Genomic DNA, 72089 nt, shown 5'->3' with positions numbered 1-72089 from the left:
TAAAACAGAAAGAGGAAGTACAATTAGCATATTTCCAACGTATCTGGTAAAATGAAAACAAATATTTTCTCTTAATTATTTTTTAAGGAAATACGAGTATTATTCAATCCAACATTCAAAGTAAGTTTAAAACTTTATTTTATGTACACAATTTCACATTTAAATAACAATGTAAGCATCATGATAAACTAATTGTCTATGTAACCATGGTAAACATCATGATAACTAAATTGTCTATGTAACCATGGTAAACATCATGATAATTTAATTGTCTATGTAACCATGGTAAACATCATGATAAATTAATTGTCTATGTAACCATGGTAAACATCATGATAAATTAATTGTCTATGTAACCATGGTAAACATCATGATAACTTAATTGTCTATGTAACCATGGTAAACATCATGATAAATTAATTGTCTATGTTACCATGGTAAACATCATGATAAATTAATTGTCTATGTTACCATGGTAAACATCATGATAAACTAATTGTCTTTGTTACCATGGTAAACATCATGATAAATTAATTGTATATGTTACCATTGTTTACATCATGATAAATTAATTGTCTATGTTACCATGGTAAACATCATGATAAATTTATTGTTTATATTACCATGGTAAACATCATGATAAACTAAATGTCTATGTAACCATGGTAAACATCACGAAAAATTAATTGTCTATGTAACCATGGTAAACATCATGAAAAATTAATTGTCTATGTTAAAATGGTAAACATCATGATAAATTTATTGTCTATGCTACCATGGTAAACATCATGATCAATTATTGTCTCTGTTACCATTATAAACATCATGATAAATTAATCACCTATGTCACCATGGCAAACATCATGATAAATTAGTTATTTATATTACCATGGTAAACATCATGATAAATTAATTGTCTTTGTAACCACAGTCACAACATGATGAAAAGTATGTCCGATGGTATCTAAAATATGTTTATTTTCTATATATAATGTGTAATTTGTGTTTTGTACAATTTTTCAATCTTGACTCCCTTAATTCTGCCTTTAAGTTTTCTTATGAAAGTACAGTAACTGTCATCCGTAATATAAATAACTATGTTTTTTTATAACAATTATGATGTTTAAATAACTCTAAACTTATTAAAAAGAGAGAAATATACATCATTAAGTCTATATTATCATGACAACAAATCACTAAATTACGGATTACTCTAATCAAGTTCGTGACAATTACATTCTTGAAAAGAAGGATAAAAAGTTTTCATGTTTTTTTATTTGTTTGTTTTTTGCGGATGTTTTTTTTATAGTCTTTGCAGAATATTATGTAATAGTTAGGTTTTAACATCTTATTTATTTTTGATGTCTGTAATGTTTGATTTATTGCGTTTCACACCACACGAACACAGTAAAGTCATATGGCGATGCTCCAGATTTACTGGTGGAGATAGAAAGACCTTAGATTCTTATTGACCTAAGACAATGATGACTGGTGACTGCATTAAATAGGGTCATGCTATACACATGGTACATACATTGAATATAAGAAAACAGTCTTTACCATATATACAGGGTACATATATATAAGATACTGAATGAGTGTATGTTCAATACTGATTTAGTTTGTTTGTTTGTTTTGGGTTTAACGTCACATGGACACAGTATAGGTCATATCGCGACGTTCCAGCTTTACTGGTAGAGTAAGACCTCAGGTGCCCTTCCGTGCATTATTTCAGGCACAAACGGGCACCTGAGGAGAACCTACGACGTTCCATAAGGTAGCTGGATAGCTTCCTCACGTGAAGGAATTCAAAGTGTCTGTCATGATTCGAACTCACAGCTATGAGGGGCCAGTGGTTGAAGTTAATAACCTCAACCACTCGGCCAGAGATATCACATTTCTATAATATAATAGGTTTAGACAAGTTATCTAATTATGGTGGTTTATCATTTTTGACTTTCTAAAATCAATGTTATAGTAATGTTTGTTTTTACTTTTTTACCCTTGACGTCATGAACATAATATCAACTAAAAGTAAGGATTCAAAAATAAAATGTACAAAAAGGCACACATTTTAATATTTAACCATACCAGTCATATCAGTAGGTTAAGAATGTGCATGCTTTAAATCCTAGGTTAACCAGGATCATTGATAATTCGTCCTGATTATGTCCAGTTTCGTGAGTTCTTACTGTTTAGGAAGGGAGTTGTTTCCCTTCACAATTTCATTCAAACCAAAAGAGGAAGTAAAAATAGAAAAATTTCCACCTATCTGGTCAAACATAAAGTAAGTTTCAAACTTTATTATAAATAAACAATTTCGCATATATATTTTGATAAGTGTTTTTAATTCAAGTGTCTCCCTTTGAACAATTAAAAAACAACAACAACAAAAAAAACCCCAAAAAACCCCAACATATTTCTTTTAATGAATTATGTAGTTCAATGAAATAGAAATACAAATAAGAAAGTGTTGTATTATCATGCATATATATAATATTTATATTGTGGGGTTTTATATATCTTAAAGATACCAAAGGAATTATTTATTCTCCTTTACATTTTCACTTAAAACTGAAAGAGGAAGTAAAATTAGCAAAATTAAAAATTCCACCCAACTGGTCAAATGAAACGAACTATTTCATCTTGATTATTTTTAAGAAATATTACTAAATCCAACATTTAAATTAAGTTTAAAACAGAATTTCAGTACACAATTTTTCACTTATATTGAATGAATTATGTAAGAAAAGGTTACATGAATATTTGAATGAGTGTTTCATATTTGTGTCTCTCTTACATCAAAATTCTGAAAAACAAATTATTCAAATTTACATAAAAGAAGAAAATACCCTAACAAAATAGAGAAAAAATAAGTACCAAGAAGAAGCATGTGACAAAATTAATTTGACAGCTGATTTAAACAATTTTTCCTTTACTTATACATTACAGAATGTTTCAAGAACCTGACTACAGAGAAAACCTATCACTGAAGTTATCAGATGTTTTTAATGACATTGGTGTCAGTAAAATAACAGTGATGAGGAGGAGAAGATTTTACATGCTGAGTGAGACTATGTTTAATATCACACATAGGTTAATTGATTCAAAATTTACTGGATATTATCTAGGGAGTCAGAGTGAAGGTACAACGACTATAGGGCTTCAGTCAGACTTGGATGAACTACACTGTAATCATGATTTCAATGTAATACAAGACTGGTCAGAGTGGGAACATGGCAAGGTAAACTTCCTCATGATACAGGATGAGAACACAACCCCGGGGTATTGTTTCTTACAACTGCTCCGACCTGATGAACCTCTTCCTGACACTGTCATTCCTGTTGAACACCATATAACTGATAGAAGTGGAAGAATTTTGATGAAAAACACAAAATTTAATGGTTTAATTCCGGGTGCTGTAGATCATGGACCATCAAATGCTGTACCAGGACAACCTGGATTCAGTGATACAGACCATGTGGTAGCTTTACCTTGTAAATCATGGCCTCAATCAGCATCAGGTTGGTTAGATAGACAAGGTATTGACAGATGGCCAACACAAGACATGAGAAGATATGCAGCCAGTACTAGGTGTTTTGTTGTTCCAACTGGAAGTAAGGTCAGTGAATATCCTGAACTGGAATGGAGAATATCTACATCATTGGCAGAAAGGTGCCTTATACTTAATCTAAATATAACACAAATAAGGTGCTATGTATTATTGAAAATTATTCTTAAATCCTTCCCTTATCCTCAAGATGAAATCAATATATCAAGTTTCATGTGTAAAACAGTACTATTACATTGTATAGAAAACACAGAGAAAAGTGCATGGAAAGAAAATAATTTATTTACATGTTTAACATACTGCTTATTGGAATTACACAGTTGTGTACAGAATGATCGTTGTTCACATTTCATTATACCGGACAATAATTTGATGGCAGGGCAATTTACAGCTGACACAAAACATGAACTTTCAAAATATATTTGTGAACTTATAGAGAATGATAGACAATGGTTACTTGGGATTGATATTGATGATCTTGGTCATAGACTTCAAGTTAAACTGAGCAGGGTACCACATGGAGTATACTATTTTCGTTCTTCTCTTGAAATATCTGAACACGTTTTGACCGGGGGATATATAGACATTGCACACGAAGTAAGTGAGTGGCATAAATTTGTTTTACACAATTTACACAGCAAAAACATTACGACAATGAAGCAATCTGTAAGTAAACTAATGACCTTCAGAGATAATGGTAATAGGTTACAACAGGCTGCATTCAAGTTTCTAGCACCTTTTTGTTTTACCACTTATGGGTCTGCCCTAGCATCATCCAGTATTGGTGAAAATAATCAAGTGTCACCTGAAGCATTGGTTTGGCTATCAGCTGGTTTAAACTCAGATATCTCATCTAGCAGACTTAAATTGGCTTCAGTGTTCTACAGTACAGGAGATATGGAGAAAGCTGAACTAATTCTGAGACACATTGAACAACAATATGACTCTCATCCTGGTGCACCTATCTGTAGATGCAGGGAAACACCTACATTAACAGTAACAGCAGAATTCAAGAGGGTATGTTGTGAGCAAAGTGAGGACTGTATCAAACATATAACAGCATTTTGTGTCAGATTTATACAGGAAGAGATCAACTGTGTTCCTCATGAACTACAATATGAAATGTTCAGATCTACACAAGATGACATGATACACAGAGATAAAGATAATGACTATTGGATGGACTGGGCTGTAGTTGATTCTCTACCTTTCCTTTACTTCCTACAATACAAGATCTACAATCATCAACACAGAAATCAAGATCAACAACAAGCACTAAGTAAACTTATAAGAACCATAGAAACAAATAAATACCTTAAACATAGAGAAACAGCTCTAAATCTTTTAGGGCAATGTATGGAACAAGAACACAGACCACAAGAGGCATTAAAATGCTACATGCTTTCTCTTCAACAAAGGGCAAGAAACAATGCAGCAAATTTCCATATATCTAAGCTTCTTACTGGCTTACTGGTTAACCAATAAAATGTGATCCAAATATAAGAAGAAAGTTTGAAGACTATAGTTTTCAATGATCATATACTGCTTGTGTGTATCAAACTGATATATAGGCATGTCATTACATTTTTATCACAATATAATTTTGAAATAATAATAAACATGATAAATTGAAAGAATGAATTCAACTTCAATGATTTGAATATCTGACTTTACATTTGAGAGTCAAGAACCTCTTTTGTAGAGGACCATAACTTGCTCATGAAAACAAATTTTAAATTTTGTTTGATAAGATGAAGTTTTTTTCAAGAGTATAAACTGTTACACGCTCACACACGCACACGCGCACACACACGCACGCGCGCACGCACTTACGCGAGCAGCCAAACAGACAGACATGCATACACATACATATGCACACACACGCACACCCACGCACACACACACTCACATACACACATACATACCTTATGAATTCAACGCTAATGCTTAGAAAAAAATCCTGTTCAGGAATATATCAGAATTGAACATTACCATAACGCCGATGTATGGTTTATATTTAGATATAGTAACATTTATAACTGTGAAACAATTATCAGAAAATGTAATTAACGAAAATCTATAAGAAACTGTAAACTATGGTATATACATTCAGCATTTACTTATGTATATAATATTTATGTGTATTTGGACCCATGTTCGAGACTTGTCATTTGTGATAAACTGTGCAAATACCACTATACAGTTAAGGAAAACACGTATAACGGACCAGTAATTAAGATCAGAAATATTGAGCATACAGGAGGGTCTTGGGGGGGGGGGGGGGGGGGGGGGGGGGGGGGGGGGGGGGGGGGGGGGGGGGGGGGGGGGGGGGGGGGGGGAAACACGGCGAGGAGGAATTCTTATAAAATTAAAGAAACATTTAAACTTATTTTTCTCCCTTTAGTACTAACCGTATTGTTTCGTTACACTTTTTCTTTGCCGTCTATATATTTGTATCATATATACATTTCTGCTAGTTTCGTTTAATTGGACAAACGACCACACGATTCCTTCAGGGATGCTGCCCTGGTGCAGACGATGAAGTTTTCAGGAATAAAGTTCACAACATTGAACGAATGCTGGTTAGACCAAATAAGTAAGATGAAAAAAAAAATAGCAGAAAGAATCTTGTGATAAATTGTATAAGAAATTTTACTCAATTTTACTGAAAATAATCGTTAATTTGATGATTTAGGGTTCCTAATGTATCTAAATGAAATGAAATTTCAATAAACAATTTAAACTTTCATTACCACAAACCAGTCTTACAATTAAACATTTTGGTGATGCTCGTGTAAAATCGGCATATTTCGCCCATGTCCGGTGTTTATATAAACCAATAAGCCTCCTAATGACCCAGAGCAAGGAAAAACATTCTGGGGTAAGCGTTCGATAAATAAACATTAAATATGGAAAATGTCGAAACATTCCGATACTTCACGAGCCTTTGACTGTTTTCAATTTAATATTATTAATAAAACGTTAGTGAGTGGCGAATGAAGTAACCAACGGACAGAACGCAAACCATCATACAAAATTACTTAATTTATGCGACAAAGGTGGGGTCAATAAAAGTCAAAAATAGAAGGGGAGTGATGGGCCTAGTGGTTAGTGTGTCTGTCTCTCAACTCTCGGATTGTGGGTTCGAGTCATTCTCTGGTCCTCCATGACACCAGTACTGGTCGGTTCCAGGAAGCGGACACATATTTGATTGACACATTTAATTGGAATAATAAAAATAAAATATCAACTGATCTGATTAAGATGAATCTAGAAGAGAAATGAAACAATTGAATCAATCTTGTTATTAGCGGAATGATTTATAACGTCGGGAGCTTGATATATATCGATCAGTTAGAGTTGTTTCCCCTTAGATGTTTGATGTTAATTACATGTTAAATACCGAAAAAAAGTGTTAACGCCATAATAATGATTTAATTGCATATTATCAAAGTTTAATTACAATTCACCATAAATTATTGTTTTATTTGACACGGGATATGATAAATGATATAGACGTACACCCTTTATACCTTTGTCTGAACGCAAAACGATTATCAGTTATTTATTGCTTTCGGATTAATAGCTTGCCAGTAATTACGTGTAAAATAACATGTAAATTTCGTGCACGTTCGAACGTTCACAGAACTTGTTAACATCTATTTTCACACGTATTTTACTTTGAAATTTGCATATTTGTTCTCGTCTAGAATATCTTCCAGTCTCAGTTTGTAAAAAAAGCTGTCGCGATTGATTTTCATATTCTTATCACCCAATGTACAAAGTGTAAAATCATATCTTAGTAAAAAGTTTACTTTATAACAGCATTGTATCGCCATTCAAAAGATATTCTTGCTTTGGAAATGTCTTCTGTCTTCCAAAATATCGTCGTTGATTTCTGTAAAAAAAATAATGTAAACAATGACATATTTCATTACAAAAAAGGAAAATATTTCACTTAAAGAAGGCAGGGATTCGAGGGGAATATGATAAGAGGGACATAAGACAGGGATTTGAAGGGTATATGAGAAGAGGGACATAAGGCAGGAATTCGAGGGGTCATTTGGAAAAGGGACAAAAGGCAGGGATTCGAGAGGTATATGATAAGAGGGATATAAGGAAGGGTTTCGAGGTGTATATGCGAAGAGGGACATAAGGCAGGGATACGAGGGGTACATGAGAAGAAGGATACGAGGGGTATATAAGAAGAGGGATATAAGCCAGGGATTCGAGATGTATATGAGAAGAGTGGTGTAAGGCAGGGATACGAGGTATATGATGAGAGGCTTACAAGGGAAGTAAATAGAGACGAGATATACAACAGGGGAGGAGGGGCTCAAATATGAAGAGAGCTTTAAATGATTCATTTTGTAAGTATGCATTTTGCAGAAACTGACCTGAAAGAACGTGCATGTGATATCCCCCTCCATGGCATATGCGCTTGAAGAAAGTGCAGCTTTATTTGTGGCTTTTAGTTTGAACAATTAGCTGACATGTTAACCTCATGAAAGAATGTACCTGTGCAATCTTTACGTCTTTAGTTTCTGTCGACACATGCACTTAAACATATAATGTCTTTACAAAGTAATCATTGTTCTGAGAAAATGCACCGTTTGAAAGAAGCTTTTAATTGTCATTTGAACCAAGGCTATACTAATATGTAACATACTGAAACATCCAAAAACATGCACTTACTAATTATGTTCCAATGTACTTAAAGAAACACCCAATGTGATTATGTAATGGTATATAAAACCCGTCAAAATTAACATCATCAAATGTGCGTGTGTTCAATAAATCAATTGCACGCACCTTTGGGGGAAGTGATGTTGTTAGAAACACAATTTGACCATAGAGGTTTTAATTTAATTCGATTACATAAATTACATCACTTAAAAACGTGTTGAATAAATCAAAGGCATCCTTATAATATGACTGTATTGATTGTTTGATAACATTACAGAACATGTTCATAAATGATTATCTGTCAGTGATCAGTGCATCTTTACAAACGATTATTATTTTTATGTTATTAATATTGACATCATATCTGCTCTTTCGATAAAAAGCTTGATAACCTACTGTCACAAAGAGTACAAGTAATTACACGTCATAATGTCTCACCCCCTCGGTACGGTCAGGTCACAGCAGACAGGCACTAGGGATCGGTAGAAGATTTGCAGTTTGGCTTGACTTCAATACACCAAGAAAACGTTGTCAAGTGCTAGTTTCTACGGACGGAGGGTATCTTTGCAACATACGATGTAGTAAATCTTTACATCAGCAGTCTACAATTCAGCTGCCAATGTCCTGACTGAAGCCGAAGGGGAGTGGCCCTACAAAGTAGGTAGGTATAACAAAGAAGGGTGATTGCGTACGAAAGGCAGGCCCTTTGCTAGGCACCAACAGCCTTTATCAGAGCTATGTCCTTTTTGTGTTGTTTCAGGTTACTGTAGCTTTATTCGCTCATTGGCTTTCGGCCTTTTAGCTAATACGCCATGGAAATTGCACGGAGGCAAATAATTACCACTTTGTGCTCCAAAACTATCTCTTAACATTCCGTTATTACTGGTGTTAAGCAGTTATTAAAGCATATGAATTTCACCTTGTGTCGCACCAGAATTGCAGTCACCATTTATTCTTGCGTAATCGTACGGGGCAACTAAATGGGATTGAATATCTGGAGTATTTTCTTAACACCAGCAGATGGGGTAGTTTTGACCATGGGTGTTGCTTAGAAGATTGTAACACACAAAGTTAGCCAAAATCATATTTTCTGTTTCGGCGCTAGATGACGTTGCTGCGCGTAAATTCAAACAAGCAAACAAACAAACTTATCATTTTCTAATGAACATGTACTTTCCCATTAAGAAGTATGAAGATTGATAAATTAACTTTGTTTATATTTGTGATGTTTACTATGAAAGACGCTATGTTAATTATGATATAACTTTTAGGTTAATAGGCGATTAAATACTTTTAATGTTGACTTATTATAAACTATGAAATAAATTTTGTATAGATCATATCAATTGTAACATTTATTTGAATTAAAACATAAAAACCGTCATAAATTTCAACGTAGTTAAAAGTTTGGATATTTGTCGTAACGAATACATACATTTGCCATTGAAGTGTGTTTTTTCTTTTTACTTGTACATGATTTATTATCACGGCCTTTTTTGTGTGTTTATTAATGTATTGATATACTATTTAAGGGACTGGATGTATGTCTATATGTCTATACTAATAACGTTTGTGCAAATTTTCAGATCATTTCCTCTCCCCACTTTTTTCAGAGTTATCATTTTTATTGTGCAAAATACCCCCACCCCCCAAAAAAAGAATGTTTAGAATTTATTTACTTCGCAAATGTTTCCATTTCAAGTGCTGCATTTAGTTTATGTAAGAATTTTAAATTCTATTTTTTAGCCTTACTCAGCATTAATCCACGGTGACATATCACTAATTGCTTTAGTATGAACTGAAAAGATTGCAAAAAAAAATTACATAATGGTTTGATCAACATTTTAAGTCGCCATCAAAAATGGAAGACTCATCCAAAAGAACTTGTTTGTTGTTGTTGTTGTTGTTGTTGTTGATGATGATGATGATGATGATGATGATGATGATGATGATGGTGGTGGTGGTGATAATGATGATGATGATGATGATTATTTTTATTATTGTAGTTGTTATATTTATTATTATTATTATTATTATTATTATTTTTATTATTATTCTAACACCCGAGGTTAGTCAAAATCATCTGTCCGGTTGATACGCCGCAAGAACTACCAACCAAACAAATAAATTGTCATTATAATTATCATTATTTATATTTTTTCCATTTCATTATAATACTGATTTTAATGATAATTTACAATTATAAACGCTAGTTCTAATATTTAATATCAACGTCATATTAAGAAATAATAGAAGTTACATACAGAGGCACGATGTTTGCTGTAACGGTCAATAAAAAATACGCTGGTAACATAAATTGTCATGTCACGTTCTGCTTCATTAACAAATCAGATTTTATACTGGTAGCAACAAAGCGACATCAAAGTGCTTTTTTTCATCAATTTAACAATGATACAATATATCTATTTGCATTAAGCCTTACGAATCAAGCACATGTCAAGCTGTGTCAGTGCATGATTAAAACCCATTAGCTTTTAAAATCAGCTTGTTGTCTTGTATTTTAAATAGTTCTATAATAGACAAGGAAATTACATAATTTATTGAGATCGCTAACCTCAAAAATTCAGAAAACTATAACCTCAAAAATGTGCTTAATATCATATTAACATTATATGTATATGCGATTTATTTTGAGAATGTTTGTGGTCGAAGTTAAACAATGCATGAAACAGCAAAATGCTGATTATTCTATATGTAACTAATTAGTGCTGGACTAATGAGTTCATAACGAAAGCATTTAATGATTGAATACCAAATATGGAACGAATTCCATGCCCAAATGCGAATATGGAACGCAGTTCCTTGCGAAATATGGAACGTAATTCATACGCAAGCAATGGCGATGGCTTAAAGAGTGTCCACTTTTCATTGAATGTTGTAAATTAGTTCAAATGCATGACATGTGATTTGTTCTTTACAACTGAAATTGAATTTACCTCTTTGACTTGATCATAGACTTTGCAAATACAGTTTGAAATTTTTTTTACTGAACCAAAATGAGCATACAGTAAATCTTCTTCAGAGAAACAGCCTATGAGAGACAAAGATTGCGGTCGTTGCCGAATAGTGCTGTTCTTTAAATTAATAACACGAAGTTTCTCTTTAGGCATAATAGATATTGTAGTATTGGTTAATTTTCTTCAGAGGTTGCACTTAATTTTTTTCCTTAAATAACCCCCTTAACTGCGTCATTTTATGTAAATTGAAGAAATATATTGATTTTTTATTCAATTGTGCGGAACCAAAATTCTCCTTTGTTTATTAAAGGCACATTATGCTACAGAAACGAACATGTTGTCATATATAAGAAAGGATAAACATGAAATTGTTAACATTTAATTAATGATTTTAAATTATAATGTATGTTTAACACGTGAGGAATGTAGCGCTGAATGTGCAATTATTTGTTATAAAAGAAGCAAAATGTAAACAAAATAATAAATCACTATAACTTTAACAATTGCCCAAACGCAACAGGAGCAAAGGATGGCTAGGTTATTGGCCAATGGATAACCTTTTGGAAATTATATAAGGACAACAGAAATTCAAACCTCTTGAAAAACGAAAATAAAATAATTTCTGAGGCATGAGGGGCCTTTAAGGAACAGGTCTCCGATTGGTAAACATTGCATTTCGAGAAAAACAATAATCTTTATTATAGCATAATCCTCGTATAGTTAGTTTTCTTCCTGAGGATACGAATTATTCTGCAATTTTTCTTCATATTGGTTTCAAAGTTTCAATGAATTTATTACTCCTATTGTTTGATACAAAGTCTGTACATCTACGTAAAATTATGTTTTTATTATAATTGCCCCTATATACGTAGTCATGTAATACTTCTATATTGTTACAATAATATATTTTGACTTACATGTAAACTATCTGTAATATTAGACAGTATTATTGCATGCTTTAACTTAAAGAGTATTGGACATCTTTAAGTCATTTAATACAAAGCCAAAACTAAAATGAATCTCATATAAAGAAAAAAATATTGTATTTAAAATTTATTCATGCTTGTTAAAATGTAATTTGTTAAATTGACATATATATAGTTAAGCGTTATGTATATCAGGGGTCATTTTAGTTAGGACAAAGTCCATGGTACCCGAGTTTGCCTCCAGGTAGCATTTAGTTTGAAGTCATCATCTATTGATATTATTCTTCCTCTACCGCTGTTTTACATGATTTTCAAACGCAGAGGAGGATGTGCAATGTAAAAAAACAACAAAAAAAAACAAAACAAAAAAAAAAAAACAAAAAAAACCACGGTGATACTCGAATCTCCCTACTAGTATATGACAACAAATACGAGGGTTTTCTCAAAACTTCACAACAATAAAATTCGTCATACCGTTTTCAAATCTATACGCATCTAAGTTTAATATATTTCAACTGTTAATGTAAACTTTCGGCTCCAAAACGTAATATAAAATTGACACTAAACCTTAAGAACCATTGAAACTTCCAGAAAATAAAATAGAACCTGTAAAATAATCACGATAAATGTTCATATCTCATGTATTTTTTTTTACTTGTTGTGTATAATCAATTCAGTTGTTAATTGGTAAATCTAATTGACAGGTTTTGCATTTGGTTTACATATATTAAACAGTGCATTGGCTGCTTGTCATTCGTGCAACAATATTTTATTGGTGCAACCTGTCGAATCAAGCCAATTAAACCAAATAGAGCTTTTTAATTTGTTAATTGCTCGTAATGATCGGCTAATCACGAAGCGTTTCAAGTACGTTCGCACGCTTACTTAGATTTCATCAGTTGCTTTGTTACACACAAGTGCTACTGCAAGCGTTTACCTATCGACAAATATCTAAAAGATAGTCAGCAATTTGTGCTTTAAAATGAAACTTGTATACAATTATTTTGTTGTTTGATTCTTTATCACAATGAAAAACGACGTAAATTTTTATACTGATCCACTTTGAAAGTGACCGTAAATATATTGAAGAAAAATTGGAGAATACTTGTATATTTGAGTTTTGAAAATACTGGTATATAAGAGTTCAGAGAAAATTGGTATATTTGAGCTTTGAAAAAAAAAACCTGGTATATTAGAATTCGGAAAAAACTAGTGTAAATACTGGTATGTCAGAATTCAGAGAAAATTGGTATATTTGAGTTTTAAAAATAATGGTATATTACAAATCAGAGAAAATTGGTATATTTGAGTTTAAAAAAAACTGGTATATAAGAATTCGGAAAAAAATGGTATTTTTGAGTTTTGAAAATACTGGTATATCAGAATTCAGAGAAAATTGGTATATTTGAGTTTTGAAAATACTGGTATATGAGAATTCGGAGAACATTGGTATATTTGAGTTTTGATAATACCGGTATATTTGAGTTATCAAAATTTATATTCTATACTTTGTTATAATAGGGAAAAAAGACCTTAACCAACTCTACATATTGATAATATTGGCCGTATTACTTAATAACAATTTCATTAACTTAAAGATAATATGTAAATTGGTTGTGATTTATTGGATTCATGTTAAAATCATATTTATCTTATGTGCGGTTAATTATCCTGAAAGACTTTGCAAACCTTGTCATAGCTTAATCGATACCTTAAATAGATTCTAAGGGATGGAATTATCTGATATGCAATATAGGATGCATTCAATATGATATTATACAATTATAAACTTATGCTTAGGTCTATATATAGTTTTTCAGACCTGATAAAAGTAATATTGACTGAGAAAATATAGTCCGAGGTCGATGCAACTTTTATCAGGCTAGTACCACTCGTATATATACACGTATTGACCGAATTATAAGTCTATAAGCGGTTTACTCGTGTATACAGGTATGAACCGAATTATAAGTCTATAAGCGGTTTACTCGTGTATACAGGTATTGACCGAATTATAAGTCTATAAGCGGTTTACTCGTGTATACAGGTATTGACCGAATTATAAGTCTAGTAAGCGTTATATCATATACCCGCTGACTCGTATATACACGTATTTAAAAAATGAAAACGTTTGTCCTGTTTTGATTTTATTTTTTGTCAGTAACAATTAATTTGACCCTTACCCGTATAGAGAATTATGCTTGTGAAAATGGTTTAAACCAGGTGCAAAGGTTAATCAACACAAAACACATTATACAATGTACATGTACCGATATATGGCTTAAAAGAGGCGAAGGATATTTGTCTCTTCTCGATATATAATATATTGCTATAAAGGCCTACTTCTGGCACCCGATATTTTTACCTCTACATAATCGTTTAATAGACCTTTGATTTCGGCGCCATGTGGCTTACATTGTGTTGGTGAGCCGTAAAGCCAAACAAAATAATAACAAAAATCGTTGATGAGATAATAGATATATTGATATATATGATTAGAACAAGAAATCCAATCTTCGTTCAATGTCATACAAGTTATATATTTTTATTTTTAAACATCTTTTTAAAGTTTTTGGCACAAAACCAGTATTATCTATTTTTAGTAACATTTTTTACACTTTAGGTCAAAATGTTTATAATATGTTTATTCTGATATCGATGAAGGTTCGAGAGAACCCTAACCGCTAGAAAATAAATAAACCTAAACCAGCTCTGGTGCGTACATGTTGTACTTCTCCATTTTCCTCTAATATTGAAGTCAAATATGAAACAAGATATGTATAGGTTAGAGTGCATATTGGGTGTTCTTCGTAAATAAGAAAGCTAAAAAGGAGCGGAGCTTGCGAAGCGACTGTAGCTTTCTTATTTACGAAGAACATCCAATATGCACTCTAACCGGCTTAGTGCTCCGCCCACTTGCGTTTTATAATATAAAACGTCCAGTTTATATAAAATCTGTTCTATTAAGATTTGAAACCTGAAAATTTGAAAAATCCTCGTCGGTGATTGGCTTAAAAAAATTGGCGAGCACTAAATAATATTATGTAAAGAGAGAACTTAAAAATATAAATACAGAGCATTGATGCAATTTGGAACAAAGCAAACGACAAAAAATGGTTTAAACATGACAATGATGTACATATAGTTAGCGCACTTTTATCTTTTCCTATTGACATTTTATGACATGCTGTGGTTTCCATTAATATTAACATAATGTAATAATGTTTTACAGCGAAAAAATTGCATTGAGCTATTTAAGACAATATGCATGTTAAAGAATTATTAATGATACATTAATATTATTTTTAGTCTGAGAATGTAGTAAAATATCTTAAGATAGGTTGAATTGTCAAATTTTTTTTTTCATGTTTCCCCTCATTTTTTTTAATTGGAGGAAGTCCATGTACTTGTGAATGGAATTAAATACTCGAGGCATTCATTTGGTCTGTCTTTAAAACAAAAATATGCCATTTTATTGCCATTTTATGACCATTTTAGAAAATTGAATAATGATTTCTTCTTTCTTTTAATTGTATTGTTCAATTACAATGAACAAATGAAGGAACAAGATACATTTGTACTGGTTTAATCAGGGTTTTGCAACGTTGCCTAGCTATTTTGCTTCATTCTTTAAAAAATGTTTGCCCTTAAAGTAAACTTAAGCTTATTTTTTGTTGTAAAGTTGGAATAAATAGGCTATATATGTGAAGTTATACTAAAAAAAGCCATATGTTTAAAAATGACTATTTATAATTAAATAGTGATTGTCAAGTAATGGATATGAAAAAACTGCCTAAAATATAAAAGACTGTCCCATTCTTATTACGAACAGAACATTGCCGGTATTACATGTTGGACCATGTTGGTTATTATAGTCGTGCAAAGAATTTTATGAAATTAATTAAAACAATCATGGCAAAATATAAACGTATTTTGACCAATTATTTATTACCTGTACAATGGCAAATTACACTTTGATGGTCAATGTTATATTATTCATTGCATATGTCTTTATCAAGTTGTTACAAAACAAAACAAACGAAGGCCCCAGAACATCACACACACACACACACACGCACGCACGCACGCACGCACATACAATAAGATAAAAAAAGATTTATTTTTCGGGCATTGTAAATTAACTTGAAACGGCGTCGAAATTATGCTCAGAACAGAGCAGTTATTTTTTTTAATTCAGTAAATCTACATATATTGCTGAAGTAAGATTGCGAACTGACAAACATAAAGCCTCTATATCTTTTTGTTTCATACAAATTTGATCCTAGATGACGTTGCAGACCAGAAATCAATGACCTTTGTTGTTGTTGTTGTTTCTCTTGTTTGTGGATGTTATTTGAGCCGCGCCATGACAAAACCAACATAATGGGTTTGCGACCAGCATGGATCCAGACCAGCTTTCGCATCCGCTTACAAACCCTATAACAAGTAGAGAAACTGATAGCGAACAGCATGGATCCTGATCAGACTGCGCGGATGCGCAGGCTGGTCTGGATCCATGCTGGTCGCAAACCCATTATGTTGGTTTTGTCATGACGCGGCTCATTTGTTTTTGTCTTCCCATATATTTGTTCGTCACATTTTAATAATCTTTTACTAAATTTAGTTTTCTAGTCACATGATATTGAAAGTAAAAACGCTGCAATAAGCACTTTTCAGTGTACAAAAAATAAACTATAAACTGCAAGTGAACATGTTTTGGATGGTTGAAGCATAATGCAAACACATCATAAACAAGTATTGTAAAAATGGAATAGACATGTCGATGATGTTGGTTTTAATGACAATGTTTGAAAACATAGGGGTCATAAGTGCCAACGTATAACGATCTAAGCGGGTGGGCTTTGTCGCGCGTTTGCTCATTATAAGAAAAATAGAGTCTAGGACCGCTGTATTTTAAAAGATGAAAAGTTGGCCTTTACAAGGCTTTTAATGGTGTAATCCGAGCGTTATTCAATATTGTTTCCCATAATAACTTCCTTTTTATTTGTTAAATTAAAAAAATGAAACATCACTAGTGTCAGGAAATGAACAGTTTGAAAACACCTTTTCATCCTGGCTTTAACTAATCAATAAGTGCACGTAGCCTAATAGCAGCCGATATTATAGACGCTATTATTACGCTCTGTATTGAGAAATTTATTATTTTTCTTACATTTTCCACGGGCTTTGTTGTTGTCCCATTGCCTATGAATAACAAAGAAAATAAATGAAAATCCGCAATAAGACGGAAATAAAGCATGGCATAGTATGACGTTTCCGCTGATTTGATGTCTTTTGTCATAATATCTGTGTTTCTGTTAATCCGCGGAAAAAATAGTTCATAATCAAATAGAAATGGGATTGTTGGAGTTGGGCTTAATTCTGATTTTTATTTTACTATCAAAAAGTATGTATAAAATGTTGTATTTGTATGCGTCTTTTAAGATGGTTTTTTGTTTGTTTTTATGTTTGTTTTGTTTTTGTTTTTTGTTTTGCTTTTTTTCTGATTGCAATAGTATATAATAATTAGTCAGTTGTTATAAAAACAAATAACACTTTTATTGTAAGGAAAGCGTATTAAAACATAGTGTCTTTAGTACAAGTCTTGACGTTTTTTCTTATATTATATATTAGATAATATAAGTGCGTCTTATGTCTTATCACGTAAATAAATGCAAACATTTTTGCCTTGACAATGAACGATTCTTTTCATATTGAACCGAAATGAATTGATGTCTTCTTTTCGAAAGCAATTTGTAGAAATAGTTAATTATAATGTTTATGTGTTTTAACAGTTATGGTCTTCAGAAACTGTGGAAGCTAGCTATTTTATATTTTCAACCATAATAAAAAATTCTATGCATTTCTTATCAGTATATGCCGTGTATTTAATACTTATTTCTTACGGAAAAGTGTTTGCTTCATTTCGGCCGGTAAAAGCATGGCTATTTTTTAATTGTTGTTAAAACTTTAACAACGACATAGAATAAATGTGTTATTTTCGATAAAATTTTATATTTAAAAGGTTGCATATTGTTTTGGAAAATGCATGTGTTATTCCCAGTGAAACGTTCCATTCGCAACTGAATTTGTTATGTGTATATAATTTTAATATAACATGCTTTATGTTATTTGCGGTAATATTCGCAACATAATGTATGTGCAAAATACATCTTGAATGATTTTTTTTTTTTTTTGATTATTTTCGATAATATTTGCAACTCTATTTTTGTGTAGCATACAATCTTGAATAAAGATGAAGATGTTATTTTTGATAATATTTGCAACTGAACTTGGTATGTCACATTGAATCTTGGTATAACTGTGCTATTTGCAACTATAATATTAATAATATAAGATCAAGAAAATAATTGCAATATTACATTAGCAACTGAATTACTTGTGCCACATTAACGAATGAACAGAAATTTTGCATATAAGTTTCATTTTCTCTAGACATTCATCAAATATACATTAATTTCGAAAAAAATATTTCCAGTCCCCTCATTTGAAAAAAAAAACCTTAGTGGAGTCCCTTAACGTGTCAAAGGAAATGACATAAAGTATACGTGCCGTTTTCAGGGACGAGTCTTTTATTGTAAGTTTATATAAATTATAACAACGCAGGTAAAATTATTTGTGTCAAGTGATATTACAAAACAAAATAGTTTTATCAAGCGCGTGTTATGTATGAAATTAATGTGATGAAACGCATATATTTCCGCTGTGCACTGACTTTATTGCGTTATTTGCATCAGTCTTTGGTGCATTTGCTAAGCCCGGAAAATTACATTGCTAACTTTAATCAATAAGCACTGACATTCAAAAGTACGGTAAATTAAATTTGTTTTGCATAAACTTAACACGGAGTTATAGCATCATTGCATGTCGATTTTTTTTAACAAACATATTATTTCCGTTTTGTGAAACATATGGTATAATAAGCTATGAATCGCAATAGGCAAGAGAGAGTTATTTTTTTTATCAATGTCAATCTATTTTGAATTCTCTTCAGCTAAAATGTTTTGAAAATGCCAAACTCGTTTTGATTTCTTAGTTTGTTGTTTAAAGGAGAATTATGACGTGTGACTTTATTTTAGTTCCAGTTTCAAATGGTAAACAATGTCTTAAAAATGATGACATCGGTTGGAGAGAAGGTAATATCTACAGTTGCACCGACCCTTCAAAACCGGCATGTTGCGAAGTCTTCAACGAGTTCACGTGCTGTGAAGAACCCAAAGTGAAAAATCTGTAAGCAGAAAGATTATTTTCTCTTTTTGGTATTTTTTAGCGATAACGACCAGACGCAGACTTACTTTTTCATACTGAAATGGTTACAGGTCTAAAAAAAACTTTAAAAAGATTTTGATTCGTTGTCTTATTCCAAAAAGAAAAGACCTCGTTTTGATTTTTAAGCATTTGATATATTAGATAGGAAGTGCCAATGAAAGAATTGTTGAAAAAGGAAAATCTTTAAAGCAAACTCATGTTTTTAGACACTTGATTTGCAATGAACAAATTGTGTTTTGCCAAGCTTCTTTTATGCACGTAAGCTGAAACAAATAAGTTATAATACAAGAGAAGTAAGAATTATTTTGAATAAAAAGTAATAAAAGGGTTAACAATGGACGAAAGGGATTTTAAATTAAATCAAAGTCCGTTGAATTTGAAATAAAAAACATTTTTATTGTATTATATATCTAAAGTACATTTATTTAGCGAAATAATGTATTAAGCTTTATTTTTTTTGTGACATGAATTTGACAAATTTGACAGGCATTTAAGTTTTATTGTACATTGATAATTAGAAATTTTGTTTATGATTAACTTAAAAAATGACAAAGAAAATTGTTCTTGTTTATTAAACTTTTCTTTTTCTTTTTTTTTTTCAGTCGAGAACAAATTCAACTATGGGGTTCTTTCATTGCAATCGCCTTGATTTTATTCATAATTTATTTGTACTATAACAACGATGCCCAACCCTTATGCGCATGTAATTGTCACATCGTTGACGCATGCGCAACATTTTTCAGGCGCATGCGCAATGTGAATTCCAGAAGGTATGCATGACAAGTTTATTGTAACGAGAGTTTTCATTAAAGTAACTCAATAAATAATTCGAACATGTTTTAAATATGTCAAAATGATGTAGAGTTGTAATATTTAATTAGTTTCCTGATAACCACATGAAACAGAAACATTGCATGTGTATTCCTTTGATTACAAACAATATACTTTTTGTACTTGATGCAAATACAAGGCATTCATCATTCAATGATCACAAATCTTACAAAAACTAAATATTTGAAATTATTTTATGCTCAAAAATACTGACAATTACTATCTTTTTTCTTTTTAAATCCAAAATAATTACCATTAATTTTAAGCTTTGACGAATAGAATATGCTATGTTACGCCGCATATAGCTTTCTCCGGAATGCTATATCTTTTTATTTTGCGCTGTAACGCATATAATGCAAACGAATAAGGCTCACGGGTGTTTTATTTGTAAACAACATGCATTTAATTCAAATGCGATACCTTGTTGGACGAATAAACTTTTCTGTTATGAAGTTGGTAGTGACAAAACACCGTCGTCACAAAGAAAATATTAACTTTAAGCATTATCATCATCGTCACCATCGTTGTCATCATCATCATTATTATTATCATTATCTTCATCATCTTTATTATCATCATCGTCGTCGTCACCATCATCATTATCACCATCATTGCCACCATCATTATCATCATCCACATCATCATAATCGTCATCATCATCATCTTCATCATCAATACCGTCACCACCATCATCATTATCATCACCATCATTGTCACTGTTGATAATGATGATGATAATTCTAATGATGTCTCGGATGATTTTTTGCATATTCTATTCAAATTAGACATATTCAGTACGAATTTTCTAGATTTCTATACATTTCTGAAAGGATTTTAGCCAAAGATAAGAGTGGTATATTCTATATACATTTAAAGTTCTTGTTGCATTTTCCGGTCTTTAGTTGAATTATTGCATCTTCAAGTCGCGCTTTTTATCTTTTTCAGAAAACACACATTCAATATGAAAGACAAGCACTATGCTAACGAGGCAAAAGAAACCAGTCATATTCTTCCACAGAACAAATCCTTTCATAATAATACTTTCGAAAAATTTACAATTACATAAAAAGAAGCCATCACATGATTATGAAATGTCGTAAAATTTCACAAGGAATTAGAATGAAACAAATCATTGGCATACAAATTGAGACGGCTGAGGTAGAAACTATTCACAAATTTGTCTTTTGAAAGGCGTAGATAAGGGAACAGTCGAAGATTTTTCCACCAAAAAAATTATCATAAAATGCCTTTGAAAAAAAAAGGAACTGAGCAATTTTAATTATGAAAACTCACTATTTTGATTTTTTTTTTAAATTAATGAAATAAAAATGAGGATAATTAATTTGTAAGTCAACATTTATTTATTCACTTATTTAGTTATATACCTTTGTACTCTTAAATTAATTGATTAATTAATTGATTGATTGATTGATTGATTAATAAATAAATTAATTGATTGATTGATTGATTGATTGATTAATTAATTAATTTTTATTTATCCATTATATACTTATGAATGAAATATTGAGAAATATTGAGGAATAAAGTGCGTATTTTCATCTTCCGTATATTCACTGTAAAATTTAAGTTTCACTGCAGTGAAAAATATTTTCTATATTTTCACTGGTAACTTGCCGTGCTACATTCTTCGTAATTCAGCCAATACACAAAATTAAAGTCTTACCAATTGTAAGGTCAAAAAGGAGAAAAAGTATAAATAAAAAAATACAAGTTTTTTCTAAAAATGAAGGGTTTATTTTCATCTTATGATATGAAAATTATCATATTTCACTTTTTTGTGCCTCCCGCCACTCGTGAAATATTTATTTTCATACAGTCAATGACAATAAATACTGTATTTATAGAAAATCTATCTATTTATTCATTTATTATGTATTTATTTCCATTTTGTATTACTTTATCTATTCATCTATCTAGTTATCTATTAATTTATCTTTTATTTATTTAATATTTAATCATTTATTTACATTTGTATTTATTTATATATTTATTTTTTTATTTATTTATTTATTTATTTATTTACTTATTTATTTATTCATATATTTATTTTAGTTGAAATTGAAAAAAAAAAACATTACAAGGATCTCTTACTATATGATAGTTGTTTTGTATTTTAAATGAATAAAAAAAATATATATAAAAAAACTAGTTCTTTATATTTTCATATAACTCCCAGTTAGTTTGCATCTTTGAACACTGAACTGTTTGCTCTTACGTAATCAGTAAAAACAAACATCATTAAGATAATAGGTCCTCAATGGGAAATGTTTCGTATTTTTCATTACAAAGGCAAAGACAGAAAATTAAACTAGCGCAAAGAATGTTCTCAAACTTAAAATTTTACAATTTCATGTTAAATACTTAGTATTGAATTCTGCTTAAGCCAGTGCTAGAGTGTTGCATTTTTCCAGTACGCTACATCAACTTTTCAATCAATCAAATTTTCAATGTTGTTGTTTAAGTTTTTCTTTAGGGATTCCTGTTTTCTTTATTTGATGCATGAAACAGAATTAGATCTACGATTGAAACAAAATGTAACAAAATCTCACTTTTAGGGTCACACAAAAGACTAAATGTGTCATTTTTTGGTTCAATCATGTTTAAATTTAATTACGAGTTTCACTTAAGAAATTTTTCAGCGCTAGTTCAAATTGTCCTTTTTTGTCTGTAGGGTACAGTTATATAAGCTTCTTTTTTATCTTTTTATTATCTCAATGATAAATTAAACTGTAATGACATTGATATTAACGTTGACGTCATCTTCACTTCCGACGTCAAGACGTCGTAAATGTTCCAGCCGTCAAGACGTCGTGGGTGTTCCCGCCTAAACATAACGAACGTCTTCTTGCCATTGCCTTTGTAAAAATACAAAAATAAGAGACCAAAGTTAACAAGTTTCACCCGTAAAGCTGGCTTTCACTTTCTTCATTCTAGAACATTTTTGACTTTGCCATTTTCAATATTTTCGACATACCCGCATCAGGAAGTATACATGCCAAACTTGAGTTATGTCAACCTTTCCTATGACCTAAAAAATGATAGAATACTTACAAGGCAAAGGTTTTGTGCAACATATTTGAAAACTCTCGATGATTTAGACAATATAACCTTTCTGACCAGTATGACGGTTCAAAAACATTTCACATATTTTTTAAAACTATCACCATTAATAATCTGTCAAAAATTGATGAATACTTATAACCTATATAGAAATGGAGTTTACTGTATCATAAAATATTGACAAGTGTTTCACATAACGCTATCCCACGCCTCCTCAACGTTTATTGGCTGCATACAAGACAAGGAACAAGTGTATGCGTATGCGCATGCGCATATCCAAGAACCAGAGTATGGGCATGCGCATATTCAACAAGATCATTTCAGAAAAAAATAATATTGATCGATTTTACAAAAAAAGGCCAATTAATTTACACAAGAAAAGTTACTTGCGTATAAAAACAACAAACAATTGTACCAAATATTTGATAGGAACCATTTGGTGTTGTTGCTGGCCATTTGTTGTTTTTTGCTTCACGGAAAGGCAAGGTAGATTAAAGTACTTAGTCTACAATTTACAACAATGGAGCAACTCTATTTAAGAAACTTCACTGAGGACCAACAGCCATTAAAACATAAATCAAGAGTACTGGTACTCATAAAACGAAAAAATACATAAAAGATGATTAAGAAATATACTTATTAAATTGAAAATAGGATTTCTGTTTGATGATTCTTAGCCCTATTTGAGTTGAAGGCGTTGCCTTGCTTTTCATTTATAGGATAATTTTGCACAATAAAAACGATTATGCTGGATGAGCGTATAATCTGGACTTTTGAACACAAGTTATTGCACGAAACATTACAGTACACAAATATCGAAAACACGTTTGCCTTTATGTAAAACAAACATCAGAGAACCCCCTTCAATACGGTGATAACGGGTGGATGGTGACATGCACACTGTCTCAGTTGAGAAATGTGATACAAATACAGATTGCAACACTTTCATGTTTGATAATTTTATTTTTTTCAGCAGAAGGCTGAATTAATCTTAGTCTTGGTTTTCGTAAAGGTTATTTAAGGGAACATTCGTTCATTCGATTTTTTATTCTTTTCGTCGAATATCTATATGACCGTTGAAATGTAGATATGACGTCAATAAGCATGATAAACATTGCGTGAGAGTCCTTTACACTTTTTTGAAGAAAGGCCAAATATTCCTCTTAAATACTTATTTAGAAATAGATCAAATGGAAACCACAAAGAACCGCCAACACGCACCAAGAACAGTCAACACGGCATTTTAATTTTTTTGCAGGTCTGGTTTTATTGACCTTGTTCATGACGACGGGGGTGTAAATGCAAGTTACCGTCCATGCCCCTTAGCACCGTCGTAAGCAAAACTAAAAATTCAATCATGAAATGTGTTTAATGTAGGAACAGTAATGACACTTTCATGCTTACCAAAAACAAGAGGGAACTTAAAAGTGCTAGAATCAATGAACCTGAAGGACAAGAAAATATAATAACAACACGGAAATGAAGTATGGAGCAACTTTTACAGCTGCTACACGGCACTTGACACCTGCTGTTGTAAAGTATGAAAATCTAGAAAAAGGGTGATCGTTCGGAAGCATTTATCACAACAAAATGAAATGAAAACTGCAGACTTGGTTTGATGAGGGACAATGATAAAGTACAACATCCCTCACGCCCCCCTATCACCGGCTTGAGCGGTACTTAATTTTTAACATATTGCACACATCCACGACATAGGCTTAAGCAGTACTACATTGTAACTGTCTATGGTGAACTTTTGAATTTATACCACCCAACAAGCTAAAATTTAAATCTATAGAACTAAAACTACCGCATGCACACCAAGAATGGCATACTGAACGATATTAAGTACTCGGGTGACAAGAAGTAATTTTTCACGTATTTTTTTAGACTGTACACATTAATATTTATATTGAATTTTATTATATCGAGCATTTTTGACATTGCCTTATCCCCTTCCTGTAACATTTTGGTTTGACATAAAAGAATGTCTTTATCATTAGGAGGCATTGATTTGCTTCGCAAAGTATGCTAATTATTTGTATAGATTAATTTTATAACCAAATCTGTCAAATATGAACATATTAATGACAGTAACGCTCATTTTGTTTGTCAGTTGATTGAAATACAAGATTATCCGACTAAATACTTGCTGTGGGAATTCTGAACCTTGTCAGATGAAACGATAAAAAGGGCATAAAAATTTCATCAAACAATTCAGTTGACAACCCAATTTGTTTCAAATTAAACGCGGAACTTAATCGTTGTAATGATTTGACAAGACTTGTAATAACAATTCATTCACATGTTTTTCCTTCCTTTACTATATCATGACATTGTTTAATTATACAGAAAGGGAGGTCATAATTATTAGGCCACATTATCATATTATGAAATAGGTCGTAAGAATCGCATTTTATCTTACATTTTGTTCAAGCTATATCGGTACTATTTTGCATTTGAACGTCATTTTTATTTATTGGATCTGTTATAACCACTGATAATTGCAATAAAATATTTTTGACCGCTGTTGGAAACAGTAACTAACTGAGATTTGTTTTTCTCATCTTCCTAAATAATTAAAAAATTATTCAGACAGGTTTTTCGTTTATAGTTTTCCTAGCTTTTCTCGTCTTCCTGAATAATCAAATAATTATTCAAATAGGTTTTTCTTTTATAGTTTTTCTATTTTACATATTGTTTACAATATTAGCATTTTATAGCTGAAAACATGTTTTTGTAAAGACATAAATTTTATTTTGAAATGTGACAATTAGAAACATACATTAGATTTGTTTATACCTTTAACTATTGTTTACACATATAGTCAATGTTTTGTTTATGCTCGTCTTAAATGTCAAATGGGAGGCGACGAAACCTCTCAATTTGACTTATCAGAAATGTGAATCATTAAACGCTATTTGATCCGTTTTTGTTTATGTTTTGATTTATTAGTACGTGTTTCCGGCCGATCAATGTTAATTATGAAAAAAATATTTAAAAAGTATACTATTTAATAGCACTGTTTTTGAGTCAAATAAAATCAACAAAACAAAAACAATGCCATTTGGTATTGCCAATTGTGACAGCTTAAATAACGCTGAACATTGCTATAAAGTACACATTTTATTTCAAACAGAAAATAACACAAACAAAGATTCGTAACAACTTTACATAAACATCATGTTATTCAGTCAGTTTTATATGCAATCCACGTTAAGTTAAAAACCTGTATTTCATTTTCACTCAGCATCAGTTTCAAGTTATTAAAAATAACTTTGAACTGTGTATGGAAAAGAGGACCTGAATGAAATGCTACTGTTATTTGCTCAAATATAACTATACTAGCGAAACAATTCAATATATTTCCACAATTATTTATTATTTTATTTTATTGTAATTAAACATGCACAAACTGAAGGGATTGTTAAAAATTACCAAATCGTTGAACGTGCTTTTATGAGGCTATGCTAAATATGTTTTTTGACCTTAAGCCAATGTCAACGTCAACCATTTCAAAAACGTAATTAAAATGGATAAAAAAAGCAATAACAAATTGATGAATTATAAAGTTTGATTTATTGACCAGTTGTTTTTAAGATCAGAAATATAATAACATATTCACATGTATTATTTCCTCTTATTCTTGATTAAAAACATAAAACGATCAAAAATATTTACGTTAATTTTTTGTCATACAACAGCTATAAATTTCAAGTATTTCGGTAGTCAAAACATAACGTTAGGTAAAAATCTGACATCTTTGATGATGTTTCAATCATTTTAGTGGCATAACATGTGTTTACCATGTAATCAATAACACTTAGGTAGCAGACGACAATTCATTATGTTATTTTTGAAGTGAAAAACAAGCTACATTTATGGTCCTCATTAAGATCTACATGTATTTGAGAGGTATGCATGTATCCATGAAAATTAAAAAAAAAAAGATAATAGAATTTCACATTCAAATAAATACAGGTAGTGAAATTTTTGTGTCGTACTTTTTTTTTAAGTGAGACAATTTATCAACATTAAAATCACCACTTATCAGGAAGAAATATCAGAAATTTTTTGGCGAGAGGAGTAAAAATAGTCTAAATAAAATACATTTTTGTGTGTGCAATATTATTGTACCTTTTGATTTATTTAAATTATGAGTACAACAGTTTTGCGCCTATCCTTCAATTTGTACCAGTGTTGATGTTTCCTCATTCTAATTCATAAGATTAATTATATTATATACTTAACAGCATGGAGTTATTAGATAAGTGTCATGACCTACATTATACCATTTGCTTTGATATTATGAAACCGACATGAAAATGAGTATATGTGTGGCAAGGCGGGATTTTAGAATGACAACCTTAACAATTGTGTCGACATATTGACCTTTTGGTACTTTATTATGACCTTTTTATACTTCAATAAGGAAGTACATGTGTTAAAGTAACATAATCATTCTTTGGGTTTTTATCTTATAAAAATCAGTACAGAAGTCAAAAAAGTCAAAAGAAAAGGGTCATATTGAGACGCCTTCGCTCAATAGATTAAATCATAAACAAAGAGGTATTGTCCGTCCTCGCACATTCACATTTGCACTGGGTATTCTTCTCCATTAATGACCACAAAATATTCAGTCGCCTTAAATCCCAGCTAGTTAAACCATTTTTGAAGTAGATTAATTAACATGAGTATACTATTAAAATTATCAATTCCTATTGTGTTATCAGATTTTTTATTGTTCAATCTAGTCACCCATTTCAATAACGGAAACCATTATCATGAAATATTTGTAACATAGGGCAAAATGCCTAAGCTCTAGCTAGCATGTTCATATGATGTTAGTGACCACTTATTACCCTCGTCAATATTCGGGTCATTCGGAACACCTTGCAAGTAATAAATTGAGTGCTGCTCAAGCCGATGTTAGGGGGCGTAATGGATGTTTTTTCCAACAGACTCAAACAATTCTCATGTAATTTTTGTTAATGTTAATGCTCGAGAGGGATCACATTTTATAGATATGTATACATCACAACAGTAGGTGTAAAGTGTCGTTTTGCAGCCGTAAAATGTTGCCCCGTACTTCACTTCAGCGTTGTTATATTTTTCTGGGCCATCGGGATCATTTTTATTTCAGCACTTTTAAGTATTGAGAATTGAGTTTCGCTAAAGCCGGTTCTAGGGGGCGTTAGGGATGTGGCACATTTCGATGATTCCTCATGTAAAGACTTAATCAAACCGAGTCTGTACTTTGCCGAATTTAATGCTTCCAATGAATTACTTTTTTCCCAATACATAATATTATAATCATCTATACTAATCTAGAAAACATCAGATTAGATAATCAAACATTACATTTATACGAGATATTTAGGGAGTCCTGGTTAATATCTAATTCATCTTGTTCGTTACTAGAGTATTTCTTATATTTGACTAAGAAACATTATTTGACCATAACCTTTTCATTGAAATGAATATTTATGTCGAATTAGTTAGTAGTGAGTAAATTTGACTTACAAAAGTTTTGATTAAAAATGTATAACGTTTTCGTTGAATATTTATATCGAAATGGTAAGTATTTGTAAAAATTGTCTAAACAATATTTTTTATTATTTTTTACCTAAAAAATTGTATAACATTTATACAAATGGTATAACTTAGATTTGAATAAATGACATTTTTTGAGTTGCCAAATGTATTACAATCCTTTAAGCGTATATACGATGTGATGCTTTTTTGTATAAAATCTAAGGATAAAACACGATTTATTGACTTTTATCAAGGTAACTAACATTGCATATGAAACGCGTAGGATACAATAATATTTTTACAACAAGTGCAGTATACGTACAATTTAAACGCAAAATGTTACTTGAACCGTGGAAAACTCAAAAGATAATCACTTTGCAATGGCCTTCGTCATAAGATATTCTAGTAAGATATGTGAAAAATGAAGTCATTATCAACTCATTAACTCTTAGGCATGAAAAATATTCACTTCCGTTTATTAAAATCAATTAATTTATTCAGAGAAATCTTTAGCCCAAAATATCAATATTTTTAAATACTTTTTTTGTATTGTAATCGAATATGATTTCATTATCTCGTTATATTTCTATCACCAGTAAAGGGCGTAACCTACAATTTGAAGCACCAATACGTAAACACTGCTTAGTTCGCGTAATGAGTTTTCGTGCGACTTGAAACATGTATTCAGCACTTAAATAAATGAGCTAATTTTTACAATCTTTTCGTATACCGACGCATTTAATGATAGAAATCGATGAAAAAATAATTGTTTGCTGAAGCTAAGGTGATGTAAGTTATTGAGACGTTTTTGAATGCGCCATATACCGTCAGTCTACAGTAATAATTCTATGTATGCAAGTTGTAGAAACAATGCATTTGTTTAAAGTAAAGAAGAATTTATGACGTCATTCAAAATCATTTGCATAAACGTTTCTAACGGCAATTAAAAATATGCAAAAGTCAAGCTTTGTTCTTGGTCGTATTTAATTTTTTTGTAGAACATTCCTTAAGAATGAAATATGGATCAACTATTAATTTGTGATTGAATGATTAGCATTCTTGAAGAGTTAAGTGAAAGTATATAAGGTGGACATATTAGAGAGTCTGAGTGTGTAGTTGAGTGACATTCAAACATGGGACTTTTACAGTTGGTTCAGTTGGTTCTTGCTATAACATGCTGTTATGCAAGTAAGTAAAAATATTTCCTATTTTTTTCTTACCCTTTTTCTTTTTAATAGCTTTAATTCATCATTATTTTATTTTACACTAAATTTAATATTTTAAATTATAAATTATTTTTTTCAGTTGTTATAAAACATAATGTCGACTTTTGCAAAAAAAGTGTCGATTCAATTTAGTGTCAATCATAATATTGCCATAGTCAAAAAGTAATTATTAATTATCGTACTTTATAAATTATTTTTTATATCTTTTATATTTTTTGTGGTATATTTTATCTAATATTTTCTCTATGTAAAGTGAGTGCAAAATGTATATTCGTTTCAAAGAATAATTGGCAGGATATTATTTATTATGCTACAAATGTCATTATTTTAGACATATGAATTTTATCTTTTTAAAAATGTATTTGCATATTGTTCTAATCTAATTGAATTATTATTGCGTACTTAAAATTATGTGCACTTTAAACCTTTATCTACTTGTAAAATAAATATATATATATACACATTTAGGACCATTTGAGACTTATGGAACAATCTTAAATGTAACAAAAGGCACTTATTTCAGGAGAGGCAGATATTTGACATCTCTAAACTATATTAACAGATATTAATATAAGTTACGTTAGGAATAAAGCCTTCTACATTCCCATGCGATGTAAGTTTTGTTCAAATTTAACATTTATACTTTTATTTGTGATTGTTTAATGTCGACGAAATTACCATTAAAAATGTGTAAAAAATTTGGAACATTTTATTGTTACTTTTCAGAGTTCCCACATCCATTCCACCCATCTATGCCACACCACCGTATGCTCAGACCACCACTTTATAGAGAAGGATTTCATAACCATAACACGGGTCACTTCCTTCCTAGACAACATGTGCAAATATTCCCCACACCAATGAATAAACCACCTTTCAATGGAATTCATTATGTTAAACCAAAGTTCTTTATGCACACAAAACCGCTTCATATGAATATAAAATCGATGTCACTAATGAAGCCAATGCTTCCGATGAAACACATGAAATCGATGCACTTGATGAAACCATTTAAAGCGATGAAACATGTGCAGCCAATGAAACCATTTAAACCGATGAAACCAATTAAAATAATGAATAAAAAAGAAATGAAATATATTAAAAAATCATTTAAGCCGAAAACACCTTTCACGTATTTGAAAATAAAATCAAACAAACCTCCGATGTATCAACCACCACCATCATGGATTAATCGAAGACAGCCAATTGCTCGCCCTCCAACAAGAATTTTCAGACGGAGACAATCCTTCCAACCACCAGCTACACCCAACATACCTCAACCTCAATATCCTACCAGAACTTACACACCTAATCCTATGCCACGACATCAGCCGGCATATGACATTCCGCGAGCTCAACCACCTACCTTTAATGACGGCACGTCTCCTCAAGTTCAGCCTCCGGTCGTTGACAATAGACGTCATGTCGATAATTCAAATCAGCCATCGTCAGGTGAAGGTATCTTATCTTTGTCACGATTTCCAGGTCAAACCTATACATCACAACCTATCCAACCATCCTTCAGACCATCAAAAAGAGAGTATGTGGAACCTAAAGTCATTCCAGAGGAAAAAGGAAGAAACTGGCTTCCGGCCACATCTAGTAACTTTGATGACGACAGTAGTGATAGTGATGAAGATAGTGACGACTCTGAGGAAAAATGGGAGAAACGATCCGAAAACTTTGATGATAGCTCAGAAGACAGTAGTGATAGTAATGAAGATAGTGACGATTCTGAGGAAAAATCGGAGAAACGATCCGAAAACTTTGATGATAGCTCAGAAGACAGTAGTGATAGTGATGAAGATAGTGACGACTCTGAGGAAAAATCGGAAAAACGATCCGAAAGCTCTGATGATAGCTCAGAAGACAGTAGTGATAGTAATGAAGATAGTGACGATTCTGAGGAAAAATCGGAGAAACGATCCGAAAGCTTTGATGATAGCTCAGAAGACAGTAGTGATAGTAACGAAAATAGTGACGACTCTGAGGAAAAATCGGAGAAACGATCAAAAAATTTAGAACGATAGCTCAGAAGACAGTAGTGATAGTAATGAAGGTAGTGACGACTCTGAGGAAAAATCGGAGAAACGATTAAAATACTTTGATGATCGCTCAGAAGACAGTTACGATAGTGATAAAGATAGTGGCGACTCTGAGGAAAAATCGGAGAAACGGTTAAAAGACTTTAATGATCAGTTTGAAGACAGAAATGATAGTGATGAAGATAGAGACGACGTTGAGAAAAAATCAGAGAAACGATTCCAAGACTTTAATGATGGAATTGAAGACAAGCTGGAAAAGAGAAAGGGGGCTAACAATGATAACGATGACGGTGACATGTAAGTTATTTCAATTTTTCATTTCTATCTGAAAACATTTAACTTTTTCCATGGTTCAAACTAGATTAAAAAAATGCAACTGACAGGGTCAGTCCAACAAGGGTCCTTTATCTAATTTATTTCCGGACCCTTATGCACTGAAGACTTTCAACTATTTGTGATATTTTAACAACATTTGCAAGATCAATATTTCTTTAACGAAAATAGGAATACAATTATGCGTGCATATCTTTTTTTTTTACAATTAGCTATTAAACAATTGTCACAAATGATCTCTATGAAATCAAAAGGGCTGATAAATACAAGCACTACTAGGTAAAGTGTACATGATATTATTTATGAAACATGTATTGTTATAACAGCAATTAAAATGTTTAATTAAGGTTTGCTATATATTCTGAATATAAACAGAATTTTTCACAAAATTTTTTATAACAGGTTTGACGACAAAATATTTGAGAGTTTTGATAAGTTGACAAGACTTCGGATGAATATGGCTAGAAATAGAAAATACCTAGAAGATTTTAAAAAAGAAAATGATAAAGATCTAGATTCTGATTCTGAAAAGTCTGATTCTCGGTCAGATCAACAAAGGCAACGATTCCAATCAGGAAGTTTGGCAATACAGCCTACAAATTCAAAAGAAAATCGCATAGAGAGACAAAATAAGTTCCAAGAAAAGTTTTTTGACAAGTTGGATGATAAAAGACGTCAACAGCCCCGACAACAAGTACTCCCTATAAACAGACCGTTAGGGGCTAACAGCATTATGAGAGAAATCAAGTATGATGTAAAATACTCCGATGATTTGAAAAACCGTGCGAGAAATCCAAAGTTGTCAGGTCTTCTTTCGAACAGAAATAGAAATAGTCGATTGACTTTAACGGGATCTGACTTTGGAAAGTCTTTCTCCGAGAGAAACAATTATGATGAAAACTATTTTGATAGAAAGGGGGACCTTCTTCCTCCATCGTCGATCTTTTCAAGTCAGGCAAATAGAGGCAGGCAAAGTATTGATACAAGAAGAAACAGTGATGACGAAAAATATTTCGAAAGGAAACGGGTGTCTCAAGGACTTCTCCAAACAAATCGTCCTTTCATCAATATGAGAAATATTGGTAGAAGTAAAAATGATGATAAATATTTTGAAACGAAATCCGTTGCGGATAAAAATTATGGAAGAAACAATTATGGCGATAAATCTGATGAAAGGGACTTTAATCGTCGTCGTTTTCAACAACACAATACACGAGCTATTATGCCAGAGGCATCTGCTTCTTTTGCGAACCGTCAAAGTCAAAGACCCAATAGTGGTCATCAGACGATAAACCAAGTTCATAGAGCAAAAACACAAACAAACGAAATTGGAATGGCACGCCCTGCAGTTTCTCGACGAGTTACTTTTGGAGATAACACTGCTAGTAAACAAATGATACAATATCAGAGAGACAATGACGATAAATACCTAGAAAACAAAGATGAATTTAGAAGAGATAACACTGCTAGTAAACAAATGATACAATATCAGAGAGACAATGACAATAAATACCTAGAAAACAAAGATGAATTTAGAAGAACAATAATTAAGCATCTGGCCGAGGTGCAGAATAACATCGGCTCTCAAAGAGGAAAACGTACGTTCCAGCACATCAGAAGCTCATCTATCCCGAAGGCCTCAGGATTTTATAAATCATGAGATCTCGACAGAGCTATATAGATAAGTAGAAAGACAATCATTTGTGTTAGTGGTCATCATTCTGTCAGTGGCCAACATACATGTAAATCCACGTGCATGTTTAATGTTTATGTTGAACTAGATATTTCTGAAGTCATAGAATAGTGATATTGGAGAAGATATGCAGCTTCAAAACTGTGTTGTGACAGTAATATGACTTATAAAACAAGTTCATATTTCTATCTATTATTTCAATGACATCTTTGCATTTGTTTTATTTCCATTCGGTTAAAACAGTTAAGATGTTACGAATTTTAAACAGTTAATATATATGATTGATATATTGTTGTGTCTGAATCTATTACTTATACTTTGTTAATGTGTATAATCCTCCTAAACGAATGTTAAAACCAGTTTTTATAACATACAAGCGGCTTAGGAGTTTGGTCTTCAGGGTAAGACTTTAAAAATCGCACCCATGTCTGTTATTAATGTAGTTGTAGTATTATAAATAGGCTACGTTAATGTATTTTATTGAAATCAGCACTTTGTGTTAGGTAAATCCAAAATAAAATAATTAAACAAGAACTTTGTTACGTTTATATCAGTGTTTTTATCAGATTTATTAGTGTTAGTGAAAAACGATAAAATATTCCTTATTCAAATAACTATAGTACAATTATTTGGATCATTTCACATATTTTTTTAAAAAGGTGACAATTTATCAACATCAAAATAATCACCAACTAGGAATAAATTTCGGACATTTTGTGGCGAGAGGAGTAAAAATAAGCTAAATAAAATACATATTCTTTTGAGTTTTGTGCAATACTATTGTACAGCTTGATTTATTTTAACTATGTGTACAAGAGTTTACGCCAACCCATCAATCTTTACTGATGTTTCCTCATTCTAATTCATAAGATTAATTGTATTATGTACTTATTATCAGCTAACATTATAAGATAAGTGTCATGACCTTCATTTTACCATTTGATTTGATATTATAAAACACCGTTTACATGAAAAAGAGTATAAATTTGGCAAACGGGGGGGGGGGCAAGTTTTACAAGTATGTCCAAAACTTACCTTTTTGTGTACTCTATTAACCCATTGCTTCTTAAAGACGTCTTTTCACAACTTTAACCCCCCTCCTCTTTTAAAGGCCTAAAATAGTGAAATTATGCCTTATTTAGAGCCCAAACACTTGTGTTCGTTTAAAAAATGGTGTTAAAAAATTTGATCACTTTTTCGTCGTCATCCCATATCAACCGCCTCCGTGGTCGAGGGATTAGAGTCGATGACTTCTAATCCAGTTACCTCTCTGGCGTAGGTTCGATCCCCGGGAGATGCTTTGGCAGTTTAGCACGGAGGAAGGTAGTCTAGTACTGGTGTAACTCTCGAGGAACGATGGTTAGGAAACTACCAGCCTATATGACAGAAATACTGTTGGAAAAAGGCGTAAAATGAAACAAACGAACAAACAAACAAAATCAAACAGATACATCAAGGGGCTGCCAGAGGGGTAGATGCGTCCCTTTCTGCTTGGGGGTTTGAAGGGCTTCAGTAGACCGCCTAATCTCCAAGAAACTTTTGGTGAGAGGCTTGTGAGACTTGTGAGAGGCTAAAATGAAAACAGCTATTTTTAACAAAATGCTCATGAAGCAATGGGTTAAGGAAGTACATTTGTATAAGTTTCATTATCATTCCTTTGGGGGCTTTCTTATCAAAATTCAGTATAGAAGTCAAAGAAGCAAATCAAGAGGGCTATAGTGAGAAACAATTGCTCAATAGATTGAATCTAGAAGTTTTCCCGTTCTCGCACAATTGTTCTGGATAATTCTGCATAAATTATCGTAATTAAAATGTGTACAATAACCGGAAATTCCAACTGGTTAAGCTATATGTTTTTGAAACCTTAAACAAGCATATTGCAATGAAATTGAAGAATAGTTGTCATGAACATATATTTAAGTTATCAACTTATATATTTTGTCATCATATTTTTTATTGTTCAACCAGACTCCCATTTCAATATAGGAAAACATTCTCGTGAAATATCTGTAACATGAGGCAAAATGCCTGAGCGTTAGTATGTTCATATGATGTAAGTGATCAGTTATTAATTTCGTTTTTTATAATACTCAATATTTGGGTCATTCGGAAAACATTGCAAGTAATCAATTTAGTACTCTTAAGCCGATGCGAGGGGGGGTAGGTATATATGTATAATTATAATTATTCATAGTGAAAAATTGAAATATTAGGGATTGAAATGTAATTAGATAATTAAAACTTAAGTAGTTTGATTTAATTTATCTTTTTTGCTGTTAGAGTATTTCTTTCATTTGACTTAAAACGTCATTACGTCATAAAGTTTTCATTGAAATAAATATTTATGTCAAAATGGTAAGTATTTATCAAAATTGACAATATTTTTAATATAAAGTTTCCTTAAAAATTGTAAAAGCAATCATACGAATGACTTAGATTTGAATAAATGACATTTTTGAATTATCAAATGTTTGTATGATACTTATGGCGTATAAACAATGCGATATTTATTTTGTATAAAATGTAGGTCTTAAAACACCTTTATTGCCTTTTATCAAGATTACTAACATATCATATTGAACGCCTAATATAGAAGAATTTATCTTCGGCACACAAAATGCAGAATACGTACACATTTGAAAGCAAAATGTTATTTGAACAGTATTAAACTCAAGGGTTGATCTCTTTTCCATGGCTTTTGACATAACTTCCTTTGATATTTAACAAATGAAATAATTATCCTCTCATTACAGCTAAGACATGATAAATATTCAGTTCCGTTTAGTTAAATCAATTAATTTATTCAGAGAAAACTTAATCTAAAAATATCAATAGTTTAAACATATGTTTTTACATTGTTATGAACTATGATTTCATTAGCATATGTTAAAATGATTCGTTATATTTCTATCACGTACGTATTTCCTTAACACTTCAAAGAGCATGTCAATTTTCTAAACGTCTCAATTCTTGTATTTATGTATTCAGTTCCTAATTAGGAACAATAATTACTACCACTAAAGGGCGTCACCTACAATTAAACGCATCAAAACGTAAACTCTGTTTAGTTTGCGTAATGAGTTTTTCGTACAACTTGAAAAATGTATTTAGCATTTAAATAAATGAGTTAATTTTTACCATCCGGAGGTAATTCGATGCATTCAATGATAAAAAACCATTGAAAATGATTTTTGCGAAAAATAAGTAGATTTAAGTTTAAAAGAAACGTTTTTTCAAAGCGCTAGATAACGTTAGTCTACAGTAATAATTTTATGTATGCAAAAAAGGATTGTCATTGATAGAAGCAATATATTTTTTACAGTTAAGAAGAATTGATGACGTTACTCAAAATCATTTGCATAAAAGTTAATAATGGTAATTAAAAAAAAGATAATTATGCAAAAGTCAAGCTTTGTTCTTGGTCGTATTTAATGTTTTTGTAGGACATTCCTTAAGAATGAAATATGGACCTACTATTGATTTGTGACTGAATGATTAAGATTCTTTTAGACTTGAGTGAAAGTATATAAGGTGGACTTTAGAGACTCTGAGATTGTAGTTAAGTTACAATTTAACATGGGACTAATACAGCTGCTTCTGTTTGTTCTTGCAATAACATGCTGTTATGCAAGTAAGTAAAAACATCTTTAAATCTATCTTATCCATTTTCTTTCCTCTTTTTTATTTATAGTTTTTTCAATATTGTTTTCTGAAATTTAACTTAATTTTTTACGAAAAAAATATTTCAATTATTGTTAAACAAAATGTCGACTTAGGCATAAAAAGGTGTTGATTGAATTTGTGTCAGTCATAATATTTATGCCATAATCCTATCAAAAGTAATTATATATTTTCGTACTTTTTTATAATTTTATTTTTACTTTAAATATATTTTTAGTTATTTATTATTTTTCGGGGGTATTTTTGTTTTTATTTCCTTAGATATAGTGGGTGAAAATATATATTCTTTGAAAAGAATAATTGGTAGTATGTTATCAATTATTCAACTAGATGATGCCATTATATATAGACATATAAATTTCATCGTTTTAAAATGCATTTGCATAATGCCATTGTTCTTACCGAAACTTAAATGTTGAAATGCTGCAGTATATAAATTTCGTCTATTTTTGTCTATGAATTAATAGTACTGATGATGGTATTGAAAGAGATTTAAATATTAAAAAAATATTTATTAAAGTAGTTAAACTTTTCTTCAAAAATGCAGAGAGCCTATAAACCATTTTAATGAATAATGAAAATAATTGGGTACTCCTTAAAAATGTGTAGATTTAAAGATTAGAAAATGTATAACATATGAGACTTGTAGAACAGCCTCAAAATGTAGCAAATTACATTTACTTTATGAAAAGCAGATGTGTCATATCTATTTTTCATTTGATATATATTTTTTATTTAATTTGAGCATTAATTCTTTTATTTGAAATGTACAATGTTTAATATAGACGAAATTACTTTTAAGAATTGTGTAAAATTTTGAAACATTTATTGTTACTATTCAGAGTTCTCGCATCCATTTCACCCATCTATGCCACACCATCTGGTGCTCACACCACCATTGTATAGAGGAGGATTTCATAATTACAACATGGGGAACTTCATTTCAAGACGACATGTGCAAATATTACCCCCACCAATGAATAGTCCGCCTTTCAATGCGATTCGCTATGTTCAACCAAAGATCTTCAGGAGCACAAAACCCCTTCATATGAATATGAAATCGAGGGTCCAAATGAAGCCCATGCGTCCGATGAAACAAATGAAACCGATGTATCGGATGAAACCGTTTAAACCGATCAAGCCAATTGAAATGATGAATCAAAAGGAAATGAAATATATAAAGAATTCAATGAAGAGGAAAACACCTTTCATATATTTGAGAATAAGACCAAATAGACCCCCGATGTATCAACCACCATCATGGATTAACCGAAGACAACCATTTCCTCGCCTTCCCATAAGAATTTACAGATGGAGACAATCCTTTGAACCACCAGCTACACTAAACAGACCTCAACCTCAATATCCTACAAGAACCTACACACCTATTCCTATGCCACGACATCAGCCGGCATATGACATTCCGCGAGCTCAACCACCTACTTTTAACGACGGTACGCCTCCATCTAAAGGAGAGTATGTGGAACCACAAGTCATTCCAGAGGATAGAAGAAGACACTGGCTTCAGACCGCATCTGGTAAAATAAATAACTTTAATGGTCGTAGAAATGATAATGGTGAAAATAGTGTTGACTCTGAGGAAAAATGGGAAAAACGATTCGAGGATTTTGATGAGCAATTTGAAGATTTACTGGAAAAGAGAAAGGAGGGTTACTATGATAACGATGGCGATAACATGTAAGTTATTTCAATGTTGTTTCTTTTAACTCAAAATGTTTACTTCGAAATCTTTTCTATGAATAGAACTAGATTGAAAAATATTGGCAGGGTCATGGCCAGGAGGGTCCTATCTCTTATTGATCTAAGTACTATAAAACCCTTAACCACTGAAAGCATCAACTCTTAATGGTTTTTAATTTAAATCAATAATATTTTAATGTTAAATCTTTTTACTTGAAATAAGAATAATGATACATGCATGACGTTTGATCTCTTTGTTAATGTTTACTTTATAATTGCTAACATGAAACGTCATTGAAATTTATATATAAAGGTAAATGGATAGCAAATACTGCTGCGACTAAGTGAAAGATGTGAAATTTATTTTTACAACGCATTTATTCTAACATAGATACACGACATTAAAAATGTTCTTATGTACACAGGCTTGACGACAAAATATTTGAGAGTTTTGATAAGATGACAAGACTTCGGATGAATATGGCTAGAAGCAGAAAATACCTAGACGATTTTAATAAGGCCAATGGGAAAGACCTAGATCAAGAAAAGTATTTTGAAAACTCTGATTCTCGGTCAGTCCAACAAGTGCAACGCTTCCGGTCTGGAAGAAAACATAATTATGACGAACAATATTTTGATAGAAAAAGTGACCCTTTCCCTCAATCGAGCCTTCCAGATCAAGTAAACGGACGCAGGCAAAGAATTGATACAAGAAGAAACAGTGATGACGAAAAATATTTCGGAAGGAAACGGGGTACACAAGGATTTCTCCAAACAAATCGTCCTTTCATCAATATGAGAAGTATTGGGAGAAGCAAAAATGATGATGAAAAATATTTTGAAACGAAATCCGAAAACAGTTATGGCGATAAATTCATTCAAAGAGAGTTGAATCGTCGTCGTTTGCAACAACACAATACACGAGCTATTATTCCAGAGGCATCTGCTTCTTTTGCGAACCGTCAAAGTCAAAGAACCAATAGTGGTCATCAGACGATAAACCAAGTTCATAGAGCAAAAACTCAAACAAACGAAAACGGAATAGCTCGCACAGCAGTTACTCGACAACAAGTTAATTTCGGAGATAACACTGCAAGTATTAAAAGTGAACAAATGATAAAATATCAGAAAAACAATGGCAACAAATATCTAGAAACCAAAGATAAATTTAGAAGAACAACAATTAAGCATCTGGCCGAAGTGCAGAATACCATTGGCTCACAAAGACAAAAACGTACATTCCAGCGTATCAGGAGCTCATCTATGCCGAAACCCTCAAGATTTTATAATTCATAAGAACTCGACAGAGCTATATAGATAAGTAGTAAGACAATCATTTGTGTTAGCGGTCATCATTTTGTTAGTGGCCAACATACATTTAAATCCACGTGCATATGTAATGTTTATGTTGAACTAGATATTTCTAAAGTCATAGAAAAGTGATATTGGAGAAGATACGCAGCTACAAAACTGTGTTGTGACAGAAATTTGACTTATATAACAAGTTCATATTTCTATCTATTATAACAATGACATCTTTGCATTTGTTTTATTTCGATTCGGTTTAAGCAGTTACCGACTTTAAACAGTAAATCTCTATGATTAATATATGTATTATTGTGTCCAAACCTATTACTAATACTTTGTCAATGTGTATAATCCTCCTTAACCTTAACGAATGTTCAAGCCAGTATATATAACATAACAACGGCTTAGGAGTTTGGTCTTCAGGGTAAGACTTTAAAAAATAAACCCATGTCTGTTATTAATGTAGTTGCAGTATTATAAATAGACTACGTGAATGTATTCTGTTCAAATCATCACTTTGTGTTAGATAAATCCAAAATAAAATGATTAAAACAAGAGCTTTGTTGGTGTTTTTTTTCAGATGTTTGATACTTAAATTGTTGTCTCTTGCATCACTTTCCCCCCCAGTTCCATATGTCGGTCCAGCACGATATATGTATCTAAGAAAGCTTCAATAAAATCACCTAATAACGTAAATACTTTTTATTTCATAATATAAATCACATATGTTGACCATCAATTGATGAGGCAATTTAACATTTCATTTCTCACAACAAAAGACACAAGGATATCGAATTTACCATTATTAATTTCTATAAATATTTGGGAAGGGTTTATTAGCAGTCATCGTTTTCGTCTCATTTTAAAAAAGAGATTTACTATTTTACATAAAAAATAAACGCTTTTAATCCGTCAACATGAAGATGTTAACGATGTCACGCATTTTGTAAACAATAGGCTCTCATTGACAATTGTTATCTGGGTATTGTTTTTTTTTCGAACGAATAAAAATGACAAACAGACGGCACGCGTCTGTCATTATGCTTTCAAAAAGATGTTTATGTGTTTATTATTTTCGTATGTCCACCTACAATTTTAAATGTCAGTAGTGGTGAGTAATGTAATGGTAAGCAATATCTTATATCATTCCGTCATTTAAAATAGTTTAATGTCAAATTTAGTGAATTTTATGTGTAAACATACGGAAGAAAAAAATAACATTTAAAAAAATGAGACTGTCAGTTTAATGACGTATACATGTATTAATGGGCAGCACGAATCTATTCATTCTCTAACGTGTTCTTATATTTTGTCAATGTTAAACAGGTTGATTTCTGACTTTTAACACGAAACAGTTTTTCTTAAAATTTTCTTAAAATAAACAATCTGCTCGACAATAATAAGAGATATTTACCTGTTGTAGGGAAAATTAAAAATATATTATGACTGAATGCTAATGCATGAATAGATTCAGTTGCCGCTGGAAGACTATGGGATAATCATGATTCATTATCTGTATTATATAATCGCTCATATCGACATTATCTCGAAAATTTACGATATTTTCGGCTTTTCCACAGTTCGTAATCTTTAAAATGAGAGGCTCAACAAAGCCAAAATATACTTTGCAACAATGTCAAGAAAATTCATCGCTTTCGGCACAAACATAAATTATCACAAAAACTATCACTTGATAGGTAAGAAAAAATGTTTTTTGGCAATTTTATAAATCTAGGGCATCTCCTATTCAAATTTAAAAAAAAACAAACATATAACACTGTTATATAACAATTATTCCAGATAGTATCATTCATTGTTACCAATAAAAATCATTCTAAATAAAGAAAGAGACTTCAACTCGTTAAGTCCTGCTGATGGTTCGAGACCCGTGGCTTGCCATCTGAAGTTAATCTTAATTAATCTTTAGACCTAAATAATTTTGATATCCATCTTTCAACTCGGAAAACACAATTTATCATTTTAACGAAAATATCAAAATATTAACTGACTGAATGGAGAACAGCGAACTCATGCTGGCAGATCTTGTAAAGCTTTTGTCGCCAGGCTAAATTTAAAATAAATCAATTCCATGACTGCAATTGTAATGCTTAAAATCTAAAAATAGGGTTATGACAAATCATATTTATTTTGCAAAGTTTGCAAGGTAATGGTTGAACCATATTGCTTTTACAATACATGTTATACGAGGACATCACAAATTTATAAAATGTTTAAGCCTTAGTTTTAAGAGAATTAGTTATGCACGTAATTTCGTTTTTAAGTAAAATTTGATATTTTTAAATCCCCGAGGTAAAACTCGCCTAAGATGCCTGTATGGCTTGCGTTCTGATTAAAGGTATTGGTTGTGATAGATTTCAGTCTGATTTATCTGTTTGCAAATATGTGTTTACTTTCAGTTACAACTGAACTTTTGGGACATTTAATACCACAGAGAAAGTTACTTTTATAGATCAATTAAAATATATATGTCTTACTTTGAAATGCGGAAATAGTTAGCATTTATTTATAAGTAACAAACAGATCAGCTTATTTATTAGAATAAGGTCACGGTATGCTAAATAAGACATTTAAAATATCATTTGTGGTCAAACAGGGGCGGCACATTTTTTAATTTCTATTTTAATCACAATAAGAGTCATTAGGAGGTCGCGTAATAAAAGTCTTTACGCTTTAAATAGACAATGATCTATAGATACATCATCCCAACTTTGCACGATATACAGGACACCTTGATATAGGTGTATATGCCCTAATAAACCGCATTATAAAGTAAAGTACTACATGAAAACCGTTTGATGTTTTGTGTATAAACTCACACCTTGTATAACTACTTGTCGAATCAATTATGCCCCCTTGTGTGCATTATATACTAATGTTTGCACTACGTGTAACATCCTACAAAAAAGCATGATTTAATTTGGAACTTATAGACACTTGTCTAGACAAAAGTCTTCTTAAGAACACACTGATTAATAATTTTTCAGTATTTGGGCATTGCGAATCGTTCTGCAGTTATACAACGTCGCAAAAAGTTTGATGTTATTCTTGTTAGTAAAATATTTACGCATTTTCAATTTCACAAAATTTTCTATTGCATTACTAACGAATTAAGGACACTTTTGCTTAGTATATTTTGACGTCTTTGCAATGTATAAATTATTTACTTTATTAACTTCACAATATTTAACTTTAAGGTACATTATTAAAATTTTCTAGAGCTTCAAGTCTTATAATTCTGTAAATTAGACCCTCCAAATTTGTACAAATTTGAATCCGCAACCATTCGTTTTATTTTTTTCTAAATGGACATTATCAAGAGATTTTGGGACATAAACAGATTAGGTGTTGACTTTAGGTGATGGTCGAATTAAGAGCACCTCAATGATATAGGAAACAGGCAAAGTTTCATCGATATTGTTTGTTCGTTTAGCTCTATATCATCGTAATTAAAGGAACAAAATTTCAAAAACATTTTTTTTCATATTTTTATTCGGTGGCAGCAATGAATAATATTTACAATGGTTAATGAAACACATACATAAGTGTGTTCATCTGTGCATGAGATTGAAATAGTTTGTTTTGCATTGTTTGTGCATAGTGGTGATGTGAAGCATTTGCTTGAAAATGAATTCAACAACATTAAGTGAAATAAACAGAGTATGAAAATAAATGTGTTGCGTTGTTTTGTTCAGCATAATTTAGAAGGATTATTTACAAATATTTACATAAGTATATACACAAATATACAAATAAACAACATTATATGTAATCGTAAAAATTGGTACAAATGACCTAAATCCAGATTATGGACCGAAAATGAAAATCGGCAACTGTTCGTATACGTTCGATGCTAAGAAGCGAATATATACGTACTTTCGCGGAAATTAACGAGTACATTGACTGGTCTAGTAAATTATTTAGCTTCTCACCAAATTATTATTTATAATAAGGTTAATTTAATAAAATAAAAAATTTCTTTTTTAGCGTTTCAAGTAAAAGTTTTTCAAGTTTCAAAATTCCAACTGCTTAAAAATGAACACTGTTATCCTAAATGAGCACATTTCTAATTTTAAAGTATGTGAAATAATGGAGATCAAACATTTTTTTCAGAGTTAATGAAATGTCCCCTCTGTCAGCCATTTGTTCACTTGTTTTTCAAATCGTCTAATTCTTTGAGATCTTCTCCAACTTTTCCGTATGGCGATGGCCAGCCAAAAATATTATCCACAATCCATTCCGGAAGCCACGTCACCAACCGGAAGAAGAGCTTAGCGTCCATTCCGACAAGATAACGAATTTTAGGATACTTAGCAACAAGAGCATGAGTCATGGCGTCTGCAACATCTTGTGGGTCACCGCTCACGTGTTTAGCAGACAATTTCATTCCTTCAATAACTGAAATAAGATAAGATATAAACTTTTGCTACGATTACCTTACGCCTCATTTTTATAATTTGAGCTATATATGCTATGTCACCAAATGTCCAATACTGCAACGTTGAAATTCATTTAATATTGTATACATGGCAACTCGTGCTAGTTGTTCAACAACATCTAAGAAATCGTACACAGTAATGAGGGCCTCGTAGCATTATTGTGACCTAGTAGTTAGCACGAACACATTTAACGGGTCGAAGGTTGAGGTCCGACCAAGGACTTATTTCTTCTATTATATCGCATTTTACTAAAATATAATTGTAAAGGTTAAAAAATAAATATTATTGTTTAAAATAACAAAATTACCAGTAAAAATCATGTCAGCTTTGTTTGTAAGAAATGTTCCTTGCGTACACGCCACTAAATTTTAACGGTTCTACAAAAAAGTAATAGTGCCCGCTTAGACGGTCACTTTACTTTTTTGTCGGACCGCTAACGTCATTGAGAATATATCAATTATGATTATAATAGAATATTATATAACAAGAATATTATATTATTTAAAGTCCCGCTGATACATATATAAACACAAAGAAGGTACACAGTCACATAAGGTATTATATTGTTATATAGCACTTCGAAGAGGAAGCTTATGAATCAAATATAAAAGTGTCCTAAGGATATTATTATAAATGTTAAGATTTTCCCTTTAAAAATTGGGGTACACTTCTTAAACATTTTGAAAGGTTTAAATAAAAAAGCTCTACTATCAATTTAAGTATAGTTTCTGAAAGATTATTTGGTCATAAAATGATTCAAAAGAAACTTACTGTAACTTGAAATTCTCCCACCATAAAATTCTCTTGTCTCGGGCTCAGCTTTCATGTAACCCTTTTTTAATATATTCAACAGTCGGTCTTGTTCGGTTATGTTCGTTTTAAAACCACCTGGTTCTATAGAGTGGACTGTCACGCCAGAATTGAACAATTCACGTCTGTAAAAGGGGTATTTTGTGTAATCATAAAAGACTTAAACAAACCAATATTATAAATGAAATTAACAATTTGAAAAGTTAGTTGGAAGACAAGAACAACCATGGTTGATTTAAGGCGTGCCCCTTGTGGCTGAGGAAGGCGTGCCCCTTGTGGCTGAGGGGATGCCTTTTAAGGGTTGTAACCACCGTTTATCCATGCGAATTACTGCTCGAATTACTGGAGCCTATGCATCTCTTAGCTCCAGCAGGTAGGTGGTTATAACCCCTGGTATTGCTAAGTATTGGCATCAATACAGATTAAATAACGTTACTAAATGTAGTTTTTACATTAAGGCATTTAATATGTCTAAAACCCCAAAGTATTTTGAATACATGGCTACTGATGCATGACGTTGTGCAATAGGCCTCAACAATACATCATGTTACATGCTGAACCATGTTTATTACAAAGCAGCAGGAACCTTGTAGTTTTGCTAGTGCACATGTCTTTTATTACTACTGTTTCATGCTTTTGAAAGCCATGTCGAAAATAAAACATACCGTAAACAAGATGAGAACATCTTGACGCCAGCTTTTGATATTACGTAATTGGCTATTCCCGGATAAGCGCATGTTGACGTCACGCTACTGACGTTAACAAGTCTGCCTTGCGACTGTCGTAAAAGAGGCAGAAATTTCAAACTGACAGATATTGTTCCAAACAGATTAACTTTACATGCTCCCTCAAAAGCTTCGATGGGTGTCCATTCAGCGGGTGCAAACGTTGGCATTATGCCAGCATTGTTGACCAATCCCCACAGTCCTAAAATTGGGACAAACATAAGAATGCATTTGACGTAAAAACTGTTTCTTTTTTATCGTTTGATTTTATAAAGATCACATTTTAAGTAAGGCTTAATTATAATTATTCTTGCTCTTTATTTGTATTGCTATGTTCATGTTGTTATTTGTTATGTTCTTATAATAAGTTCATGGAACACATTTTTTTCGTTTTATGATAAATTTGTAAATTGATGTGGAGTTTAGACTGCTTCATTTAAACAGGTATACTTGTTAAAGTAGGTCAATATCTTACATTGAACTGTAAAGTTGTTTATTTCTTATTTTTTCTTACCTTCATTGCCAATATTATTCTTTGTAAACTCAAACGCAGCGTTGATTGATTCCTTGTCAGTAACGTCAATTTGGACAGTCTTTAGTCTAGCGGAAGTCACTAATTTTAGACCTTTCATACCGGATTCTGTGAGACATCCGGCAATAACATTTATACCTTTTGTGTCGAGATTTCGCGCCAATAAATTACCAAAACCTGTATCACAACCAGTTATAAAGACATAACGTTTATCTAAATTCGTTATTTCTGCCTTTGCTGAAAGAAAGTGAGTCAAAATTATTAAAATTATTATTATTAAAGCAGAGAATATCATTAATCCAGCAAACAGCCACATTTTTAGTCTTGGTCTATTTTTAGTAACTTGTACAGTATTTACCTAATTTCATTTAAAAATGGACAAGATGGGAAACAGTGCGGTCTTTATATGCAAGTATTGTTATCATCATGTGAGATGTACATGTAAGGTAGGTGGAAATATACGGATATATACGGATAACAATAGGTTGTTTACCAACCTTTGTTCAGTTGTGATTACATATCATAGATAACGTCCACGTTTGTATGATTTCGTACTAAAAATGATACTGTCAGCTTAATTATTTACCCTTTCTTCCTTCCTTCCTTTCTTTTTTTCTTTCTTATTTTTCTTTCTACTCTTTCATTCTTTATCTTTTTCTTCTTTCTTTCTTATAGTGTGAATGATGAACAAGAGAAAAAAAAGCTAACGACAATTTTTCGCCGTTATACAAGTTTAAAATACAAAAAAAATGTCTACCGTGCCAAACTTAGTAAAAACAATACATTTATAACGATTTTGAAATCTTTTTTCTAGACAGCTAAAATTTTAATCACTTATTTAACAATTTTACAAATGAAATCGTTAAAATGTGCAACGCGCTAAATTATTTTCATTTCTTAATAAACCATGACAAAACAAGTTTACATATAGTAGAATACCAGAGTAATTCAATGCTAGAGCTATTGGCAATGACATATGGTACAAGGTGGTTTTGTTGGGAAGAAGAAATTGCCAGAATATGCAAAAACATGTACACTAAGGTTCAGTCAACTTTCGGCCATTTGTCATTATTTCAACAACACTGAAGCAGCTTCTAGCATTGTGGCTCCAATAATAAGGTTAATATGCAAAACAAATAAGGATTCGTTAAATTTTAGTAAAGGTTCACTGGGATAACCTTCATACTGAGTGAAACAATCGGTCTTTAAGAGGAATATGGTTCAATTTTTTTTCTATATTAAAGGGACTCCACTGAGGTAGTTTTGACATGACAGGACTAAAATTGTTTTTTGAGATTAATGTTCAATTTGATAAACGTCCAGAGCAGTTACATGTGTGCAAAATTTCAGATCATTAGCTCCCTCCGTTTTTTTTCTAGAATAATTCTTATTGTGAAAATGACCAAAAATGGAAAAGCGTTGCAACTTAAATCAGGCTGAAAATAGCACACAAAAAATAAAATTTTGAATTCATTTTAGAATATTTCTGAATTATTTTTCTCATTTTTTTTCTGTGTGAAGTGTCCCAGCTGATTCATCAACACAATACAATTTTTTATGTTTTTAGGGTTTTGGACCTTAGTTGAGTTCCTTTAACCTTGAAACTCCCTAAAAACCGTTCCACTTATTTAACAACCGTCAAAATAACATAATTGTAATAAGCAAAAGAGATTTCAACACATGGTACACTAAAAACCGTTCTACTTATTTAAAACCCAGAAACCAACATAACTGTAATAAGCACATGAGATTTTAACACATGCTACATTATAAAGTGAATACCCGGTGAAATAAGCCTTGACTAACATACCCAGACATTTTAATCACCATTATCATGATTATCTATCCGACAACAATCAAATTACTGATAATAAGCCACGTCACGACCGACTAATTATCATTATATATTATCATGAATTTAAACAAACAAAACGTTGTAAAAGTGCAAATAGTTTGTAAATTTTAATTAGGGACAATGGTACTTATTTTCGCATTCTCTTTTCCCCGAATAACACGCACATTAGCACCATCCATTCTGGAAAAAATGTTGATAGGACATTGTTGTTCCTGTAAACTTTATGGAAAGACTTTGTTCACCTTGTCATTTTAAAATGACAGCTTTGTAATGCACTCTAGCAAAATGAATATATCGAGATAAGAAATCTAATGCAGAACGTTCTTTCTAAAAAGTTTTCTCATGAAAAAACTCTATCATCTATTTGTGTAAAAATTCATTTATATCATCAGAAAAAGTAATTCTTTCTGGCGGTCTGATTTTCTCTTATAAAGGCAAATGTTTCAAGAAGAAAGTTATATACGTTTATTTATAGTCACCACCAGAAGCACATCTGTACAGGCGACTCTATGATTTTTTTAGCTCGACTTTTTCGAAGAAAACATTTGAGCTATTGCTACAGTTGCCGTCCAAGAAGATTGGACATTATTTTGGTATTTCATAATGAATTGATTTCATACTTACGCACAACAATCTTTGGACAAGACCTTTAAATAGTCCAGAGTGAGCTTGACATTGACATTGACTTATAAATGACCTTGACCTCCACGGTTATTTTTTTCTTGATTTTTATATAATTGACTACAAATTTGTTATTCATAAATGGATCGATTGTCATACTGGAACACAAATACCTTAAGGACAATGTCTTCAAGAAGATCAACATCATTTTGATATTGTCCCATAAATGTCCATGACCTTGAATGTCAAAATATACTTATTTCAAGGGGGGGGGGGGTGCTATAATTTCTTACAACTTAAAAGTAATAAATGGATTGTCGTCATAACAACAAGACTTGGACAAGAAATTAAAGAAAATTCTTTTGACCTTGACTTTAATTGGACCTTGACCCTTAGTATTAAATTGCTGAACTTGCTGAAATTTTGCCACTATCTTGTAATTTATCTATGGGTTTGCTTTATACTTGAATCAAAGAACACTTATAACAAACCAGACATGTCAAGCAATTCATGTATGACATGAAACTATAAATGACCTTGACCGTCAATGTCAAATGATTGAATTTAGCTTAGATTTCATAACTTTTGTTATTTATTCACAAATTTGATTTATATTTGGACAAAATAATCGTATAAATATGACTCTGAGCTTGACTGTTATGGTCATGATAATGAATATAGTTTAAAAGTTCCATTACTTTGTTCTTTATTATCATATATCATAATGGAGAGATTTGATTCATACTCAGACAAGGTAATATCGACAAGTTGAATAATTTAAGTATGACCTTTATTTGAACATAACCTTGACTGATGAAGTCATATATGAAATTTGAGCTATATTTTGTACAAGAAATTTATGTTTTCTAGGAGTACTGTTTACTACAGTATACTTCCTTTGGCGTGTTTGATTTTGGAAATAAGAAAAGTCGAGCGTGGTCCTCGCTTGGTGGTGACTCTTGTAATTATTCTTGTTACAGTGTAGCCGATACAAAAAAAATAGCGCCGCTCCAGTCATTTCTTTAATCTACAAAGTTTAAAGCGCAATAACACGTGGCCTCGGCTTTCAGCTTTGTCCGAAATCAGAGTCACGGTCACTGAGTATTTTAACTAGACAGTGTAATCAGATGACCATTGCACACGTCTGAATATATATACAGTAAGCTCTCAAAATGACCGTTTTTTTCTTATGTTAAAAGGTAGACCGCTTTTTCTTTAACCTAATTACAAGATACATGACACGTACGTCGCTACTAAATGAAATGTGGCCCTTTTCAGTTCAAGAAACATTGGACCAGCTTATAAAGAATGGAACCGAGTTTGTCAAGTTTAACCTAAATTTAACTGTTATAAATATCGAATGGCACACTGTAAGTTAGATATTTAAAATAATGATAAAGAGATATACCCTGAAAAAGTGGAATTCGCTTTTTTGTATGATTTATAAGCCAGCTTGAGGGTCATTTTGAATTGATGGAAATATGGATGATATAAACCTTCCTCAAAAGGTAAAAAAAATCGCGAAACATTATTTCATGTCTCGTAATGTTACAAACCTTAGTACTAATGGTAGGGCTGTCATTGAATATCGCAATATCGATATATCATCGATATTCATCATCCGATACAATATCGATACACACTTTCAAATAGCGAAACAAGCTAAAATTTATTTATGTTAGTGAATATTAAGAGGATATATTTTCGTCTGAGTGAAATATGGAATATATTTTTATCGAAATATGATAAAATTCCATACATTTTCACGAGCCGCAACACATATTCAAATGTTTTTTATTGAATCTATTGTTAAAGTCGATATATGGTCGATATTTATCTCTTGATATATCGATACAAAATTTTGCATTAATGACAGCCTAACTATTAGAGTTCTTATTAATTACCTTTTTACACGATAACAGAAACATTTTAAGCAAAAGGAATCAGTGATTACCATGCTCGATTTAGAAGTAATCTACCTTTGGATTTGAACTATTTTACTTAACTTATATGATTCTGCCAATATGTAACTGTAGCTTACGTCGGTAAGGTAGCTGAAAGGATATTCAAAACTACAACGATGGTGGGTGGGGATGGGCCATGGGATTTGTGACTATAGCTACATCCCAGTTTAACATTTAGATTTCAGGCATGGAACAAGGATTTTATTACAAGAGAAAGTCTGAAGATTTCGAGGCTGGGCTGAGTAGCGTAGTGTAGAGGGGAAAAAGCCAAATCTCAAGGGACCCCTTATGCCCCCCCCCCCCCCCGCATTCTGAAACAAGGCCTGAAGTTAATTGGGATCCCTCAGCCCTTTTAGTTCAGACCACAAACCTATCTTCCCTAACCAATATAATACCCATTGGTAAAAAAAATCTCATAAGTTTTGTTGCATCATTTATATAAAATTCGGTTATCTACATCTTCAGATGTCGCGTTGTGATAATTTTATTTGTATCATTTATGTCTGGTCCTGATAACATTATCAATTATCAGTTAATTCACACATAATCACAACTTGTTTACCGAAGTTGACAAGATGAACTCGGGCGTCCGTGGGCCGTGTGGTTAAGGTCTTTGACTTCAAACCGCATGCCCCTCACTGCTGTAGGTTCAAATCCCGACAGGGACATATGTAGGACTCATTCATGTGAGGGAGCTATCCAGTTAGCTTACGTTCCAGGAACGTAGGTGGTTCTACTCAGGTGCCCGTTCGTGCCTGAAATAATACACAGAAGGGCACCCCCGAGGTTTTCCTCCACCAGCACAGCTGGAACGTCGCCATATGTCCTATACTATGTCGCTGTGACGTAAAATCCAATCAATCAATCAAACAAGATGAACTTGTGTGTACATATAAATATGATAAACATAATATCAAATATCGCCGCATCTCCATTTGAATTTTTTCCACTATGAGAAGTAGCCAAGTATTTATCTGCAAATGGTGTTAATTCTGTTTATTCTTTAAACTAAATCATCTAAACATTGCAATTAAAGTAAATTCAAAATTTCACCATTACCATGATTAAATGGTGAATTCTGCTTAAGACGGTGCTAGGGGGCGTTGACGGTAACTTTCACTTTCTATAACCATCCATGAACAGGCTCAGTAAAACCGAGCCTGCAACATTTTCAACTAGTCGTTTTGTGCGTTCTTTAGGGATTCTTTACTTCTCTATATTTTCAGTAAAACATGTGCAAGACTGAACTACATTAGTCATCATAAATGTGATTAACACAGTAAAAGGGTGGACTTTTTAATAATGAATGAAAAGTTTAAAACATTTACCATTTTGTACAATTTTTTATAGTCTTCCTTAATAACCATGCTAGAAGTGATCAAGACAGCTAGTGAAGAGCAACGTGTATGTCTAAGGAGCTCTGACCAAACTATAATATGTTGGTTGCTTAATTTCATTTCATTTCGTATGTAGGGTTTTGAAACCACACTGACACTATAAGGGTCATCTGGTAGCTTTACTTGTGTAGGAAGACCATAGCTTTCAGACTTTAAGCGAGCACCGTAGTGGAATCACTGGTCTTCCTTAATTAAAGGGACTCCACTGATGATTTTTACGTAAAGAGATGGAATACATATTTTCAATTTTTTTGTGTAAATAGTCTTTGTATGTCTAGACCAATAAATAACTCGTGTGCAAAATTTCAGACCGTTGCAACGCTTTTTACTCAAATCGGTCAAAAATCGATTATCAATTTATTATCGTGTAAATTTATATATATCATCTATTGCTTGGTTTCACTATGTTTTGAAACCACACTGACACTATAACAGTCAGTCAGTAGCTTTCCTTGTGGAGGAAGACCATAGCTTTCAGACCGTAAGCGAGTACCGGAGTAGAACCACTGGTCTTCCTTAATTAAGCTAGCTGTTTAATCGTCTTCACATGAAAGAATTTAAGGTCCTGGTCGGGATTCAAACCCACAGTGGTGAGGGACAAGTGTTCTGAAGTCAGCAACCTTAACCACACAGCCAAAATCTCGATATTTGATTGTTTAAATATTATTGAAATATCTTAAGTTTGTAAATATTTCTATTCAATCCATACAATTTATCTCCAATATATCACGTAAATAAATAAAATACTGTTTAAATTGATTTGGGCAGTTCCAAATTTAAAGAGGGCAAGTCTGTAATTATGAAAATTACACAATTTCAGCAGAATGGACTTGCCCAAAGAGTAATTGAGAAAGTCAAATACGAACGTAAAATGCAAATTTTTTTATTCTATATTAAACAATTTATGGTATTAAGTCATTTTTATTTTATTTCTTTTCAAAACAAAGGCTATTTTTGATGGTTATATAATTTTGAGGGTCATTTGTGCTGATTTAGATTTGATACATACATGTACATTTATTGTAAGTTTTTGTATATACAGTCTGTTGTGATGTATGAATATAAATTACATTACAAAGTTGTTATTAAAGTTATACACAATTAATTAAAAAAATATATTTTTTTACTTTTATTAAAATTAATTTTATATAATATTTTAGTTTATACAAATTCATTTAGTTCGGTTGTGTTGGAAGCTATAAGCTTATTTAAACACTCTCGAATCCATTCCTGGAACCAACCAGTACTAAGCAATGAATGTAAAGTTTGCTTGCTCAAGGAAACAACGGCTTGCCCCTGACAGGGTTTGAACCCATGCAGTCAGCAATCCTTAGATTACTAGTCAGACGTGTAACCACTCAGCCACGCCACCACTAATATAATATTTTGGGTCTGTATGTCTAAATAAAACATTAGGCTAATGCTCACAAAATTGACACACAAATGCCAGATAACTGATATGCATAAGTCACATGACATTCATGCACATGTCGCATGACATTCAAGGGTCCCACAAAGATATTCTCAGGTCATGACTGAGCTTTTGATTCTATACGATATTTTCAGGTCACGAAAATGACATGCCACCCACACACAAAAAGAATGACATAAACAAGTCACATGACCAATCTAAAATCACTGTCAAGACAAAAATTTTAAATGACAAAGGACATCCAGCTGCTCATTAAAAAAAAAAAAAATAGCAAAAAGATATTAGCCGCGTCACAACAAAACCAACATAGTGGGTTTGCGACCAGCATGGATCCAGACCAGCCTGCGCATCCGCACAGTCTGAACAGGATCCATGCTGTTCGCTATCAGTTTCTCTACTTGTAATAGTTTGTAAGCAAACAGCATGGATCCTGATCAGACTGCACGGATGCCAGGCTGGTCAGGATCCATGCTGGTCACAAACGCATTACATTGATTTTATCATGACGCGGCTCATCTAATATACGGCCTGGAATATTTAACATTTCATGCCTGAAAAAATAAAGATTTGAACTTCAAAACATAGAGCTTTCTTTAAGAATGCCATATTTTATGATAAGGCTAAGTTTCATTACAATCTATTAATATATTCAACAAATATATGAACAAAATAAAAAAAAAATCATAATTTTAAGTCCAATTCAGAATATCGGACATATTAATTTTCAGAATTCCAATTTCCATTCTCAGAGGAATATGGGAATTCAAATGTTGATGAATACAAAAAGGGACTTCAAATGTTGATGAATACAAAAAATAAGTTCACAAACTGTTGCCATGGCAACCATATCGCTGTATTTTTTTACGACGTCTTCAACTGTTTATTTGTCACATCATCCATAGGTAATGTCCTTTTCCTATCAGCATGATCACTAGATACTGTATCTTTGTTTTGTTTTACTTTATCAATATTATCTCCATCACTTTCATTTTTTTCACTTTCGTCTTTCTCGTTATCAGCCACAATGTCTGTTGCTTCCTGTAAAATATAGCCATGAGATCAAATTTAAAAACAAATGATGAAAACAATTAACAAACACATTTTCTAGAAACATTCAGATACTAGTGATGTTCAAACACTCATATTGCTAAAACTTTAACACTCTTACTGATTAAAAAAATCATAAATGGTGAAATACGTACACTATTTTAACACTCATTAACTAACATAAATAACTCATGATGTTTTAAACACTCATTGTGATAAACTACTCATATTGTATAAACACTCGTAATAATTGTAAAACTTGTCATAGCATTAAAACCCTCATAATGTAAAACTTGTCATAGCGTTAAAACCCTCATAATGTAGAACTTGTCATAGGGTTAAAACCCTCATAATGTAAAACTTGTCATAGCGTTAAAACACTCATAACGTAAAACTTGTCATAGCGTTAAAACCCTCATAACGTAAAACTTGTCATAGCGTTAAAACCCTCATAACGTAAAACTTGTCATAGCGTTAAAACCCTCATAACGTAAAACTTGTCATAGCGTTAAAACCCTCATAACGTAAAACTTGTCATAGCGTTAAAACCCTCATAATGTAAAACTTGTCATAGCGTTAAAACCCTCATAACGTAAAACTTGTCATAGCGTTAAAACCCTCATAACGTAAAACTTGTCATAGCGTTAAAACCCTCATAACGTAAAACTTGTCATAGCGTTAAAACCCTCATAACGTAAAACTTGTCATAGCGTTAAAACACTCATAACGTAAAACTTGTCATAGCGTTAAAACCCTCATAACGTAAAACTTGTCATAGCGTTAAAACACTCATAACGTAAAACTTGTCATAGCGTTAAAACACTCATAACGTAAAACTTGTCATAGCGTTAAAACACTCATAACGTAAAACTTGTCATAGCGTTAAAACCCTCATAACGTAAAACTTGTCATAGCGTTAAAACCCTCATAACGTAAAACTTGTCATAGCGTTAAAACCCTCATAATGTAAAACTTGTCATAGCGTTAAAACCCTCATAACGTAAAACTTGTCATAGGGTTAAAACCCTCATAACGTAAAACTTGTCATAGGGTTAAAACACTCATAACCTAAAACTTGTCATAGCGTTAAAACACTCATAATGTAAAACTTGTCATACCGTTAAAACACTCATAATGTAAAACTTGTCATAGCGTTAAAACCCTCATAATGTAAAACTTGTCATAGCGTTAAAACCCTCATAATGTAAAACTTGTCATAGGGTTAAAACACTCATAATGTAAAACTTGTCATACCGTTAAAAACACTCATAATGTAAAACTTGTCATAGCATTAAAACACTCATAATGTAAAACTTGTCATAGGGTTAAAACCCTCATAATGTAAAACTTGTCATAGCGTTAAAACTCTCATAATGTAAAACTTGTCATAGCATTAAAACCCTCATAATGTAAAACTTGTCATAGGGTTAAAACACTCATAATGTAAAACTTGTCATACCGTTAAAACACTCATAATGTAAAACTTGTCATAGCGTTAAAACCCTCATAATGTAAAACTTGTCATAGCGTTAAAACCCTCATAATGTAAAACTTGTCATAGCGTTAAAACCCTCATAATGTAAAACTTGTTATAGCGTTAAAACCCTCATAATGTAAAACTTGTCATAGGGTTAAAACCCTCATAATGTAAAACTTGTCATAGCGTTAAAACCCTCATAATGTAAAACTTGTCATAGCATTAAAACCCTCATAATGTAAAACTTGTCATAGGGTTAAAACCCTCATAATGTAAAACTTGTCATAGGGTTAAAACACTCATAATGTAAAACTTGTCATAGCATTAAAACACTCATAATGTAAAACTTGTCATAGCGTTAAAACACTCATAATATTAAAACACTTATGTTAAAAAGGGGCATAACTCCAAAACTGTAGCTTTCAGAAGTATGCACATTGTCTAGCAACTGCACTTTGTCATCAGATCAGTAAAAAATAATCCAAGTTTTATGTTAATAACACTTAAAATGTATTAAAAATGGGCAATAGTAAAGCTTTTGCACAATTATGATGCAGCAAGCATTCTTCATAGCTCATTTTTTTCTTTGAAACATACATTTTATTTTGGTGACTCAAATATGATCAATCAATCAATCAATCATGGCACAGCTAGCTTTCTCATCAAATACACATATGTGACTTATGTTTTGAAGAGTTGATTGCAATGTTCACAAAAAAAGCAGTTTTCATTTTTTTAGAATCAAATGAAAGTGCTTACAATGTGTGTGTCTTAGTATTGGACCAATGATCCCTAGGTAAAACAACCTACCTGCAAAAGCTTGCTGACAATTTCCTGGCAAGTAAAGTAACATGATATTCTCACAAAAGAAGAACGTAAGTTTCTCACTAGAGAAGAAACAAGAGTTTTTCACAAAAGAAAAATAAAACATTTCCACATAAAATCTTTATGATTTACCTGTTTAGCATGTTTTTCTGTCCACTTCTTTGCATTCAATTCGAACAGAGCTCTATTGTGTTTAAATTCATTTGACTGAAAATAAAAAGTTTACATTTACAAATTTTACACACCTCTACTTAATACTCTTTAAAAAAAATTCTCATGTTTCAACATCTTTAGGTGGGGCCTCAGTGGGGTATAGTTGTGAAAGTCTCTCACTTTAAATCACTATCCTTCTGACATCACTGTGAGTTTTAATTCAAGGAACTGTGGATTATTTCACTATACTGAAGGTCCGTGTTTCTACCTAGATGCCTATTTCTGCCTGAAATATTGCATGGCCGATCTGTGGTCTTCTTGCTGCAGTTAAACTGAAAGGTCGCCCTGCCAGTGTGTCTTAACCCTTAAACTACTGGCACCGAAAGTGGTTCGTGGTTGCCACCAGAAAAGAGCAAGGCCACAGCCTGTATATCAGTGCATACTGACCAGGCTCTATGCTGTTGGCTGACTTTAATCAAATTTTCAACTTGGATGTCCCTAAAACTAATAATAGACAGTTCCAAAAATGGAAGCTGGAAAAGTCAACTTAAGAAATTCAGCAGTGTTAAGATCAAATGCTCATGAAAAGTAAACAAAATTAAGTTTTATCAGACAGTTAAATCATAAATTAAAGACGTGGCTTTTCACTGGTGGTAAACATGAGTCATTATCAGTATTGAAAGGGTTAATAAGAAGGACTAATAAGATGGTACAAAATTGAGAAAAAAAAGTGTGGCCCATGTTTTAACCTTAATTGATAATAATAAGAGCTATGTTTATAAAATCATCAACCTCTTGTCATATTTTTAAATTAAAGGAGCTCCACTGAGGTCCAAAAGACTAAAAACATTAAATTTTATATTCTAACATAGATCAACTGGGACTCTTAAAATGGAAAAAAAGTTGCAAGCTATAAAAAAAATATACTCAATATTAAATTGAATTTTTAAAAAATGCAATTCTTAGTCCATTTGATTGAAAAGAATTAAAATTCTTTTCAATGAATTTGTACAATTAAAAGCATTATTCAGGAAAAAACTAGAGTGAGCAAATGATTTGAAAGTTTGCACACAAGTTACTGGTACACAAAACTTGAAAAAATAAAATAAAATTACAGTCCCAAAGCCTCAGTTGTGTCCCTTTATTTATGAAGACGGGTTTGCACCGATACATTAAAAAGGTAAAAAAATTATTACATACAATATCGGTCATGAGGGGATCTTCAGGGTTGGGTTCTGCCATCAGAAGCTGTACAGACGTCAGGACCGTGCTGATATTTAAACATGGCTTCCACGCTCCCTGTATGAAGGAAAATTTTACAGTTATATAAAGTGATGTTAATCTGGCTTTAAAGTTACTGTGATAATAATATAGAATTGTTTGTGAAATAAAGTTCCTATCAAAATCTTTAATTATAATATTCTTGTATGAAGCTTATAAATGCATTTATTTACTGCCAGTAAGGCTCCCACATTTACAATTTTTTGTAAACGTTTACACGACTGCTAAGAACCGAAATGATACCGTTTAAACGGTGGTACCTCTATGTACTATACACACCATGTATTTGAGTCGCCAAATGATTCTTTCTTTCTATTTTTAATACATGTACAAATAAAGAATGTGCAAGGCTCATCACGATTGAGTCAGCACACATTTTTTGCATTGTAACCCTATTTTTTACCAAAAATGTATTATGTCACAAGCAATTTTGCACGGTAATGCTGTGTGGAGGGTTGTAAACACCCATTTTCCGTTTGTTTACTTTGGAATAAACCACTAGAATTGATAATATCTATGATTTCAGGCAATGATTAAAAAATTTTGTAATACAATATGGTCATTATTCGATTAAACGGTAAACAATATTGTAAACGTTTATGAATGAAAATCGAAACGAATCCGTTTAAATGTGTAATCGTTGGGGCCTTAACTGCCAGTGATCTTTTTTTTAAATTTTCAAAACAACCTGTAACTTTCTGAAGGGGTAAAAGAGCCATAAATCAAACAAGAGGGCCATGATGGCCGTAGATCGTTCACCTGACCCATCAAAATCATATGAACAATTACCCAGGGTGAGTCAAAAATGTGACCACTAGAGTGTTAACAAGGATTATCCATATTTGAGCAGTGTGACCTAGTTTTTTACCCAGGTGACCCATATTCTAACTTGACCTAGAAATCATCAAAACAAACTTTCCGACCAATTTCCAGGATACTTGGATCAAAACAGTAGCAACTAGAGTGTTAACAAGGTTTATTTATTTTTAGCTCCGGTGACCTAGTTTTTCATCTGGGATGACCCATGTTCGAACTCATCCAACCTATCAGCTAGGCAAACATCCTGACCAAGTTTGATGATGATTGAGGCAAAAATGTGACCACTAGACTGTTAACAAGATTTTTCTATGTTTAGCTCCTGTGACATAGTTTTTCACCCATGTTCGAACTCATCCGAGCTATCACCTAGATAAGCATCCTGACAAAGTTTAACGATAATTGAGGCAAAAATGTGACCGCTAAAGTGTTAACAAACAAGTGTGGACAGACGACAGACGACGGACATTCAACGATCCTAAAAGCTCACCCTGAGCAAGCTCAGGACAGGTGAGCTAAAAAGGGGAAATCAAATTCCAACAACTGAGAATAGAATTTACACACATTTTATAATATTTTTAATTTCAATGCAATTTAGCATGCATGGTTCATAGCAGAGACTATCTATAGGGATAGCTTTCTGTCTTCTAGCTGATATAAGTCAGCTGCTGTTAAGTCATGAACATGGTGAAGAATGTCCACTGACCTTTTGGGAAAAATATAAGCATTTTTAGGGGAAAATATACCTATTTTGGGCTAAGGGAAACAGCATTTATTTGACTGTAAATTAAAGGTAAAAAAATTACTGACTGCATATATCATTGCTTTGTGGAAACAATTTACAAACCATAGATTTTTTGGTAAATCTTAGGTAAATCAAAATTTGATTTATTTTTTTTGGTATGTACTGCGAATCTCTTTATAGAAATTCCTTTTAACATGTTAACCAGATTTACTGCAAAAAATATTGCAAAGAAAAAGATATTTTGAAAAAATGGAAAGTCAAATAAATTGTCTGTAGTCGCATATCAATTGAAAAGAATGTAGGAAAAGAATTGTTGTAGTTTTTCATGAATTATTGTAAAATTAAACCTGTTGCATATTATGTACTGTATATGCAAGTGATTTTGTAAGGTCGGTATGAAATGGTTCCCCGACCCATACTGATCATTTAGACGGGGAGAATAAATGGGGTCATCCTTGTTTTTGGGTCCCGAAAAGAAAAAGAAGAACAAGAGCTGTCGGTAGGACAGCAAGGCTTGACTATTCTTAGTGCTTGATAGTAAAAGAGCCTTGATAATGTAAAATTTTCTGAGTTAATAACAAAAGGACACAAATTTTCTTTAAATCCATGTTACAGTTATAGGCCTTAGAGAGAGTCTTATTATGCTCTCAAAGAAGAGTATGAAATTTCAACTTTTTTCAATAGAATATGAAAATATCTGTGGTGGTATGCAAACCTAAATGTAAATTCTAAGTTGAAAAAGGGGCATAATTCTGTCAAAGTGCTTGATACAGTTACCTTCTCCTGTCTACAGGTTGCGGTCATGATGGTGAACAAGTGTGCAAAGTTTAAAAGCCATATATCAATGGACTTTGAAAATATTTGAGGTATTGCAAAAAACTTTAACATAAATTCTAAGTAAAAAAAGGGGCATAATTATGTCAAAATGCTTGATACTTTTACTCCTCCTGTCTACAGGTTGGGGTTTAATAGTAAACAAGTGTGCAAAGTTTCAAAGCCATATGTCAATGGACTTTGAAAATATTTGAGGTATTACAAAAACTTTAACATAAGTGGTTACGCCGACACCTACGCTCGGGTGACTGCAATAGCTCTACTTATTCTTATCGAATAGTCGAGCTAAAAAGTATATACAAACATACCTTGGGTGGCATTTTTAGTGTATCAAGACAAATCCGTCCGCCTGTATCTACATTAGGATGATATATTGGGGTAACAAACCTCACTTTTGGTGGCTCAAATGGATACCTGAAAATTACATGTAAATCTATAAATACGAGGGCTGTCCGGAAAGTTCGTAGACAAGGCTATAAAATTATTATCAGCAGTCATATTAATATGATGATTAAATATTTTGCTTAATTATTTATTCTGCTACAAATTTTGAAATTAAAAACATGATAAAAGTTGTATTCACAAATCGCCAATCACCATGGCAACATGATCAACGAATCACGGAGCACTTTGATTTCATGATAATAGCTACTCGAATAAGTGGCTAAAAGTTGTAATTTTAACGCAAACTCTTGTTTTAATGTTGTGACATCAAAGGGTACTATTGCGTGATATTTAGTGAAAATTACGACATCATACGCAAAGAAACAACTTGTTAACGATGATTATAGGCAATGAAGTTTTGTTAGTTTTGTGTTGCAAAAAATGACGTCAAATTCAAGGACGGAGCAACGTTATGTTATCTAACTTCAAAGCAACACTAATAATGATTATAATCTTTGCTTGAAAAACACAAACAACCATAAATTGTTAAGGGCAACTTGTGTTTAATTGTCAAACACGATAAAGAAGCGGTGATGACAGTATTTTGTATAAGAACCGTATCAGACGACCAAAAGTAGCATGGCCGAAATGTCGTAGATTGCGTTACAACAATCCTTGAAAAGACAGACATTTCACACACTGTATGGGAACCACTGACACCTTTGTTGTTGTTGTTTGTTTTTTGTTGTAAATGTAGTATATGAAATTCATAAAGTAATAGCAAAGGAACATAGCACGTATAAAGTATACGCCAGGCAGGTTCCATGGCTGTTTAAATCGGAAGAAATTGAATAGTGGAAAAACATGAAATTAAATTGACGCCATTGACGTTGTCAAAGTGCTCCATGACGATGTAAATATGTTGTATGTAAAATGCTGTATAAATACAAACGTAAGTCATAATTCCGTATTTTTGATAAATGTGATCGCTAGGTATGTACATTTTTGCTGACAAAATTGGTACAACGTATGTATTGTTATGCAATAAAAAATAAATAAGTATATAAACTTTCCGGACATCCCTCGTAGGTACAAAAAAATCAATAAATGGGTACAGGAAGACCACAAACAGAGATCTCTTTGCAAATAAAAAAAACACAAGATGAATGTCCATGTAGGCCTTTTTTTGACATAGACCCTCAGTGATGACATGTGTTGCCTCATGGAAGCCAATTGCATGCTGCAGCTAGTCAGCTACTGTGTAGCTGGAGACCCAAAAATCATTAACAGAGCAAAACACTTTTTTATTCAAGGGCAAAACTGAGCTGAAAATCATTTAAGCGAAAAAGTTGTGTATTTTGCACAAGTACTTGGCTTACCAATCAATCCTGCAAAGTTTCATTTAAATTGCAATAATAGTATAAGAGGAGTAGTCATGACAAACTTTATTAACACCCTTTTCATTCAAGGGCCATAACTGGGCCAAAAAATCATTCAAGCCGAAAACCTGTGTAATATGACAAAGTGCTTGACCTTCCAATCAATATGTAAAGTCTCATTGAAATTGCATAATTAAAAGGTATAAGAAAAATAGTCCTGACAAACTTAACAAAATTATAAATAATTAAAGGGCCATAAACTCCAACAACATACACTGAACCATAAAAAGCCGATGATTTGCACAACTAGACATGATACTGATCATTCCTGTGAAGTTTGGATAAAATTGCACCATTAGTTTTTGAGAAGTAGTCCAGACAAGTTTTTGTGTATCTGGCAACACACAAGACAAGAGCTTGTCAGACAGTGAGACTCCACTTATAAAATACTGGACGCAGTAAGGAAGACAAAACTATGAAAGAAAAATCATTTATGTATACTTAATATTAAGTTATAGTAAAAAAATAACATTTGCTAAAAACATAAATTCCATGTTCAAGGGGGAATAATTCTTCGGGAAACAGTCACGCTAGAGTTATGAACCTTGTCACACAACATGTGTGTAATCACTAATGATAAGAAATATATATTTGAAGTTTGAAGTAGATACCTTAAAAATGAAAAGAAGTTACAATATTTCTTAAAGAAAATCCTAAATTCAAAGAGAGATAAATCTGAAAATATAAATGGACAGCCACAGAGAAGTGATCCCTATATGTTGCCACTACTCTGTAGCTCGGCGAAACAAAAATCTTGAAAATTCCCTAGATAATAATTAAAAGGACACTATAAGGCTGTACTAGAAATACTTTTCTTGCATATCAGACTGGCGTTTCCGTGAGTTTTACCCATGCCGGAAATTTCATCTGGCATGGGGGGTGCCAGATGAGTCGCGTGCCAAACAACAACGTCATTTTAGCGCGCTTTATGAATGAACCGCGTTAAAATGACGTCGTTTTAGAAGGGAAATATGTGCTAAGGATGACGTCATTTCGCCGTTGTTATTTAAGTTGTAAGTTCATACGCTATTGTTAGAAAATAGTTATGGATGAAATGACTTTAATTTCCATGAACATATATCATATTGAGGTAAACCATTTTAAATATGAAATATTATGGCAGAATATGCAAGAAAAAATATGTAACATATGTTTGCGGTTCGGATCGGAATATCCGTCCCTCGGGAACCCGCCCATGGGAGGGTCCCCTCGGGACGGATATTCCGGTCGGAACCGCAACATATGACAGATATTATTATTCTTATATTTGAAGGTCTACCATCTGGACCAGTTACTTGTGTGCAACATTTTCAGATAATTTGCTCGCTCTATTTTTTTCAAGAAAAAATCATTTTTATTGTGACAATTGGTGCAAATGCTTTAAACTAAAAATTAAGAAAAAGCTGCATTTCAAGCAGTATGCCTCCAGACGAGTTAAACTATTTCAAGAAAATTAAACTTAAGAAAAATGTACTGAGATATTAAGAAAAGTAAAAAGATCAAGTTTCAAGTAATATTGTACATGTTATGATCCATTAATAAGTGATTTTTCAGTATTTTCACAATATTTCTACTGCGTGAAAAAACAGTAAGGACTAATTTTGAATATTTTGACCTCGTTTTGGTAATTAATGTGGATTGTAAGTGCCGTTTTTAATGTGTAAATTACATTTTTTGTTCACTTCACAATATTTCATGCAGCATTTCAGGCATAAGTGAATAATTGAGTTGAACCACAGACACTTTCCCATAAGCTAGTTGCATAAGGTGACTTAAGGTCCTCATATATAAGAATGTAATTAAAACACTGACAAGATTCAAAACTACAGTGGTTAGGGGCAAGTGATTTGAAGTCAAGCCACCTCTGCCCATTCTGCCGTAGTTGCTCCCTTGTGACTTTTCTAAAACTTGGAACAAAAAGTTGAAAAAGCATACCTGTCTGGTATTTGAATCTCTAACTTGAACACTCCCCCACTGTACGGTGTATCTTCACCACCTAAAATTACTGGGGAAAAAGAAATGAAACGAAAAATATTGTTTTCATGCCAAGGAAAATTAAATGTCTCTGTCTATTCTAATGAAAATAATTGTTTTAATACTGAGTGCACTTAACTAGAAATGTGTCCATAACACATAGATGCACCTACATTCCACTGAATTATTACAAAAATCTGTACACTTACTGCAAACTGTAGTTTGACAGATGGACAGCTTGCCAAAGTGATTGATAGATAAGGGCAAATCTAAATCCGCTCACGTAAGTGGTAAACAGTCAACTGCAACACTTCATTTCCAGATGTAACTCAAATCCAATTACAATTAACATTTGTAAATTTGGACGATTCACGCTTACTACTGTTTGACGAAAAGTTTGGAAAGTTCACAACATGTTTGATTTCCTAATAGTATGGCAAAGCATTCCCCATATCAATGATCAAGGCAGGTAAATTGTTAACAAGAAACATGGCAATGCCACGAAACCAGGTTTTCAAAAATGTTGTTCTGATTCTATACTATAGTATGAATTTTGGAATGAAGATTGCTATGAATATTCAAAAGATTATAACATGACATGAAGGAAAAGATAATATTCATGAGAATACATGATAATGAGTAGGATGTAAATTTCGGCTAACAATACTGTCTGCAAGGAGTATACTTAATAATGAGACAACAATTTGAGTTAAATGAAAGCAAGTTTGAGAGGGTTCTATAGATGTTTTAGTACAATCATTGAGACATCAACTGCTGAAACATCATATAGAAATATACGCTTGCTCTAAAATTCTTCAAAAAGTTCAAATTTTTTAAAATTTTCAAGTTACAAAGTAGACATGAAATAATATATCATATCTTTTTAAATTACCTCCAAAGATGATATGACCTTTGACTGCCAAATCAAGTTAAAATCATGTAAACAGGATTTTCAATGTTAAATGTCACTGTGACCTTGACCTTGGAGCCAGCCATGCGGAACATGCGTTCTGCACGTCATCTTGATGTGGTAAACATTTGTCTGAAGTTTCATCAAAATTCTTCAAAGGGTTGAAGAGTTACAGAGCGGACAGGATTTTCAATGTTAATGTCACTGTGACCTTGACCTTGGAGCCAGCCATGCGGAACATGCGTTCTGCACGTCATCTTGATGTGGTAAACATTTGTCTGAAGTTTCATCAAAATTCTTCAAAGGGTTGAAGAGTTACAGAGCGGACACAATTTCGTTTGACGCCAATGTTAATGTCACTGTGACCTTGACCTTGGAGCCAGCCATGCGGAACATGCGTTCTGCACGTCATCTTGATGTGGTAAACATTTGTCTGAAGTTTCATCAAAATTCTTCAAAGGGTTGAAGAGTTACAGAGCGGACACAATTTCGTTTGACGCCTGCCCGCCCATCCGCCCGCCATACCCCAATCTAATAACCAGGATTTTCAAAATTGAAAACCTGGTTAAAAACATCCCACTTTCCGCATTTCAAATTCTACATGTATAAAGTAACTGAAATTTAGTGAAAAATAGTTGAATTGGCATCAAACTTAGTTATAAGAGAATATTTATCAAGTTTAAGTGAAATTTACAGTCTTAACTTTACTGCTACGGAAACTGTTACTTAATTGTTATTAAGTTTAAATAATTTCTTCTTTTTTATGTACATTATATCTGTAGGAATATCAGCTGAACAGCTAGTTTATAATATATGCATATTGTGCATGCTCAATAACATGTCTAGCCAGTCTCGATGTTAAGGATTTTAGGAGAATAATTTTACATCTTATAAAGTATACATGTCAAGTTTTTGTAAAGTCTACTTGATTATTGTAACTCCCAACAACAAAACAATATCATGAGCACTTTATTGAAGTACATGTATATATATTTTGCAAGATAAGCATATTGATACATGAAAAATCCCAAAGGTATCAATTTCGAGATCTTATAAACTGACCTGGAACAATGAAAATTAGCTGAAAAATATACAAACTTGCTTCAAGGCGATCAATACTGTCTCCACTTGGCCAGCATGAGATGCCAAAGGGAGGCGACTCTGATAACATCTTTATTTCTTTCTTCATTCTGGCCGACCTTTGCATTTTGACCTGGCAATGACAAGAAAGATATAAGCCGTGTCACGACAAAACCAACATAATGGGTTTGCGACCAGCATGTATCCAGACCAGCCTGCCCATCCGTGCAGTCTGATCAGGATCCATGCTGTTTGCCATCAGTTTCTCTACTTGTTATAGGGTTTGTAAGCGAACAGCATGGATCCTGATGCACATGTAGTCTATAGCCGCTTCGCGGTCCGGGCCTTTGACTTCCCCTTGGCTATGAATCATAATGGGTTTTGTCTATAAATCAGTAAATTTATAGATAGTATTAACATAATTTGTGCATAGACCTGCGTAACTGCGCCTTCTTAAAAGTTTACTAAAATATCTTATATACATGTACTGTACAGATTTACTAATGCATAAACGTGCTTTTGTCACGTAGATCTATCTTAAAATTATATACATGCAGTAACACTGTAGAAGTATAGACTAATCAATCATGTCAATGGTTATATAATTTCTAATAAATAAACACGATAATATTTAGAAATTAAAATATGTCACATCACGGAGTTGAATAGATGTAGATCTGTGGTCACATGCAGCAAAATATTCGTGTTTACAGAATAGATTACTGAGATTACTAGATTTCTTTTAATAAACTTAAAACTTGAAACTTTTATAGAACATACCCACTTCTCAAACGTTTTAATCAGTGTTAATAACAACTTCGTCGAAAAGGCACTTTTTGCGCTCAAATTTTCCCGCAAGCTGTCAAAACTAGTTTTATTGGTTTCCTAAGTTGAAGAGCTTTCGATATTAACACAACGATGCTTATCTACAGAAAAGAAAGCGAGCCGGCGTTTTTCGCGCTTCTTTATATGTACTTTCACTAATTTTTGTCAGTGCCAAAGGGTTGTAGAACAGACACAAATATTTTCCAGGATCTCAACAAGGAAAAAATTAATCCACATGTAAAGTTGTAAATCATGCTCGAGTAAACACATCACATTCGGCACTACTGCAAACTTGTATAGCACTTATAAATGAGCAAATGCATGATCTCTAACAATAAATCAAAAAAGTTTATTGTACTATTTGTATAACTTTTAGTTCTTTATACTTTTTTTTCTATGGATCGTATTCCGATTTCATCATTTAGATATATATTGCTACCAACCTATTGAGAGCTGTTTGTGATACACAAGTTTAACAACCACTGATCCCTTCCGCAAAGTCCGTTTTATTAAGGTTTGTCCCTTGTTTTTTTTTTTCGTTTAGGACACGCGTTAATTAGAGTGATCAAAAGTCATACTTTTCATGGAATAGGGAGAAAGTGAAACATTGCGGTTCCATGGCACTGTCGTATTCATATTCCTGCTTATATGTTTTGAATCCTAAATGTTACCATTGCGTATGAATGCAACTGCAGATAAATTAATTATGGAATTCTGAATTATACCATTTTTATTTTCAAATGTAGATTTGTTTTTAGCTGGTACAAGTTGGAGTAAACGGTAGCAATGTTTCGATCAAGAGCCTTTTTTAAAAATTCATTTAATAATGAACGTCAATAATGAATCTTTTACCAAAGGGAAATAACTACATATTCCCTGATTATCAATGACTAGTCTGGAGTTCCTTCCCCTTACGCTACGCAAAAGATGCCGGGAACGACCCATAACAAAGCAGTCTTTCTAAGCGAGTAGGACAAGTTATTGTCGATATCTAGTGTTAAAGATGCCTACTGTTTATGTGATATTTCATTATTTGAATGTAACAACAGGACAGAACGCCCTCCTAGCCCGGTCGTTGTAATGTTGTTTTATACTACGTAAACATTTGATGGGGTATTCATCGTGCAGGGACATGTACAAACTAATCTTAAACATAAAAAAACACAAAAAAAAAAAAAAAAAAAAAAAAAACACAAAAAAATAACAAACCAAAAACACCCCCCCCCCCTCTACAATTATCAATCAACCTTTAAGTTCTAATATAGCCATTACTATGAACATTTTATCATACAGATGTATAAAAACTACTATTTATTTGCATTGACATTCAATGTCACAGTTAAAAACAAAGAATGTTTTTCATGGAAAGTATTGAGTAACAATTATGATATTTCTTTCTTAAAATTGGCCATACTATAAAGAAATTGCTATAGTTTTCAGTAAGGAAGAAAAAAAACTAACTGCTCATTGCCAACTTTTGAAATTTTGCACAATCCCTCAGAAAGAAGTCAGCTACACGAAAAATAGAATAATTTACACATATAGCTATTCTTGGTTGTGAATTATCTGTCTTTAGAATAAGATGTTTCACATTTAGGGCAGATAATTCGAAAACTAAGTCGATGCCATTCCAATTAATTTTAAATAATAATGTTTCTGATATCATATTTAAAGTTCATGCAAAGTCTAAACGTATTTCCCACAGTTTACATTCTGCAGTATATCTATATGGAACCGTACGTAGCATACACCTTAAAGATCATTCATTGATAAGATATGGTGAGGTAGTTATTGACTCCAGAGGCCCAATATTTAAATTAGACCAGTCAATGAGAAAGACAATCTGAAACACAAGCACATTTTTATATCCCTCAGACACAGATTCAATCAAACCGAGTCTGCAATTTACATGTACATGTAATTTTGTTGCATGGTTCCGAGGGATTACCCTTCTTCCAGATTTTTCTGTATAAAGACATGGTCAAAATGCATCTAGTGTGTAAATAAATTTGTTCTGTAAATTTGACCTGTTGACCTAGTGTGTGACCCCTGACTTTTGAGATGTTAACCTTTTTTAGTTGTTATTATTTAATTGTATCACAGCATATCATAAATGCTTTTACAACATCGATATTTGCAGCCATTTAAGAGTTTGGTGATAGGCAACTGAATGCTAATATAAAAATACAATGTACATGTAATTGAAAACAAAAAAGAAACATTCCTATGGTTTAGAGAAAAAACACATCAACAATCTCCTGACAACTTTTCGAATTCCTCTGTGAAGACTGATGGAAAGGCACCGGTGTTAATTTGTCATGAAGTGATGCCAGATTGATACCTGTAATCTCCATCTTTCACTCTGTTACCATGCCTAGCTGTAACAATTATTACATTCTTTTGTGTGTAGTTGTTTATGCAATATCAGACGTTTTAGAAGTTGCTTATTCAACGCAATTGCACTGCATATATTTTTATTGGATTTTATGTCGCACCATATAACATATAATGTCCTCTTTCAAACTCAGCGTCCGTCCGTGTAGTATTTCAGGCACCTAAGTAGAAACTCCGACGTTTTGAGCCGCTTCCTCGCATAAAAGAATCCTAAGTTCATGTCAGGATTTGACCCCGCAACGGCGAGGGGGCAGGTGGTAGGTGGTTTTAAGTCAACAACCATAACCACTCGGTCACGGACGCCCTTATAGCATATCTTTAAGAAGAAATGAATGCAACGTTCATGATACAGAGCTTATGGAAATACATGAAATAGTTTCACTTTTTCCTCCTACAGTTGAAATTGGATATTGTGAAGTACTCTAAAATGTTTTCTCTTGAAAATGATTTTTTTTTTTATATTTTGTTTTGCTTTTTTTAAGCATCATTGATTAAACAAGATAAATAAAACAAGAATTTGAATTATATTCAAATTTTTCTATTACCAATTTTCCTACAGTTGATGATGCTCGTTTCAAAGTCAGAGATTGTACAAATACGATTGAATAGTTAGTCGTTGTAATTCTTAGAACTTATCGTTACTGTTAAAATGGAAAAGCGAATAGCTGTTAGATTCCACAAGACATTATCATCGGATTCCCCGGAAGAGCAAGCAAAACACATACTGTAAGCAGACGTTTCATTTGTTATCATTCAATATTGTTCCTCATATCATCATTATAAGGCTTATATAATAATAATTGTAATAATAATAATAATAATAATAATAATAATAATAATAATAATAATAATGTATTATCATTATTATTATGATGAAGATGATTTTTATTTATTATTATTATTATTATTATTATTATATAACCCTTATAATGATTTTCACGACTTTTTGATGATGATGATGATGATGATGATTATTATTACAATTAGTAATATTTTTTGTTGTTGATGTTTAAGCCTGTGTTTTTTTAAAAAAAAAACAATTTGGATGATAATCATTAACCCATTACCGCATGGGGATTTTGTGAAAATGGCTGTTTCCAAAGAAAAGCCGCTCGTTACAAGTTCAAATTGCTATGAAACTATTAGAAATGTTTCAAAACTGTTCAAACTTGGCACACTTGTTGAGTGGACCATTGCCTTTGTAACGACATGCTCAGCCTTAAATAT

General features: G+C 32.2%; 5 protein-coding genes across 7 annotated transcripts in view; 3 read left to right on the top strand and 2 right to left on the bottom strand.

Moving 5' to 3' along the window:
* LOC132754071 (uncharacterized) overlaps positions 1–5362 on the top strand; it is a 5593-nt gene extending 231 nt beyond the window's left edge. Inside the window, exons 1-2 of one of the 2 annotated variants that reach the window (XM_060744659.1) lie at positions 8–120; positions 2953–5362. In XM_060744659.1, the coding sequence (XP_060600642.1) occupies positions 2954–5056 (2103 nt within the window). In that variant the 5' untranslated portion in view covers positions 8–120; position 2953 and the 3' untranslated portion in view covers positions 5057–5362. Of the gene's footprint in view, positions 1–7; positions 121–2952 lie in introns of those variants that run through there. The other variant, XM_060744660.1, reaches the window with a different exon arrangement.
* Positions 5363–17116: 11754 nt separating this feature from the next.
* On the top strand, positions 17117–21667 carry LOC132754074 (uncharacterized). Its single transcript, XM_060744664.1, has 4 exons — positions 17117–17568; positions 19262–19412; positions 20054–20221; positions 21228–21667. Exons 1-4 carry the CDS (start codon positions 17517–17519, stop codon positions 21346–21348), a joined length of 492 nt encoding a protein of 163 aa, XP_060600647.1. The 5' UTR covers positions 17117–17516; the 3' UTR covers positions 21349–21667.
* A 17061-nt stretch (positions 21668–38728) lies between these two features.
* LOC132754073 (uncharacterized) lies at positions 38729–41423 on the top strand. The gene is made up of 2 exons (XM_060744663.1): positions 38729–39574; positions 40003–41423. The coding sequence occupies exons 1-2, from the start codon at positions 38745–38747 to the stop codon at positions 40871–40873; spliced, it is 1701 nt and encodes a 566-aa protein (XP_060600646.1). The 5' UTR covers positions 38729–38744; the 3' UTR covers positions 40874–41423.
* A 2950-nt stretch (positions 41424–44373) lies between these two features.
* On the bottom strand, positions 44374–47780 carry LOC132754070 (retinol dehydrogenase 7-like). The gene is made up of 4 exons (XM_060744658.1): positions 47392–47780; positions 46818–47079; positions 46114–46277; positions 44374–45301 (listed from the first exon to the last, which is right to left on the bottom strand). Exons 1-4 carry the CDS (start codon positions 47723–47725, stop codon positions 45051–45053), a joined length of 1011 nt encoding a protein of 336 aa, XP_060600641.1. The 5' UTR covers positions 47726–47780; the 3' UTR covers positions 44374–45050.
* Positions 47781–55167: 7387 nt separating this feature from the next.
* Positions 55168–68565, bottom strand: LOC132754072 (ubiquitin-conjugating enzyme E2 T-like). Of its 2 annotated transcripts, none has more exons than XM_060744661.1 (7): positions 68428–68565; positions 67662–67776; positions 65615–65684; positions 62165–62270; positions 59381–59479; positions 58160–58234; positions 55168–55716 (listed from the first exon to the last, which is right to left on the bottom strand). In XM_060744661.1, the coding sequence occupies exons 2-7, from the start codon at positions 67768–67770 to the stop codon at positions 55540–55542; spliced, it is 636 nt and encodes a 211-aa protein (XP_060600644.1). In that variant the 5' UTR covers positions 67771–67776; positions 68428–68565; the 3' UTR covers positions 55168–55539. The 2 variants fall into 2 exon arrangements, with proteins under 2 accessions (XP_060600644.1, XP_060600645.1); XM_060744662.1 differs by having other exon boundaries at positions 68424–68462.
* Between the last annotated feature and the right edge of the window lie 3524 nt (positions 68566–72089).

The sequence above is a fragment of the Ruditapes philippinarum genome, unplaced genomic scaffold (genome assembly GCF_026571515.1).
Source record: "Ruditapes philippinarum isolate M1 unplaced genomic scaffold, ASM2657151v2 ctg1718_1_1_1_1, whole genome shotgun sequence".
NCBI classification, from domain to species: Eukaryota; Metazoa; Mollusca; class Bivalvia; order Venerida; family Veneridae; genus Ruditapes; species Ruditapes philippinarum.
This window is presented reverse-complemented; position numbering and strand designations above follow the sequence as displayed.

What these genes read in the sequence shown, in the direction of transcription:
- LOC132754074 (XM_060744664.1), top strand. Translation starts at nt 17,517, where the DNA reads ATGGGATTGTTGGAGTTGGGCTTAATTCTGATTTTTATTTTACTATCA. An exon ending in TTTTATTTTACTATCAAAAA is followed by an intron (nt 17,569 to 19,261) that starts GTATGTATAAAA and finishes ACTTTATTTTAG; the next exon opens with TTCCAGTTTCAAATGGTAAA. An exon ending in GAACCCAAAGTGAAAAATCT is followed by an intron (nt 19,413 to 20,053) that starts GTAAGCAGAAAG and finishes TTTTTTTTTCAG; the next exon opens with TCGAGAACAAATTCAACTAT.
- LOC132754073 (XM_060744663.1), top strand. Translation starts at nt 38,745, where the DNA reads ATGCCACACCATCTGGTGCTCACACCACCATTGTATAGAGGAGGATTT. An exon ending in GATAACGATGGCGATAACAT is followed by an intron (nt 39,575 to 40,002) that starts GTAAGTTATTTC and finishes TTATGTACACAG; the next exon opens with GCTTGACGACAAAATATTTG.
- LOC132754072 (XM_060744661.1), bottom strand. Translation starts at nt 67,770, where the DNA reads ATGCAAAGGTCGGCCAGAATGAAGAAAGAAATAAAGATGTTATCAGAG. An exon ending in GAGATTCAAATACCAGACAG is followed by an intron (nt 62,271 to 65,614) that starts GTATGCTTTTTC and finishes TGTAATTTTCAG; the next exon opens with GTATCCATTTGAGCCACCAA. An exon ending in CAGAAAAACATGCTAAACAG is followed by an intron (nt 55,717 to 58,159) that starts GTAAATCATAAA and finishes TATATTTTACAG; the next exon opens with GAAGCAACAGACATTGTGGC.
- LOC132754070 (XM_060744658.1), bottom strand. Translation starts at nt 47,725, where the DNA reads ATGTGGCTGTTTGCTGGATTAATGATATTCTCTGCTTTAATAATAATA. An exon ending in GAATAATATTGGCAATGAAG is followed by an intron (nt 47,080 to 47,391) that starts GTAAGAAAAAAT and finishes TCCCAATTTTAG; the next exon opens with GACTGTGGGGATTGGTCAAC. An exon ending in ATGTTCTCATCTTGTTTACG is followed by an intron (nt 46,278 to 46,817) that starts GTATGTTTTATT and finishes CCCCTTTTACAG; the next exon opens with ACGTGAATTGTTCAATTCTG.